At 30.9% G+C, this 56,113-nt stretch overlaps 4 protein-coding genes, 1 long non-coding RNA gene and 2 other non-coding genes across 10 annotated transcripts; 5 read left to right on the plus strand and 2 right to left on the minus strand.

Annotated features, from left to right (window-relative positions):
- The first annotated feature begins 21,496 nt into the window (after window positions 1–21,496).
- Window positions 21,497–24,169, plus strand: LOC100797625 (rRNA 2'-O-methyltransferase fibrillarin 2). Its single transcript, XM_003523127.4, has 7 exons — window positions 21,497–21,615; window positions 21,820–22,124; window positions 22,237–22,332; window positions 22,434–22,511; window positions 22,597–22,773; window positions 23,552–23,620; window positions 23,847–24,169. The coding sequence occupies exons 1-7, from the start codon at window positions 21,600–21,602 to the stop codon at window positions 24,024–24,026; spliced, it is 921 nt and encodes a 306-aa protein (XP_003523175.1). The 5' UTR covers window positions 21,497–21,599; the 3' UTR covers window positions 24,027–24,169.
- Window positions 23,131–23,201, plus strand: LOC113001553 (small nucleolar RNA snoR60). The gene has a single exon (XR_003266947.1). It is a non-coding gene; the product is annotated as a small nucleolar RNA snoR60 (small nucleolar RNA).
- A 122-nt stretch (window positions 24,170–24,291) lies between the features above and the next one.
- On the minus strand, window positions 24,292–32,927 carry LOC100797073 (ADP-ribosylation factor GTPase-activating protein AGD1). Of its 2 annotated transcripts, XM_041014950.1 has the most exons (20): window positions 32,478–32,922; window positions 32,106–32,182; window positions 31,515–31,615; window positions 31,035–31,105; window positions 30,647–30,709; window positions 30,348–30,392; window positions 30,123–30,188; window positions 29,965–30,012; window positions 29,775–29,870; window positions 29,643–29,684; window positions 29,114–29,332; window positions 28,882–29,013; window positions 28,567–28,791; window positions 28,400–28,480; window positions 26,516–26,776; window positions 26,236–26,381; window positions 26,075–26,165; window positions 25,639–25,801; window positions 25,302–25,551; window positions 24,292–25,006 (listed from the first exon to the last, which is right to left on the minus strand). In XM_041014950.1, exons 1-20 carry the CDS (start codon window positions 32,520–32,522, stop codon window positions 24,871–24,873), a joined length of 2,358 nt encoding a protein of 785 aa, XP_040870884.1. In that variant the 5' UTR covers window positions 32,523–32,922; the 3' UTR covers window positions 24,292–24,870. The 2 variants fall into 2 exon arrangements, with proteins under 2 accessions (XP_040870884.1, XP_040870883.1); XM_041014949.1 differs by having other exon boundaries at window positions 25,302–25,801; window positions 32,478–32,927.
- On the plus strand, window positions 28,143–28,988 carry LOC121174802 (uncharacterized). Its single transcript, XR_005891206.1, has 2 exons — window positions 28,143–28,534; window positions 28,660–28,988. It is a non-coding gene; the product is annotated as an uncharacterized lncRNA (long non-coding RNA).
- Window positions 32,928–34,798: 1,871 nt separating the features above from the next.
- On the plus strand, window positions 34,799–34,949 carry MIR5033 (microRNA MIR5033). The gene has a single exon (NR_048815.1). It is a non-coding gene; the product is annotated as a microRNA MIR5033 (primary transcript).
- Window positions 34,950–35,621: 672 nt separating this feature from the next.
- LOC100798150 (probable alpha-mannosidase At5g13980) lies at window positions 35,622–44,258 on the minus strand. Its single transcript, XM_003523128.5, has 29 exons — window positions 43,857–44,258; window positions 43,696–43,779; window positions 43,243–43,331; window positions 42,806–42,980; window positions 42,518–42,637; window positions 42,331–42,414; window positions 42,177–42,248; window positions 41,841–41,954; window positions 41,475–41,575; window positions 41,157–41,250; window positions 40,776–40,943; window positions 40,600–40,689; window positions 39,959–40,024; window positions 39,818–39,874; window positions 39,278–39,494; window positions 39,015–39,151; window positions 38,801–38,872; window positions 38,597–38,659; window positions 38,436–38,507; window positions 37,708–37,755; window positions 37,496–37,615; window positions 37,335–37,400; window positions 37,126–37,238; window positions 36,937–37,021; window positions 36,722–36,829; window positions 36,525–36,620; window positions 36,284–36,331; window positions 36,076–36,144; window positions 35,622–35,967 (listed from the first exon to the last, which is right to left on the minus strand). The coding sequence occupies exons 1-29, from the start codon at window positions 44,064–44,066 to the stop codon at window positions 35,770–35,772; spliced, it is 3,036 nt and encodes a 1,011-aa protein (XP_003523176.1). The 5' UTR covers window positions 44,067–44,258; the 3' UTR covers window positions 35,622–35,769.
- A 3,141-nt stretch (window positions 44,259–47,399) lies between these two features.
- LOC100798682 (protein MHF1 homolog) lies at window positions 47,400–54,554 on the plus strand. 3 transcript variants are annotated; one of them, XM_006578666.4, is made up of 5 exons: window positions 47,400–47,655; window positions 47,757–47,828; window positions 48,087–48,167; window positions 48,261–48,429; window positions 54,200–54,554. In XM_006578666.4, the coding sequence occupies exons 1-4, from the start codon at window positions 47,553–47,555 to the stop codon at window positions 48,383–48,385; spliced, it is 381 nt and encodes a 126-aa protein (XP_006578729.1). In that variant the 5' UTR covers window positions 47,400–47,552; the 3' UTR covers window positions 48,386–48,429; window positions 54,200–54,554. The 3 variants fall into 3 exon arrangements, with proteins under 3 accessions (XP_006578729.1, XP_006578728.1, XP_040870940.1); XM_006578665.4 differs by having other exon boundaries at window positions 54,302–54,554; XM_041015006.1 differs by lacking the exon at window positions 54,200–54,554 and having other exon boundaries at window positions 47,404–47,655; window positions 48,261–48,530.
- The last annotated feature ends 1,559 nt before the right edge of the window (window positions 54,555–56,113 follow it).

Below are 56,113 nucleotides of genomic sequence, written 5' to 3' on the forward strand. Positions count from 1 at the left end.
AATACGGATATCAGAATATCTAAGGGGTGCTTAATTTGGTTATTTTTTATTTTCATTTTTACTGAAAATAAAAAATGGTGATGAAAATATATTTAGTTAGATTTTTGAAAACATTAATGAAAACAATAAAATTTTGTGTTTTCAGTTTCTTCTTTTTTTCTCACCCCTTCCAATTTTTTTCCTTACGCTTCTCTCTCTCTTTCTTTTTTTCTTCTCTCCACATATAGCAAACTCAACTCAGCCCGATAGGTTTCTCTCTGTCTCAATCACATTTTTCTTCTCTCAAACCAGTCTGCCTCACACCTTTCTTCGCCTATCCTGCTCCGCCACACCACCACCATTGCTTTGCCGCACCATTCCCGATTGATAATCTCTTGGTGAGATTTGTTTCATGTCTCCTTTTTTTCCCTTTTTTTGCTTCATGAGTCTATTAATGAGAGTTTTAGGGTCTTCTATGTTCTACTGATTTCTTTAATGGGAATGATGATTCTTCATTTTATGATTTCTATTTGAGGGTTTTAAGAATTAGTTTGTTTAATTGTGTTATTCTTCTCCCTTCTTCCCGGTGTCTTCTCTTCTACTTTGAGCGTTGTTGGAGGATTGTCTTCTTCGTGATCAGCCACCATAATAAGAATTTTTTTAAACGGGGATGATCAAATCAAACATGTTTTCAGAATTCTAATCTTTTGAAAATAAAAACAATTTTCAGAAAATAAAAACAGAAAATAAAAATACAAACACAAACCAAACTCACCCTTATATATTCATTTTCATCTCTATTTGTGTTTAAAAATTCAAATAATATCTATATTCATATTTATAACCAATCAGATTGAATATTCTTCCTTAAAATCAAATTAAGTTGAAATAAATATCTACATATCTCAAGTTATTTGTCATGTCTAACAACCAGTTAAAGAGACAAGGATCATATCTTAAATTAAAGACTTCATAGACCTTTTTTTTTTTTTTTGAAAGCTTAGCTCATAGACCTTATGTGTGGGTTCAATATAGCAGCTCCTTAGATCCTCATCGCAAATAAGAGTAATATATCTTCATAGCCTCAAACAATAATTACAAATATTGTTGGAGACAAGACATTCATTTAAATAGGCATAACTAACCTATACATGTCGTCAGGTTACACATGATTGAAGCCCACTAAACGCTTAGATTTACTTTGAGCTTTATAAACATCCAATAAGCTGACCTTCTAACATTAACAATGATATATAAATAAGTACAGAGCTATTTTTGTAGAATGAATAAAACATTATTTCAATTTTCATTTTTTTTAATTTCAGTATTTGATAAATTACTAAATACTGGTTATTGATTAATTTTATCAAGTGTAGAACACGGAATATCGTTAGCCTTAATTCTTATTGACTTTCACACTAAAAATCAATAAATGTTAGCCGAAAATAAAGATAAAGTAAAAAAACATTAAAAAATAAATTTTCTATTCACTAGTTTGATTGTATAAAATTATACACAATATAATGATTTTTTTGTAAACAATTTATAAAAAAATTATTTAATATTACTGACAATTAAATTATAAAATTTAATTTTAATGAAATAAATAATAATATATAACCAATCATTAATAATCTTTTCACGTTTTAAATAAATATAAATTAGAAACAATATAAATATCAATTTCAGTTAAAATCCATTTCACTTTTTAAAAATTTTAATACCACAACGACTGATACAATGACAAAGTAAGGTGAAGTATCAAAGAAAACATTTCCTCTCTTGATCTCTCATATCACATTCAACTCATTTTTTAGTTTATATTAATTTTTATTTTATTTACTTGTTTTTAAATTTAATAAATAATAATATTATAATTATATTGTAATTTTTATTTTTCAGCTTAGCTTATGCTTACGAATGCACGGATATTAAACTAATTTCTTAAAAAAATCCTTTGGAAATCATAACATATTTTCAAATCAAATTAACATATATGAATATTAAACCATGAATACATTACCGACTCGTGATGATTGCGATAAGAGAGATGGAGAGAGAGAGGATGAGAAATAGAAGGGAGCAAGACACGTGTAGGGCGAAAGTGAGTGGGACCCATCTCTCTTGTCTAATAGCAGGTGTGTGTCAATGTGTATGGTCCAAAGCAACAACAGAGGGAAGGAATCTTTGTCCCCGCACAAATACTAATATTATTATGAGTTTTGCGGAAAAAAAATAAATATTATCATAAAAATTATTAGAGATGATAACATAATTTTAAGCATTTAGATAAAAAAAAAATTCTTCTTCTTTTGGTTAGGAACGAATCCATAAAATTTGTTTAATGGAAACAAGAAAATATTATTTTTTTATCAACGGCAACAAAACAGTATATTGTATATTTATAAAAGAAAAATATTATAAATTTTTATGAAATATATAAATTTATGAAGAAAAAATTCAAATTACTTATATAAGCTTTTATAAATTATAGTCGAGTTAAGTGTGTATTTCTGACCGACTTTATATGTGTTTAGTATTATAGAAGGAAAAAAATAAAAATTAGAATGATAAAATAATAAAATTAATATTAATTTATTATTTATTTTATCTTTTAGTTATAACTTTCTACATTTATCTAAAAATATATATATTTTAGAGGAGTAATACCTATTTTTTACGGGCATAACATATTTTTTTTTTATCAAATAATACATATCCCCTCAACGGCAAGCCTATATCTATACGAGAATAGACAAATACATCCTCTCATTTTAATAAAATCAAAGTATTTGTCTTAAAATTGTACCCTTTAATTTTATGTGTTTAAACATTTTATCCATTTTCATGTGAAGTTAAACAAATAAATCCCTTTATTTTAACAAAATCATCAATATTTATTTCAAAATTTTATATTTTACACCTCTTATTTTTATGTGTTTATACTTAATATCCTATTTTCTTAATCTTCTTGTATCTTTATTTGTGTTTTTATCTTTATTTATTTATATATATATATATATATATATATATATATATATATATATATATTGGAAATGTTAATGTATTCACAGTTTTTTAGTATGAAAGTGTTAGTATCTAATACCATGAATTTTAAACAGAAAGATCAATAAGATTCTTTAGTATAATGTCTTTAACTCAAAGATGTTATAATATTTTAGTGTTCAATTTAAATAATTCTTTATCTCTTTCCTCTAATCAATATTAAATTTTTTAAACACTCTCTCCTCTCTCATAACATTAAATTTATAATTTCTCTCTCCTCTCTCATCTCTCACCATAGTATAATAAATGAATTATGAAAATAAATATATATTGTAACTTATAAATTTTTTAGAAAAATTTCCGGTACATATTAAAGAGAAGTAAGAAAAAAGTTGATTTCTATATAATACCTATTTTTTAAAAGTAAAATTAAATATAAAGAAATCATGTCGTAAAATTGAAAATTTTTCAGAACATATTAAAGGGAACCTATTTTTTAAAAGTTGATTTCTATACAATTAAATATAAAGAAATAATGACGTAAAGATATAAAAACTGATTATCTATTTTTTTTAAAGTAATTAAAAACAGTTGCTTTTAATGTAAATGAACTCTGCAAAACGTTTTTTTTTAGGAATACAATATGGCTAGCGGAGGTGATAACCAATTTGGTTGAAAAATATTAAAAAAACGAAATTTATTTTTTTAGTGTAAATTATTTTTAAAAAATAGTTAAGTTTTCAAATTCATTTAAATAGTACAATTATTACTACTTTTTTAAATAAATTCGAATCAGTTATACTTATGAATTTTTAAATAAATGCATATTCTAATATATATTGTTTTTCCTAATACACATTTTGTTAATACATTTATATGTGGTGAGAGATGAGAGAGGAGGCAGAGATTGAAAATTTAATGTCTATGAAAGAGGAGAGAAAAGAATGTTTGAAAAATTCAATGTGATCATAGAAGGGAAAGAAATAATTATTTAAATTAAATAGTAAAATATTATAATATCTTTAAGTTAAAGTCATTACAATAAAGAATTTCATTAATTTTTCTGTTCAAAATTTATAAAATTGATTATTAATACAATCATATTAAAAAAAAGTATATTAACATTTCCCATTATATATATGATAATATTATTAAATTTATTTTTGTAAATACTTTGTCTCCGTTGACACAAGACCCTAGATCTTCCACTAGCCCCCATAGTCCCTAATCGGCACTCATCTCTTAAAAATACTTGTTAACATTTGTTTATTATTAATTCACTCGTCAAACTAAAATATCATAAATAAATAATAAATAATACTACAATAATAGTATAGTTACCAACTCAACTCAACCTTTCTTTTTTTTTTCTCTTCACACTCACTCTGGCTTTCGCTATCGCTTGCGTTTGCGTTGCGGTTCGTCCGTTTACGTACCCCACCTTGCAAGACAGTCTCAAACCCATGCGACATCGCATTCAGCATATGATCAAATTACTTGCCAATTTTATACGTAATTTATTGCCTCTCTTGTTTTCCCGCGTGGAAATCTTATCTACACAAACCCAAATGGAAATTGTGTTGGTCCCCTACTCATTTTTTAAACCCACCATGGAATGAAATCATTTTGTCAAAGTATAACCATGTGAACGCTACCAAATACGTACTTAGTAATATTTATACCGCTGAAGTATAACGAAATAAGTCAAAATTCATAATTTGCACAAGTAGATTTAAATTTAGGTAATACGTTTTATCATTATTAAATAACAATTGAATAACGTGTTTTGTAAAGGAATAAAGTATAATAAGAGATATTTTTATTGTCAAAAATAATATTTTATTTTATTATATATGGATTGTTATTAGTTAATTTAATGAACGCAAGAGGAGTTTTGTTCAGTCTAAAGCCTGAACTTGTATAATGAGTGTCACTCCCTGCCTGTCATCCAATCAATTAGTGTTTTTTTTTATATAATTAGTTAGTTAGTTATATATATATGTGTGTATGTATGTGTGATGTATAAAAGCATACTTATGTATAAATATAGGAAGATAAAGAGTGAATGTATGTGCATTTGAGTAATCAATAAAGAAACTACTTTTAAGATTTAGTGTTGGATTAATAAATCCTCCCTACTTCAGACAAATCATTAGATCAATCAGATATCTGTGCAACACCAGACCTGAATTAAGATTTAGTGTTGGATTAATAAGTAGATTTATGGAGACACCAAAAGTGCCTCACTTATTAGCAACCAAGAGAATAGTGCGCTATGTGAAACGCACTTTGGACTATGGAATTCTGTTTTCTAAAGGTAGTGACAACTTAGAAGTTAAATTGCTTGGGTACTATGATTCAAATTAGTGTGGTGAAAAATTTGATCAAAAAAGTATTGCATGTTATGTTTTTATGTGTGGAAAAGCATCAATCTCTCGATGTTCGAAGAAGGAATCTATAATGGCTCTATCCTCATGTGAAGCTGAGTATATCCCAACTTCAATGAGTGATTGTCAAGCTTTATGACTTAATACATTGATGCAAGAAATCAAGGAAAGTTATGATGTTTGTCGATAACGAATCAACAATAGACTTAGCTAAACATCTTGCTGCACATGGAAGGAGAAAACACATAAAAATATAATTTCACTTTCTGAGAGATCAAGTGAATAAAGAGAAACTGATCTTGGAGTACTGCAAGACAAAACTACAAGTTGCAGACATTTTTACTAAGGCCTTGAAGGGAGAAAATTTCAACGATATAAGAGATGTGTTAGGAGTTATCTCTAAGTCATTCAAATCAAGAAGGAGTGTTATTAGTTAATTTGATGGATGCAAAAGGAGTGTCATCCAATCTAAGACTTGGGTCATCCTATCTAAGGCCTGAACTTGTATAATAAATGTCGTTCAATTAGTTAGATATATGTGTCTATATGTCTGATGCATAAAAGCACGTTTGTGGATTAGTGTTGTGTTATAGAGAGTGAATATATATGCAGTTGAGTTATCAATAAATAAATTACTTATTCTCTCATCTATCTTGTTCCTTATTAAGTGTGTAAGAGTAGTTTCGTTCCAACAAGAATAAATTAAAGGGGTGTATTTTTTTAAGTTGAGTAGAAAATTATGAAAATAAATAATGTTATTTAGTTATTAGTTTAACTGGGTGTGGAGAAATTTAAATTTATGATCTTCTTCAAATTTATATTTATTAAAAGTTTTTAATATTGAATTAAGTTAAAATAAATTTAAATTTTATGAAGATAAAATTAATATTTTTCAAATTTTATAAAGACCTCAAACATATTTTTTCTTAAATCTATTTAATTTTGTTTATTTATGTATAATGTATACATTTTGTAAATAATTGTGTCTTCTTGCTTAATTGATTGAGTTTATTAACAGGTGTATCATCTCTTATTTTTATAATTCCTTTTAAACTATTAATTATGAAAATAATGAAATTTAGAATAAAAAAGATTTAAAAAACATAGTGGACAATTAATGTTTATGATAATGTTTTGATAATTTTACTCTATTTGAATACTTACAAATCATAAATAATAAAAGATTCGTATTTCAAATTAGATTAATAGGAGGTCAAAGTTAACTAATGAGATAAATAATTAATTATTAATTAGGAAAATAAAGTCATGATAAGATCAAATGATGGATGTCTTATTTTTTTTAGAAAGAAAATTAATTTACTCCAAGTCCTACCTAATATTAGTCATAAACTAATTAACTAAACATATCTTTCATTTTTTAATTAAAAACGTTAATAATTAACAATATTTTGAACTACGTACCAAAGGTTAAACTTGAACATTTTATGATAAGCATATTAGTTGAAATTTTGCTACTTTTCTTCTGAACAGTGTTTCCAATAAACTTTACACCAGAGGAGTGGGGTAATCCTTATTCTTTTGTTCCTCGCAGGTCTCAGACTCACTCCCCAAAGCAGTGACATGACATATAAAAAAAAAAAGATTACATCTCAATATGAAAAGTTATAAACCGTATACATGGAATAATTTATCAAAAGTTATTAACGCGATGAATTCGAATTATTTGACACGTTTAATCAAAATTTAGTGTTCAATAATTCGTTTTGACCTAAAGTCACAAGGTAAAAGTATTATTTTATCTCAAATGGATAAATTCGGTGAAAGAAAGGCTAGTTATTAGGAAGGAAGAGGCATTGCGCTTCCATAGTAATGTAGAATTTTTCACTATAACCAGTTTGCTAACTGAGAAAATTGCTGCAGAAGACATGTCACACTCCTGAATATTCCTAATCGCTGCCTGCATATAAATTGTTTTCCAAGAGAATTGAACACAGTCGATGGCCAAAAACACACTCATCCACACCTATGCACGTCATTGCGTTGACAACATAGTATATGTTTTTATTCATGATCTGTATGTTCTTGCCCTTGTCCAATAACTACATTTAATTTTAAACGATGACTAATATGAAAGCTACGCCAAAACTGCTTATTAATTAACCCAAAAAAGAAAACTAATATACTTACTATTTAAAACTGAATTGACCTTTCTGTAGAAATCAACAAAGATCATATAATGTTTGAATGAGTGTGTTAAAAGAATATATCCTTAGCACCTCTTTTGATGATATATAATGATACAATTAATTTATCAAATAAAGGATACAAGGACTCTCAAGAAACTTATTTAAATAAAATAACATAAGAGACTAAATCTTAATTTCTTAAAATTATTATTTTTTATTTTTAGTCTTTATAAATTAAATTATGTTTGTTTCATTTTTAATCCTTAAAATACTTTAAATAATGTTTTCAACAATAAAAAAAGTATTATCTAAAGCGTCGTATGGATGAAAAACAAAACAAACATAATTTACAATAACTAAAAAAACTTATAAGAATTAAAATAAATATTAAATTATAAAAACTAAAAAAATATTTAAATCTTTCTTTTTTTACATTTTCTACAAATTTTAAGACCAATTCTGAACTGATATATTTTGAGTCTCTTATCCCTCAATCACATGAGACAACAACAAAATCAATTTGATTTTAGTGTGATGAAATAAGAGTCGTGTAGTTTATATATAATTTTCATGTAAGTTGTAATATCTCGACGAATCACACCAGAAAAAGAGAGATTTGAAGGCTGTGCAGGTATGAGAGTATATAATTGATGATAACTTAAATGAATTAATTGATACTATCTATACCAACAAGATGCATATATTTTTTGGTAGTCTATCACATAAGATTTCACAATTAAGCGTGCTTGACTTGGAGTAATTATGAAATAAGTCACCTTTTGGGAAGTTTCTCGAAACGCAAGTGAGTGGGGACAAAACACGTTGAAAAAAATGTCGTTATTGATTTGTAGGGTTAGTCATTGATCCTAAAAACAGACATAATTGATTTTCAAGGTGTCAGAAGGATTACTTATGAAAGATTTTAACCAGTAGAAGGTTTTGACCAATAAAAATATTGAGTAAAATATCATTGCGTGAAGTGTTGCAGTATGAAAACTGCCAAAAAAAAATTAAAAATCAGAAATGTTACATAAATAACTAATAACTATTTAATAATTAAAATTAAATTGCCGAATTAAACAAAAAGAAAATGCACGGACACATTTGTAAGAACAAATTTGGTAAGAATTAACATGATCATGATGATAGTACACGTAAGACTTATTAAAAATGCATTATTAATCAAGGTGGATTGAAAATAGTCCAACAAATTAATTTCACCCCTCCTTTATTCACCCCTTTTTTCTCGCTCCCCAACTTTAATGATTTGTCATGAGTAATTAAACAAGGTTGGAATAAAGCTAGCAAAAGAGATTAACAAGGAAGGAAACAAAGTTGAAGGAGTAAACTATTGATCAAAAGTGAGACAAGGGTGGGGCATGCAAGTGAAACGGAAAAGGAATAGAGGCAAATCCTCATTGGTGTGAGGAAAAAGTAATTAAGAAAGTAAGTAACCAATAAAAGAAAGGGATAAGGTCCTTGAGGTTTAGGACTTTTTGGCCCTTTTGGGAGATAGGTAATAGCACTAGCTAGGTGTGAGAGGAAATAAGTTTTCAGTTTTGTACCAAAGCCTCATAGATAGGAAGGAGTACCTAAGTCATATATAAATGGCATCAGGATAATAAGGTGTGGAGGATTGCACGTTTGGGTGTGTGTTAATTGTGATCATGCAATATACACATATCTTCAACCCCTTCCTTTGCTTTTGGATGGGTTTGGTTGGTGGGTGATGGATCACAGTGGCAAAGTGGGGGAAGACTCAAAATAGACCAGTAGATCACATAAAGAAGTGTTAGATAATTCCAACACTATTGTCCCACATGTCCTTTTTTTTCTTTCTCCTCCCACTTTCCAGAACCATTTTTCCTCGGTGAAATTATAAAATGCTTTATTTTGTGCTGTGTATACCATTTTTTCAGAATTATATATTTCTCTCTCGTTTATTTCACTTTGTTTGGTAAAGAGAGAAACAATAGAGGACTGAAAATAAGTAAGAAAAAAATAGATAAAAAAGAAAAAATAAATAAGTGTGTTTGGTTTTAAAAAAAGTAGAAAAAATATCAATAAGAATGAAATTTTAATAATAATATATTTTTAAATGATAAATATATATAATTAATTATATATACACGAAATAGAGCTAGTAGTGTTCCCAAGAAGTAATTGATTATGTATATAAGCATAATTGATTATGTCTTTCCCATCAACGCCAACTTTTGTTTATTTGTATGCTCTTTTGCGAAGAAATTAAAAGATATGACTCTAACACTTTTTTTTTGTCCATTCACTTCCATTAAACCTAACAATACACAATTTATATATATATAAAATGTTTTTTTACATTATTATTTAATTACAATTTGTTATATATGATAAATTTAAATTTATTAATTTTTATAATAATATCTTAAAAGATAACTTTTTATTGGTTAACGGTGTAAAGACTTGTAAACTCACAGTACATATTTATTAAACTTTTAGTTTATTGATAAAATTTATAGCTGAAAATAATTTGCTTTGAGTGATTTAAAATATGAAAATTATTTATGATAAATATATTTCTTAATCTTTGATGAAAACTTGGAAACACGAAACAGTACTCGTGTTACCTTTTGAAAGGAAGAGCAGATGAAGTAGCATTTTCAATCAATGATTTTGTTGATACAAAGCTTCTTGAGACTGGGTCAAGACAAAGTTGAGGTTGTGTGATTCTACCTACAAATTTAGTGGTGAAGAAGCCATCTTTGCACAACATAGTGTAAGTTAACGGGAGAAGTGTATTAATAATGGATTTAATAGTGGACAAAGTCAAAGAATTATGCAAGAATTACAGAGGTTGATTAAACCCACAAAACCATATATGGGATGGGAAATCCTTCTTTATTGGACAGGATAAGATGTTTAGAATAAGATCAAACAAAACAAGCAGTGTAGTGTTGATGAGTGAATTATACTAAAGTCGGGTTAAAATGGAACTATATTGTGATGGTACAACACTCACTTCAGGGTAAGTCTCACATCTTTGTAAAAAATGTCACTTTTTAGTTTTTAACATTTTGTGGTAATTTAATGATATAATATAGATTGATGGGCAAGGGAGAAGTGAAGGAAAAAAATATCTTTCATAATAAAACTAATATTTTAATAATTAATATTTGTTTATAAAAAATATTTTGTGATAATTTTTTAGGAGGTGGTTTAAATCTCATGTCTTTTTATTTTTCCACAAAAATGATGGTAATGAATAGAAATAAACGTCACTTCTTAACGTTTTGTGGTGAACTGGTGACTTCTTAGGAAATCACAAAAAAAATTATTATTGGCAATTTTAGATATTTATTAACAGCCAAAGACATATATAATCAATTTTCAAAAAACAATAATCAGATTTTAAATATGATAATCAATTATTTGCTAAAAAAACTGACTAACAATGATTTTTTTAATTCTTTTTCTTATTTCTTTTAAACCAGACACTTCTATTTTCATTCACTTTATTTTTCTCTACTCTATTTTCATCTAATTTATTTTCTTCTTCCTACCAAACACGCCATAAGGAGCCTTTGTTTTTTCCCCCAGAACACACTTCAGGGCATGTTGAAGCTAATCTATAAATCTTGAATTATTAGTTTCAATTAGCATTTGAAGTTTGTGAAGATAAAACAAACACATCCTATCAAACTTCTGAGTTATGGCTCGCCACATATGACTAAAACACGGATTTTTTTTTAAAAAAAATATATTAAAACTACCTTTTGTTTTCTTTTTAATTTATATCATATATAATAAATAAGTGTCTCTTAGGGGACATCCGATAAAATATATATAATTAATTTTCATACTTTTTATTTTCCGTTTTTAAAAATAAGATAGCGGATCCAGTATAACGCTATCAGACACAGGCATTTCAAGCAGATGGGTTGGTATCCATGTTTCTCAGTACGGTGGGCTCCATACCATTACTACTCAGATTTCAGAAAGAGTGAAAGAACAAGCATGTTACATGCAGAGATACATAAATATTTTCTACCACAAACGGACAAAAGATGAATTAATACAAGTTAAAAATCAACTTATATGATTCGAGTAGAATTGAATTCAAATTTTATAAATAAAATTTTAAATTTGAGTTGTATAAATGAAAATAATCGAGATTAGGAAAAAAGATTACATAGTTTGACCAATTTTGATAGAAATTATTTATGAGTAAAAATAATGAATATTTCACACTAAAATCATATTTATATAAAAATAAGTTATAAATTAATATTGATCATATTGGATTGTTGGAGAAAGCATTATTTTAAAAAAGACCTTTTCCTACGAGAACAGAAGTGGAAATGACTTGGTATTGTTTATGAAATGTAAGTATACAACATGAAATAATAATAAATAGAAAAGCTATGCTCCCGCTTTGTGACATCGTGCTTATCAAAATTAATTAGGGGTGGTCAGTGAACTATTATTGATAAGATTAGTACAAAAGTTAAAATTATTGTATAATTTTATTTAGCTTGTTCTGCCTGAGGGGTGACATTAGGTTTATTGTTCTTCCAAACAAGTAACTTTAATTAGGATAATGATGATGATGTTAATGATATAATTATACTGATAAATTAGCAGACATATGACGTCTAATCTTGTTGTTTAGTTGGGCCAACTAGTTCATCAATAGCTGTCCGTAATCTGTAACTGCAGTTTACATAAGCTTTTTTACGCTCAAACAACTAAGGATTTGGTGTGGTCAAATTTTAGATATATTATTTTACAGACTAATTAAGGTGGCTATGAATCCAATAAATTAAGTATGAGGGTTGCATGTTAATCAATTATTTGACAAGATTGATGCTCATTAGAGAAGCATATATTACTTTCCTGAAAGCAATTATAACCATTAAACTTTTTTTTTCCAAAAAAAGACTTAGATTTATTTTAAACTTCGTGATTATTTTTTCCGGATGGACAACTTGTGAGTATTTGTTACATAATATGCAACTATTCTTAAGAAGGAATATTACGTCTTTTCCCCTCACTATATATTTGAAGGAATTTCATGACACTTGAACTCTATCATGAAAGTCAACTAGGATTAATCATAATGATATTGAATTAGGCCCCCTTAATTAAAAGTTTTGTCCTTGATTTCCTTTAACTTGATTAATTATAAATAGAATATTTCATTAAACCTTCTTTCCACCCCTTCTGGTTTTTTTTTCCTTAAAAAAAATGGTAGAATAGAGATACTCCCAATACTACCGGATAGGGTGCCATGTTATGACCATTAATAAAGACTTAGAGGATTAATGCACAAACCCAAAACATAAACAATTTCACCCGGTTGTAATTACTTAATTAGTTCCTAAGTATCATGGAATCTCACTGACCAAGAGGATTATTCACCAAGCGAAAAAAGTAACGTCTACACTATTCGAACCCACACCCATAAAAAAAAAGATGAAAGTTAGTTCCAAATCCTTAGTTACTTATGTCACCCCATATTGACCCTTTTTTCTCCTTCTATAGGTAACTAACCAATTTCTTGTTTGGATGATCCTCCTTTCTTCCTTTTCTCAATTCCATATGCGGTTCAAAACTTCAAATTGTGACTGAATGCACAACTCATCTTTAGATTTTTTTTCCAATAATAAAAAATAAACTACATGGGAATAATAGATAAAGGTATAAAAAAAAGAAAAACAGAAAAGAAAAAAAAAAGTAAAATTTATTTGGATAGTAGAACAAGCATTTGAAGCTTTGGTCCAGTCATTGGTGACGAAATGAGGGCACTAATGATATGGTACACATTTTAACCCTACATGCCATGTGCCATATTTTCCGCGTGGGTTTTGAATCGCTCAGCATATGTGAACGGCATTAATAAGGGTCGGAGTGGGGCTTCACAATTTCTGGCTCTCATGGGCCAAATAACTCCTTGAATTATATATATGACATTTTTAAAAGTAGAATGCAGCGTGTCGAATTAAAACTATATAACAAAAAGTGGAAAAAGGTAAACAAGAAAAACACCAAGACCATGCCTCCTTGTAATCTTCAGAAAAGACCAAAATTCAACAGCTCATTCTGCGAACCATGGGCTAAGACAGGTAATATTGTTATTTTAAGGAAATAAAATAAACTTCAATATATGCAACAAGATGAGGATGTCATTCTTTTGCGTTTTTATTCCTTTTTCTTAAATAAGTTTGTAAGATAAACGAACCTAAACTCCTTCCCGCGTGTCTGGCATTTTGTGATCTAGGTTCAATCTTCTGAAGTATGAACTTGTTGTCTAGTTCAGATCCAACTATTTTGAAAGAGTCAATATATAAAAGAGTTTTGTAAAATGTAGTACCTTATAAATATATAAATGTTGTCTTTTTGTTCAATGGCTGTTTATTTATTAACTTTAATTTGTTCTATGATTAATTAAATTAGTACATATTCAAAATAATTTTTAGAATAAATATAATTGTCCTAAAAAAAACTAGACAGCGATTAATAATTGTGACCGCATTATATAAGCATTGCCATACTAATTGATCATAATCACAATCCTTTAAGAGTTTTTTTTTTTCAATTTCAAAATATTTTAATCGCATATAAAATCTAATATACATTAAAAAAATAAAGAAATACAACAAGTCGTTGGTCTTTGTGGTATTGAGTTCGGTCTCTTTAAGGTTTTAGAATCGAATATTATTGATGAAAAAAATATAAATGAGAGAAAAGACTTAATTAAAAGTGACCAATCAAATTTTTTCTGTAGATAGTAGTGATCAATAAAGCTGACGGTTATTTCGCATTGATATGATGCTAAAATAAAAGGCATTTATGTTGAATTTCTCAAATCAAAGAATGATTTCAATTCTAAATAATTGTCATTGAGATTATGTTGCTGGATTTAAGGAAATATAGACATGTCATTGTTTTAGGTTTTTTTGCCAAGTATTCTCATAATCATAAGCTTAGCTGTCAAGCAAATTTTCCATTTGAAAATGGTAATTAAGTAAAAATCCCATAAAATTGATCTCTAGAAGCCAAACTTTTGACCTTCTAAGTAAAGTTTAGATGGAGCACAATCTATTCATAGTGCAATTGATCACTATTAATCATTGTTGGATTGTTACAGTTTAAATTAAAAAAAATTAATAATAAAAATATATTAGGAAAGTTGTTCTATATTTTAATCCTTAAAAAATCACAAACATTATTTATTAAATGAAAGTTGTTGAATTGACCTTCACCGTCGCAATTAGTTTTGGAACTGAAACTCTTTACATTGATTCATTGAATTGTGTGACAAAACGTAACTAGCCATATACTAACATAGTAACAAAACAATGACGCAATTTATATATAACTCAAATGAGGCAAAAACCAAGAATTTGCAAGCACAAACGAAGTGCTTTGGGGGGAGAAGAGAAACAACCATGAATAAAATTAAGGGGTTGGCTGCTGAAGCGTCACTAAACTATATTTGTTCATATAATTGCACCGTCTCATATATGCTTTCATTTGGTATTAAAATTTTGCATGGGTGTCATCTTAATCTCTTTCTATCGTAATCAACTTTGACAAGAACAATCATTGCCCCCGAAAGATCTTTGTTGAGTCTTCAAGTTTGTAGCTTCAAAGAGGTTGAGTAGATGAACCAAACATATATATAGTATCTGTTTCCCACAATTCTTGGGTCATGGTGGATAATGTTGAAGGCTAGGGAAAAGAGGTCCTTTTCAGATTGGCCCACGTCGGAACCCTCATAGTAGAGAAACCAAATTATATACTTATAAATGCTGAAAATGGGATGGCAAGTTTCACATAACTCTAACACCCAGTAACCATGAACGCGTACGTCAATTCTTTGTTTCCCATTTTCTGTGGGAAAAGTGAGAGAAAGTCTATGGCCACCCTCACACTCAAAGGGAAGCTTTTGAACTATATTGGACATTGCTTAGTTCAAATACATTTGCCTCTTTCTTTCATTTATGCCTATGTTATGAGGTCCATACCGATACTATCCATTGTAGGTAATTGCCGCTTCTTTACTTATCCACTTTCCCTTTCTAACAAGAGAGTGTATTTTTTGGAAAACAAATTAAAAAGAAAAGTAAATGTGCAAAGAGGGGGAGTAGATATAGCATCTGCTAAAGATTGATTTTATGATTTAAGAAGAAAAAAAAGAAATTACAAGTTGGAATCATTTTTATTAATAAAAATTAAAATTATTTTTTACCAATAAAAAACTATCTACTGTATATAATAATGGCCCGTCATTATTTGGCTTTGAAATGAATTTTAATCATGGTAATATCTGAGAGGAAAAGATGTTGCAACAAATAAGTGATGCCTAATGTTTCTATTATCGGTCAAACAATATATAGTTGTATGGTTGTTATAGTCTATAGACCAACCAATCACTCGTTTTACGAAAATAATTTTGTTTTTTTAATATTTTTCTTACCATATCATTGTTTGATAAAAAAGAAATAGTAAGAATGAGTATTAACGATTTAATTAATAAGTGTGTTTAACTTATTTAATTAATAGTTCAGAAATAGTGTAATAAAAGTAACTAGCCGTATCAAATATATGCAGAGAGAGAGAGACAGGGGCATGTAGTAGTGTGCTACCCCTTATTATTATTATTATTATTATTATTATTATTATTATTATTATACATTGTAAATGTAATCTAATAAAGCAGCACTCATAATTCATATAGATATATCACTGACAATTCTCGTACTCTTGTTTCCTAGCGATCAACGTTCCGACAAAATGTGTAGCATCTCCGAAATAAACTCAAATTTAAAGTAACTGTCAAGGATATTTGATGCTTTTAGGTGGTAAATAAAATCATATGACGCTTACACAGTAAATATGTTCGGCAATTTTAGAAAAATAAATTGATTTGCATCAAAATTTTGATTTTCTTGTCCAATGGTAGAGTTAATATTTTTTTGTTTTTGTAATTAAAAAATTAATAAAAATATTTATCACTTAATACTATATTATTTAGGTGGAGTTTAGGTTAATTATAACCAAGTTAAGTTTGGGCAACATAAAACTCTATAAGTTCAAAATTATAAAGAGCAATGTATCTCGATGTAGTCAAACTTTTTTTGGATGACAAATAACTCTTTAGCTATAAGTTGTGAGGAATGATGAAGTTTAATGGTTTCGATGGTACATTTGAAAATTTTATAATTGTCCTTTATTTTAATCCTCTTCGTATAGAATAGTCTGTTTGGTTATTCAAAATTGCATTTTGTTTAGTCACAAGAATAAAGTTTTAAGTTAAATATTAAGAATTACGATGCTAATTTAGCCGTCACCCTATCATATCAACTAATGTAAATTATTCTAAAAAATATGATTTTTTTTTTAAAAAGCAAATCCATTTAATATTTCAAAAACGTGATTTTCTTAATACTTTTCTTACTAAAACTGTTCTAAAAAAATTTTATTTTTAGAAAAGGAGAATAATGATGCTGGTTACATCAAAGTGTATTGCGTCCATCTACATGCCTAAAAGCTCATTCATCATATATTATGACAAAAACCTGAAATCAACTCAATTAGGCATTCATTAGTCATGTTTGGACAAGAAGCGAAGATGAAAAAAAAGGGAATACTGCATTGCATAGCACGGAACGTTGAGGTACAGTGAAAACTGAAAAATGATTGGCATAGTGGCAGTGTTGACGTATAATTTTGATTTGGGAACTCACCAATCAAATGATATTTCTGTTTGAAGCTCTTAATCAATGTTGCTTATAGCACATTTTATGCTTCTACTTATTCAGGAATTCTTATTTTGTTCCATTTGAATCTTTGATAGCAAGAAAGAACCCTACTAATGAAATCGCAAATAAAAAAGAAAAGAAAGTGGGTTGTTCTAACAACGTCGCCACCATCTATGAATGCTTTAGTCTGTTAAATTATTTCTCTGTTTTGTTTATTCCAAAAATTGTGAAGTAATGTGGAATCTCGTTTTAAATAAGTATGAGCAAATCATAATTTTTTTTAATTATATTTATATTTATATTCCAAAACCGCAATAGTATGAAACACACATACTTTTTCCTCGCGGGAAAAAGGGTTCACACTTCACACTAAACAATTTTAAAATGTAATCGTACAGTGTTTGATTTAGGTACAACTTATTATAAACAAATCCTTCCATAATGTCAAATTAAACTAAAATATAATGGGTCAAAATTACGGAACACGGAAAATACATGGTTAAATGAACCTTAACAAATCATGATTTAACTAGCGATTGTTAAGTCAAATGTGCGAATTAAAACGTGCAAATTGAATCTAACAAATTCACCGAAAAAAGAAAATAACATGCATTGAATCTAACAAATGTCATAATCAGTTGGCATAACTACGAATACGATCAGGGAAAAAATTTCACGATCCCGTGTTTCTCTACAGTCTTTTGGAATTGATCCTCATAGGTTCATACTATTACAATGGCGTTACATCACCAAAATGGGAAACAAAATCTTAAACCTCTGCATAACTTTGATCATGATACACGCAAAATTTTGAAAAGCATGAATGTTGCAAAACTCAGGCTCTAGCTAAAAATTAAAATGGATCAGAAGCTCAATTATGTAACGGGAATTACTATTGACACTATCAAAAGTGCTAATGACACTATTCACCTGAATAGCATTTCACATTTTTTTTTAAATTGTCCTTCAGACAAAACACAAAATTATGTTTCCATTTATGAGAGTGAAAAAAAAATAAAAATAAAGAAAATACAATTTTGTTGTATATTATACAACAATGAAATTGTAATTTTGTTGTTGGCTCAACACCCCAATCAATATTGTTATTACAAACCCCAATACTCGAACAAGAACCCAAATTCACCACTTCGATCACCATCCCAAACCCATCGACAGCAACAACAAAATCCCAAAATGAGAAGGAGTGATCGGATCTCAATGGTGGTGGGGTGTGCATAGTGCTACTCAAATCTTGGCGGGGAGGGATGGCGCGACGCAATGCGATGCTACTTGAATCTAGATAGCAAAGTGTGGCATGACACAGATCTCGACACAACAAAGAAAGGTGGAAGTGCGGTCTGAAAAAAATTTGGTGGGTCAAGGTTGTCGATGTGGCGCTATGACAGAGGAAGATGCACAATAGATCTCATGGGTCAGTGTGTCAAAGGGTGGGGGTTGGCTTTGGGTGCTGTTGGAGATGGTGAATATGAGCAGTTTGGCGACGAGGGGGAAGGAGAGGGATGAGAACAATTTGGTGAGGGGGCAAAGGAGGAATTTCATATGAGTAGGTAATACCATTAACAAAGTTGGTAGTGACAATAGCAAGCCCCTTATACAACCTATCATTGTAGAGGTTGTTACTTCTTGCACCACCAAGTTGCTTCCTCCATTGTTTACATGTTTTTTTTTTTTACCTTTTGGATTGGTCATTCCAAAAGCCAAAAAGGGGTGCATTCTGTAATGTAATTTTACATTCCAAATTGACCATTCCAGAAGCCATAAAGGAGGTATTGGAAACAACTTGGCAGGTGAAGGAAACAATAGCCCATCGTAGAACATGATTATCATAAAGATAAGGCCCAGTAAAACCAACGCACTGGATTCAGGACCTTTGGTTTGGGCTAGTGCAAGTTACACAAAAATAAAAGTAAAGAGCAGAAATCAAATAACAATTACATAAATCTAAAAATGAGAAGAGGAAGACTTCGGTCAAATAAATAACTTGAGTGACTCGTTAGCCAAATTATTATTAATGTGATTTAAAATAAGCTAGTTTTCTACCAAAGATAACATATATATATATATATACATAAAAGCAAGTTTTACTAGCATTAGTAATAACAGTTAATAAAAACAAAGCTAAATTGTAATATTATAGGGTGTATTTAATTAAGATTTTAATTTTTTTATTATAAAAAAGCCTTGTGAATTTCAACAGATTTTGTAGAAATTGATAACTTTGATGAATCTTGTAAAAGACTTTTACATTATAATTTTGTAGGTTGAATTTTAATAATTATAAATGATAAATTCATAAAATTTGTAAGAACCTTATCGATTTGTAAGATTTTAAATGACTCTTTTTGGATTTTAAAAAATATTCAAAATTACTAGATGCTATCGGGTGGTTGCTATATTACTTTAGTGCTTAATGCCTTCATATGAGAGTGGCCACCTAGAATTAAAACTGAGGGTATTGATGGGGGAGCTTTTTACATGACTCATTCTTTGTTTAGCCTAAATGGTTTATTACATGGTTTACGTACCTAATTTTGGCACCCAGATGAGGAAGTATAATTCTTTTTACATTTTGTTTATTAATCCATTATTTAAAGCTTCCACCAAAAGGTGTAACAACTCATTGGTATCCTTCATAGTCCAAGATTCATAGTTCTTTTTTTTCTTTACATTTTCTTTTGTTATTTTCTTGATGTGAATCTTCCATTTTACTAAGAGATAGTTATTGTACAATAATAATTATCATGTCAAACTAAAAAAAATAAATTAAAAAATTAACAGAAAAAATAGCAATTCACATAAGTATAAAATAACCATTTATGTGTATCCCTCCAAAAGTCAAACAAAAAAATATATACCAAGCTACATAGCAGCCAACCAGACAAGCACTAGGGTATATTCAACCAAGGAAAAGAATAATCCCACAAAAAGCTATAGATATCCTTAGTCCTTTAATCAATTTTTTGTTTGAACACAAAATCATAATATATAATTATACTAGGGAATGAGTATTTCATAAAAACTTATATATCGTGAAACATGTTTCACAATACTCATTCTAAAAAAATGTTTTGATTTTTTTCTTTGAAAATAGGTGTTTAAGAACTTTCATTCTAAATTACAAGTGGATTATATAATACTCATTTCGGATCAACATTTAGGAAAAATGAGTGCTAAGACTCATTAAGAGTAATTTTGTCCACGTAATAAAAATGGGAAAGTGCAAGAAATAAGTGGTGAAGTGCAGAAAATAAATGCCTAGTTTTAGAAACCTCGTATCTTTACTTTATGGAGCATTTATCCCTTTAGGAGTTGCTATTGGCCCCGAGCTTCCCACGAATAAGTCCAATTTGCCCCTCCCTCTTCCTTCTCCTTCTTCCCTTGTCATCTCACACACTCCCCACCTTCTTCCTACCCACCCTAAGCTCCACCCCCCACCATAGTCACCATTAACAACCTCCATGTTGTGCCATCACCCCATCTCATTTACTCCACGTTGTGCCACCACCAGTCCCTACCATTATTGTCATGCATAGCCCTTACTTGCATGCGACCTCCACCCACGGGCAATCTCCACCTTTGAGGCTCCGTGGGCGCAACTACCCTACACCATGATTGTGCTATCATGCAAATCCACCACTGCACACTCCTTTATCATAACAGAATCACATTTTTGCATGGATATTTGCTAGCACAGAATCGTGATTCTGTTGGATTAAGAGGAGTAAAATAAAATATACAATAGAATTGTATAATAAAATCATATTTTCATTGTATATATTTTTTCACCCCCACTTAATCCAATAAAATCACAATTCCTTTATGTTAAGGGGGGTGTCACAAAATATAACAACAAAATGATGATTTCGTTGTTATATTTGGGGTGAGAAAAAATTATATAATGAAGTTGTGATTCTATTGTACTGGGGAAAAAATTGGTGCACGACAGAATCATGATTTCATTGTGCATTTTATTCAATGAAATCACGATTCCTTGAAGAAGATATTTTTGGAATAAAAAAAGTGTCTGCTGCTTGATATGGCCCAAGAGCAATTTGAATGGGCCAATAGTAACTCCCATCACTTTAATTGTCTTTGGTAAGCCCAAATAAGGAGAGGGAATGGAAAATGGGCCGGCCGTGGATGTGGCCTGCTAGGGTTAGGTTACTGGATGATGGAAAGCTTTTTATTTATTTATTATTTATTTATACCCTCTATAAAATAAAATCAAAACCCTACTTCCTCTTAAACCCTCTTCTATACCATTTCTTCGTCTGGCGTTGTAGCCGTTCACAGCCTAGCCTCTGCTCTAGAAGATGGCTCCTCCCAGAGGTAATAATTTTCCTTTTATTTGTTTACGTTTTCGTTCATTCTTTGCTTTTTGTAGTTTATACATTTGGACAGTGATTATGATTTACTCGTCCATTCCTTGCTTTTTGATTATTTTTATGGTGTTTTATAATTTCTTTTATTGACAGAACAATGTAGTGGTACTAGTAGCTTCCTTTTTGTTGACAAGTGTTTGAATTTCTGCAGGTGGTGGGTTCAGGGGTGGTAGGGGTGACAGAGGTAGAGGAAGGGGCGGTGGTGGAGGAAGAGGAGGAGACAGGGGCACGCCGTTCAAAGCTAGAGGCGGTGGCCGTGGAGGAGGCAGAGGCGGCGGTGGCCGTGGAGGAGGCAGGGGCGGCGGCCGAGGTGGAATGAAGGGAGGTAGCAAGGTTGTGGTGCAGCCTCATAGACATGATGGTATTTTCATTGCCAAGGGTAAAGAAGACGCTCTTGTTACCAAGAATCTTGTTCCTGGTGAAGCTGTTTACAATGAGAAAAGGATTACCGTTCAGGTTATTTTCTTTCTCAATTTTTTAACACCATGATTTGATTTTTTCTTTTAAGTAGATAAATGGTACATCTATTGAAGAAGCATGCATGAAATGATAGTTTGTCATTTTGCAGAACGAAGACGGTTCCAAAGATGAGTACAGAGTTTGGAATCCTTTCCGCTCGAAGTTGGCTGCTGCCATCCTTGGTGGAGTTGACAACATTTGGATTGTAAGATTGTCTTTACAACATGTGCTCTGTTTAGGTGTAGTTCTTCAATTACACACATCATGTTTTTTTTTTAATTTATTTTTGTCTTGTGCCTTTTGAAGAAACCTGGAGCCAGAGTCCTTTACCTAGGAGCTGCTTCTGGGACCACTGTTTCTCATGTGTCGGATGTGGTTGGGCCTGTAAGTATTATTTATAATTGCATAAGTTAGATTTGTGGAATAGAAGGGCTGATTAGAGTGTGTTGTTCTTTGTGTATATATATAGACTGGAGTTGTCTATGCAGTAGAGTTTTCCCATAGAAGCGGACGTGACTTGGTCAATATGGCAAAGAAGCGAACTAATGTTATACCCATTATTGAAGATGCTAGACATCCAGCTAAGTACAGGATGTTGGTTGGAATGGTTGATGTCATATTTTCTGATGTTGCTCAGCCTGATCAGGTGTGGTTTAAATTTCTTACATTATACCTCTTGAGATCTGTTTCAGTCTTATATTTACAGCCAATATATACTAGTGTTCCATAACATTGAAGTACTTAAATCACTAGTGTCATTTGATTATTGTTTATTTGAGTTTGATGTATCTACTCTTCTGTTTGGTTGTAAAATATTAGCCAACTATCTACTTACATTGCATGTGTATACTTTGTTGCTTCTTTGCTTTTACATAACGAATCCTTAAAATCTCATTTAGAGTTCATTTGTGGTGTTTTTCTTTTAGTTTCTCAACTTTGTATTTTACAATTTTCAATACTATCTTTTTTTACTTGAATATAGTCTGTTAAATTGGAATGATCTGTGCATATGACGAGTTACTCGGATTACCCTTCAAGACATCATGGATGATGCAGACCCGAGTTTCTGATGCACTTGTTTTCGGTCTTTTTCTATTTATTGTTTTATTGCTTAAGTTTTTTCAGATATACAACAGTGTTGGTCGGTTTATTTGTTTGAATTTCCCCTTATTCTGTATCAGTACTGTTTTTTTTATAATAATTTTTCGTAGTTATTTTAATTAATGGTGTATGCATTTTTCAATCTGTGTCTATTCATTTGATTTTAGCTTGTGGATTCCTTTTTTACATTTTTCTGGTAATGAATTCTATGTAAAGATAAAAGCTCCTGAAAAGTATCAATTAACTAGTAGTTTTGAAACTTCAGTTATAGGCTTCTATTCTATATATCAGTTTTGTTTATGATTTTTTGGTGAGGATTGCAGGCAAGGATTTTGGGGCTGAATGCTTCATATTATCTAAAAGCAGGGGGTCATTTTGTTATTTCAATCAAGGTATGTTCAGGCATGTTTTTGTAAGACTTTATTGGGTTGTATGACCAATATGGTAAACCTCTAATGAAAACATTGGGAATATTTTTTTTTATAATTAGCTTAAATCAATTTAGGTTCTTTGGTTGATAAATGGGAATTCAAGTTGTAAAGTGATCTCTTATGTGTTGTCTTAATTATTTGTGTAGTTTTTCTGATTTGTTCTCATTTAATTCATTTGTATGTTTAGGCTAACTGCATAGACTCCACAGTCCCGGCTGAGGCAGTGTTTGAAAGCGAAGTGAACAAGTTAAAGGCTGATCAATTCAAACCATTCGAGCAAGTCACCCTTGAACCATTTGAGAGGGACCATGCGTGCGTTGTTGGCGGATACAGAATGCCCAAGAAGAAAAAAGATGCTGCTGAGTAGATTGCTTTCCAGGCGTGTAACAATGTTTTCATTTCATGAGATTTGTGTTAAATTTTGTTTTGAAACTTTAGTTATCAAACGTAGTTCTGTTTTGATAGTTTGATCGTTTGAATGCCCTAGAGGAAAAAAGATACTTCTGAGTATATTACTTTCCAATAGCCTGTAGGTGTTTACCAATATCATTTCATGAGTTCTATTTATGTTCATCATCACTATATAATGATTGATGGCATTGGCTTGAATTTGTATTAATTTTGAAAAATTTAATTGCACCTTTTGTATTTGAAAAATTAATTTGATAGAATTGCTCCTCAATAGATACATGAATTTAAAGATCACATCTTCAAAACTAATACAAATTCTGTATCCATTGCTGTCGAGTAGATTGCTTTCGAGTAGCCAGTAGGCGTGTACCAATGTTATTTCATGAGATTTGCGTTAGTTTTGTTATAAAATATCTAAATGAATGGAATACCTTTAACAATATAAAGAGTCTAATCCATAATGTCATAAATCTTTGAATTCACCTTTGGCTACAGGAATTTAGATGTTTTATAAGTGAGTTTCTGTTCTATTTCATGAAAAGGATTTCATCAATTCATTTGTGTAAAGATCCAGAAGATTTTTTAAACGGCGATACTTGAATTCAGGTTAATTTGTTTGTTACGCATTGATGTGTGCCTCCTTTAAAAGTTCTATGTTTAGAATCTTTGAATGGAAAAAGTCGCATCTTCCATTCTTCTCTTCTATTATCTATTGCTCTATAAAACAAAGTTGGTCCTGTACACATTGTCAATTGCTCTCTTGCCAAATTTCTATCTCGAACACAAGGTGACCCCATGAATCATTTTTCTATTAAGTTTTGAGGGCATGCGATTTGCTGGTTTAGAGCAAGAGTTTCTTTGCCTGCAGTGTCAGGTTCCGTTGCAGGCTTAAAAGGAGTGTTGCCTTCTTTGTCTACGGCAAGTGGATTGGCCCCCCTGAAATAATTGGCAATTTCTTTTCGTAAATTTTCTTAGTATGAAGACTATATGTGAGATATAACACATGATGGGAAAGTTATCATGGAACTAAAGTTTCCAAGCCTCGTTAAGTAATATAAAATTGAAACGCAATATTCCTCATGGGATACTGACAAAGCTACTCCTCAGCTAAAAATTTAGTTACCATTAGGTGAATTTGGATATAGAAGTCCAATGATTAAAAATACAAGGGGACATGTAGTGTATGAAAAAGGAAAACGGGGGCACTAAAGAAACCTTTCAAAATAACTACCTTGTAATAAGCACTCTTGCAGTTGCATTCTTCCCTCTCATAGTGCTGTAATGTAGAGGTGTCCTCCCTCTAGAATCAATAGCATTTATGTCTGCACCATACTGTAGGAGCAGCTCTACCATTGCAGAATCACTAATTATGCATGCCAGGTGAAGCACACTAGAACCATCTTGTATATCCTCTACTTGTGGAGTCTTACTTTCACATGATATGTTTGGATTAATTGAAGAAGGCGTGTTGGAAGAAAAGCCTACACAACAATTTGTTATTCTAATAGGACTTCCTGCTTTTTTTAACTGTGAAAAATTTCTAGTATTTTGGGGATAAGAAGATATACCTGCTTTCCCACTAATAATAGCATTGAGATTCACTTCTGACTTCACAATGTGCCTGTACACTGCTTTCTTGTCATTGGCACTGATGCTTTCCACCACCTGCTGTGCCGTTGAAAGGAGACGGTTGTTATTTGTTATCCGGCGAACAAAGACTTTTGCAGCATACTGCACAAGAGAAACAATCAAGTTCAAGTTCTATCTCCCACACATTCCAGTAATACTTCAACAATAAGATTCCTTCCAGCTACTGGAAGGTTTTAATCAAAGTAAACTTATCTTAGGTATAAATATGTAACAGCTGAAAGTTGCCTAGTACTCAATGAATACTTGCTCACAGTAAATAAAAAATGAGGATGAGAAAAAAGGGTAGACATTCATCCTCTTAAAAGGTTTTCGTTTCACCTCCCCAGAGAGGAAATAACATATAACTTTTATTACCTTTGCATGAATGAACCTCTCCTTTAGTGAAATAGCATCATCATGTGCTGGTTTTCTTGCATGAAATAACTTTTTGTGTGTCTTGGATGAACTACATTGTAAGGACAGTGTTAGCAAATGCTTAAACAGTTAATAATCTCATAAATCTTGGCAAAACTTACCCATCAGGAGTGTCATCAGTCTGTGATGTACTTGTCGAATGCAACAGTTCCTCCCAAACTGAGTTTGCAAAGAGATTCCCCAAGCACTGAAACATGGTTAACACTGCAGAATCCCATACTTTTACATCAAGGGTCAGTGATCTTACCTGTGAAAAAAAAATGTAACTCACCTTAGTTGCAAAAGTGAGGATTGAAAACAGAAAGCCTTTTAAGTACTATACAGAAATGAACAACTTAAAATTGATAACACACTCTTAAATATGCAACCTCAGTTACTTACTTTTGATATATGTACACCAAGATTACGGTGAACACCGGAACATTCAATGCATATAAGGATGCCAAGGTTTAAGGATGCCCAATCTGGATCAGGTTTACCACAATCAGCACATTTGTCATTCCCGCTAACCTTTCTAAGAACATCAATTGGCTTTTCATTTTTTATAGAATCCCCACTCACTGCATGATCATCATCTGGAGAACCTTTTAACAAATAAGTCTTGTTGGCAGAGTAGCTGTCACCGCTTTCTGAGTCATCTGACTGTCACATAATTATTTTATAATAATCAGGGTAGTCACGATTAATACATGCATCAAGGATGCATTTAAAAGACTTTTGCTAAAGAATTGGTTAAGGAACATTTGATGTCATTGAAATATTTAACTAGGTAGGACATTTGATGAAAAATGCCAGATGCTTCAAAGAAAGAAGTTTAATGTTGTGTTGGTGACTCAAGTTTTCCCCCACTATTGATCACTGTACATGTTTGCCGGCTTGCTGCTGTAATTTTTTAGGTTAAATTAATATATAAATCCCTGAATTATTTGGAGATTTTTAAACAAGTTTTTACTTTAATAATTTATAATTATGCCACTCAACTTATAAATCATTTTTAATTGAGTTTCTAGTTAAAGTACAATTTTTTTCAAATAATTTAAGAAACCATTGAATAATTAAACTAGTCACTTGATCCCTAAACTATTTGAAAGTTTTCAATTAGATTCTTAGAATTTAATTTTCATGCACTGTAAAATATTTAAGACTATCAACCAATCAAAAATCATTATTATTATGATTTTTAAAATAATTATTTTAAAAGACAATAAATTATCATATATGATGATTTGTGAATATATGACAATATAATCCTTTACATTGTCAGCATAGATTGTTTATCCCACATTCTTATACCTGACAGAACCTGAACGAGATCTTGACAAAACCTTAATCAAGAATTCAATTAAAGTGATTTATAAATATAGGAATGTAACTACAAACTTTTGAGTATGAGAACATATTTAAAATTTTCAAATTAATTTAACCTTTTCTTACATTTTATCCAATCATGAGTTATTATAAATTTTAAACTTTTATATAGATTTCACTAGAGTTAATTTTTTTTTAGAATAAATAGTAAACATACTAATAATGTAAAATATTCTTACATTGTCATTCCATTACAAACTCTAATTAATGGTTTGTTAACTTTTATAATGTCTATTATAAAAGTTATATCAACAAGAATTTTTAATAGGTTGACAGTTTTTTTTACCCTAATAATGCATAAAAAATAAACTTGTTCTTTTGTGTGTAATAGATGATAATGCCAGAAGTTTTGGAAAGTAAACTATACTGGTGTGACCTGGGACCCCTTCGGCATGGGCTAGTACCCTCTCGGCCACAACCTAGAATCCCTTTGACATAACCTAAGACCCCTTCAACATTGCCCAGTACTCTTTTGGCGACAACTTGAATGAAACCCCTTTGGCATAGCCTAGTATCCTCTGGACAGTCACCCCATTTAAGGTTAAGGAATTTAACTTATCTTAATACTATATTAACACTGTTAGGTAATCTCATATTACATCTCCTCAATTAAGAGGTAAGGCCCATAAATAAATATATATAAAGGGTTAAGTTCTCAAGGTAACAAACATTATTCTATTCACTTTCATTTACTATGTTCATTATTCTTTTTGCGTCGAGACCTAACTTGAGCATTGAAGTGTCTTTTGTAGGTATTCCACCCCTTTGGAGGATTGTTTGGCTGAACACTAAGGAAGGACGCGACAAGAAGGAAGAAGGACACGGCAAGGAGTAAAGTATCTTACCATCTTTTGGCAGTAACATAAACAAAACACACAAGAAAGATATATGATGTACCAGTGTTTGTGCACTCAATAAGGTGGCAATTACACCAGTTATCTTTTCCATCCAATCCATCTGGTCCAGGGCATTTTCTGCCTGCATTATTTTGGCCTTAGTGAGGAGACAGAGGAGTAATGATAAAATGCCAAAGTACGTGTCACTAGATTTTTTTGAATGAGTACCTGCAATGTATAACTCTTTGATGGTGAAATAATCCTGAAGCAGAACCTTAAATCTGACTGTTCAGCATCAATCTTGATTGTTGATGTGAGCAGGTTCACTGTATGACGTGCTACAGATTTTTCATCAGGGATAAGTCCATGGTAATGTGAAGAAAGGAGGCGACTCAAAATTCCAGCACTATTTTCAGTGGCACAGTTTCTGTGTAAAGATGATTGATTGCCACTCTGCTCAAAGTGTTGACATTGAAATGAGCATTACCTAGCTAGCTTAGAGAGTCTATACACGAATACTTGGTTTTAGTTGAATATACTTACGTTTAATCCACTCCATGGTTTACGAAAGTAGTAAAGCATTCCGCGACTATCAAGAACAAAATACCTTCTCTTCCAGTCACCCCTCAAATTTGAGGACCGTTTTGAAAGATATCCTTGTCGAATGATTTGAACCTAAATGTAGTGCAGATGGAGAGATCAGTAAATAGGACTCATAAATGAAAACTATATAGAATGAAGTGAAAGTGTGAAGCATCATTATGTCCTTAAATACCTTTCCATTTTCAGCAGATTCTGTTACAGCATCTGCCACTTTATCTGATATCCTAGAAAAAGGATGCACTGGACCATCTCTACAAGGAGAACCATAAGGACCATTCAAGGACAACATACTTTCATGATGAACATGTTTTTTGTACTCCAACATTCTTTCACAAAGACTAATTTGCTCCTCATTGTAACTTTCTCTTGCTTTTTGTGTATAAGCCAATACCTGCAACATGCCAGATACAAGAGAGGAAATATTCCATTCAGTAAATAAATGAGGAATGCTAATAATATTTTCAAATGCACAATTTTGCTCAACATGTGATTGTGGTTGTGCTGATGGTTCTCGCATCTCAGATTATCTAGAGTTTGAGTTTTGAGGAAGCACACTATAGTGAACATTTTAAATGTATTATTGTAACCTTAGACATGTAATCAGAAGAAAACTACATCTATTATCCAAGTATCCACAGAGAAAAAAATATGCTTCCTATCTTCATTTAAAAGCAAAAGAAGTAAAGAGTAAATAGGAAAACCTCGATAATGAAAGGCTCCATCTCTTGTAATAGCTGATATCCCTGCAAGGGCAATTTTTTTTAGAAATATCATAATTCATAAATCCAATATTGCATATTGAAAAGGCCATATATAACTGTGTCATCATATACCTGTCGATAATACCGAAGATGAGCATCCATAACTCCAGTGACAGCCTCCAAAAAATCAAATCTCTTCTTGGCCTCAACATTATGAAGAGCACTAACCTAGAACAGTAGACGAAATGTGTTCTGTAGTTAAGAGCCGTGTTTATACATTTCATACTATTCAAAGCAAAATATCTTATTCAACTAAGATTACCAGATTGAAACGAGCTTCCTCAAATGAGGATCTTGCATTGTGCAAATCCTGGAATGTCTCTCTACCAAATTAGATTGAAAAAATCATGGTAACCCATGACAAGCTAAGACAATATTAACTCATGAATAAAAATGCCAAAGAAAATCTACATGATCTACCTCTTCTACGATAGTGGCAATATCCATCCTAGTGCTTTTTCTCAATGACATAAACTTCTCACGTGCCTGTAGCATAAAATCAACGTTGTATTTGTGTTATGATCAAGAGAGATTGGCCAATGAACTTTCAACATATATAATTTGTTTTTAAAATGAATTTCTTATTCTCATGTAACAAATTGTATTGCTCAAGATTGCAAATTTTTGTAAGCAATTGAGAAACACCTGATCATGTACAAGGGAAGCTTTCTCAAAACGCCTTCTAGCTTCCTGCAAACATCACTTGAAGCTTTAAAAGTGAAGAAGAAATTGAAGTCATCCGAAGGCAATAGTTATTTTCCTTGTTGATAAGAAAATAAACTCTCAGGAGGATTATCCTTTTTGAAAGTGTTGTTACTTTTAAAACTGAATTCCATCGGTGGTAGTTATAACATATAAAAGTGTCTTATTAAACCAATAAAATATACACTCTCCATACTATTAATTATATTTATAACAAAAAAATTATGATACTAACAATGTACCTTGACATCTAGGATATCGACGTTTAGCATGTTTAGTAACCGGTCATTCAGCATATGCTCTGCCTAAGAAGCCACATTAAGTAGAGTCAGCTTAGCAATATCAGATATAACAACTGTTTCTGATATAGTACTAAAAAAACCTTTAAAAAAGGGATTTTTCAACAATACAATCTTGTAGTCTAATCCGATTTAGAAAGATGCATAACTAAACAATATGAGTTCAGTCATATTGTTAACTTCTTAAACTCACAACAAAAGCTCAAGTTTTATAAGTTTAAGTGTTAAACCACCAGAAAGCCACAAGTTTTTCACCAATGTTCTAGCCTAACTACTTAAAGAATTACATTGCTGAAAAATAAGACTCTGACAACATTAGACAAATTGTTACCTGGGACCGAAGAAGTTCCTTGTATGTACTGATTTCTCTCAAAGCAATAGAAAATTTGGTCATGACAGGTCCTGACAATACCAACTCAAAGTTTATCAAAATTAATAACAAAAATGAATGTAATGTTGTATTAACTATTCAAAGAATGCGTGACGGTTAAAAAAACAAGGGTATAGATAAAATTATAAACAGAAAGGAATTTGAGAATATTTGAAGTATCATTGATCACAATATGCAAGGAATTTGAGAAGTTCCTTTAACGGCCAAAACATATCATGCAGAGAACAGGAGTATACAACATGACTACTTGTGTTCAACCTAAATTTTTCATGTTCTCTCACGGCCAATATATATTTAACTTAAGAAATAACCTCAAAATACACTAGGCAGCAAGTACACGACAAAGAAAATCATTTAAGTTTATATATAAGTTTATTTGATACAAAAGGCAACAAGAGGAAAGAGATCTACCAGACTCACCTCCCAAAGTTACAAATAGAGGATCATTATGCCCTCCTCCAAAATTTTCAAGGGCACTTGCAAATGCAATGTCTCCATCATATGCCTCTCCAAGCCCTTCCCTATTATTATAAATATAAAGTAATTATTTGACACAAATTTATATAATTTGGAATGCTGATATATAATTAAACTAATTTATACGACAAGTTATGTACAGTAGGTATATACAAAAATTTCTCTTGAATTATACATTGAGAACTGTTTTGCTTGAGACTTAATTAAGGTTTAAGCAAAATCCTCCCACATTTAAAGTTTCAACATATATGCCCCAAAGGTGAATAATGAATTCAAGGATAAAAGTGGAGACTAGATACAGAGGTTTTGGTCTTTCTTCTAAATTATATTGAAGTATATGCCTTCTTAGGAGAGGAATGAGGGTTTAATTATACGTATAACGTATAAATTGTCATGCTTCTTAAGTACTCTTATATACCACTACGTAAGCCCACATCAATTACTAACAGAACGTACAAGAGGGTATGGAGAAAACAGTCTCTAAAGTGCAAAAAGATTGAAAAAAAACAAAAAACATTGGCATGGAAAACCCACGTGTACTTTCGACATCCTTTGTAGAACTTGAAACATCTCGAGCGTAACGATTCTGAACTCTCTTCCATGCACTGGAGCTGCATCCACACCAATTCATGATTCATAATTAAGCAACCAATTCGTGTTAAGCACACCACCAAACCAACCATATATATAAAAACACGCATGACCTTCCTAAACAAATGAATGAACCATGCAAATAAACATTACGTAACAGGAACATATCAACATAACACCAACGTTCTTTAATATGTACGTATGTGTGTGTATATATATATATATATATTATTTTTTTAAAAGCACCCCAACACCGAGAATTGATGACAGCAATCTTCTGATATTGAACAGGAAAAGGAATAAACAGAACAGAACCTGTTGCCGGAACATGGGCGAGTCGTTGAGTTTTGAGAAATTCATTTTCGAAAAATAGTGTTTATGAATATTCTCTTTGTTGTTGTTGTTTTATTTTTTTAATCTCTTTTGTTGGTGTTCGTCTTCTTTTTTTGTTTTGCGGGAAAAAAGTTTAATTCTAATAGTTCAACAAGATGAGAGATAAAAAGAAGCATAAGAAAAAGAGACAGGTATTGGTTTGTTTAGTTTTTGTTAAAATTAATGTAATTTAGAGAGCGGATTTGAAGGTTTGAAGCTGTGGTTACGAATTTGCATGTCTGTCGTTCCAAATCTAAACAAAACTGGCTCTTTTTATTTTCTCTCTCTAGTCAAACCGTGTCACACTCACAACACAACAAAACTAAAAAACGCCTGGTTCTAACTTTGACGGTCTATATATTTTCCTGGTCATTCCAACCCTGCTTTTTGGCCTCACCTTTCAAAATATATATAAAATTTAGTTTTAATAACTTTTTGCTTCTTATAGTACATAATTATTTTTACTTTGTTGTTTATTTTATGAGAAAGACTAGTGACACATTCTCTCAAACTTTCTTCCTAAGATTCTCATTATGATTTGATAAAATTTATTAAAAATCATAAATTTTAATTGATTAATCACAATTAATATTTCCAATGTGATTATAAAATTTAGCATATAGTTTCTAATTTAATAAAATTATATTAATCACTTAAAAATAATTTTTGCATAACATACTTAATAATGTAAATATGCTCAATATTAAATCATAAAAGTTACATGTATAACAATCATACCAATTCAAAATAATAATGTATGTATATTCATTCAACATGAAATAAATTTTAAAGGATCAAATCCAATGCATACCAGTATTTAATATAATATTGCATGTTCACATAGTTTAGAGACAATTTTTTTTAAATAACTTGTACATAAATTATTACATGCTTCGGGGTAAGGGTTGAGACTGACTCAAAACAAAACACACACATGTCTGGGTCATAAAGATCCGATTAATACCCACGAATCCGATTATGAAAATCCACACCATTATATACATTTTAGACACCCAAAAACACGTTTTAAATCACAGAAAAATTAAAAAACTCATATTATTCCTAATTTTGATGTTATTTTGAATTAAGGAGGCTAAAAACATAACACTCATATACTTAGAAAATAAATTTCATAAATACACAATAGTAACGACCCAACAAGCAAGACAAAGAAACAAACAAATTCTGATACCAACTATAAAACATAATAAAAAAAAAGAGAGAAGGTCTAAACGATCAGTGACCAACCTCCAGTGGCGATTTTACTCCACGACAACTTCGTAATTGATTGTGGTTCCAAACTCTTCTCACTCATACTTCAATAACTTATTAGAACAGCAACACACACTTTATATAATGAATCTAAATAAACTCAAGTATGCAACAGGATATGGAAAATAATTGTAAGATAATAATTGCATGGTTACAACAATTTTTAAATATTAATATTAGACCTGGACAGAATATGAACCACACAGATTTTTTATATGATAAGAAGTGAGTATCCTAACTAAATATTCATGGGATACTTGAAAAACTAACATTGAGAACCCAGAGTACCGAAGAAAAGTGCTACTATTATAATGCAAAACGCTGCTACATGTCATTAAACATTGTGGTCCTGAATCTACCATTTGGAACACAGTGACACGTCTCAGCTTCTTTCTCAACAACAGCCAAAGTTTTTCCCTTTCTCTCTCATTCACGTGAACTTCTCTTGTCCACTGTTCCCCTTCTCTAAACCCTTCTCAATTCATCTTCTCTCTTCCTTCTCAACTTTCTCCAACTCACAACAGAGATAGGCTCCATCACCGCATATCACTCTTATCTAAGCCCTTCATTTTTTTTGTGTGCTACTGTGTCAGTCCATACCTTTTTCTATGTGACCATCCATACACGCCTCATTCCTTGCAAAACCATAAAATTTCAAGCAAAAGGTGAATAAAAGTAACCACTTCCATTCCTCTCTCTGTTACTTCTTCTGTTTGACAGGGAAGCTCGTTTCTAACTCGTACTATTGAAAAAGCTTCTCGCACGCTTGGTGAGTACCACGATCTACAAAGGATGGAAGAGGCAATGAAACTTATCAGAGCTTTTGCTGGTAGGCGCTGAGCAAAAGACCGACAGAGCAATGCATTGAGTGAATGGCTGAGACAAATCAAGCACGTATTCTCCAACCCGAAAGACATCATCCACGATTCGATTTTGAGATTGAAGCGTTGCAGAAGTATGTTTTCAATGGAGCAACTTCAAAATCATTTCAAGTGTTTTTTTTCAAGCAGCCATGTGTGTTAGATGATGTTTGGAAATGAGAAGAAAACCGTGGCTGTACAAAAGGAAACTACTTTCGCAAAACAAACATTGCCGTCCAACTGTAAGATGAGAAAAAAATCAAATGATGGGGATGTGTCTAAGACTATTGGTTGAACCATACCCTAACAGACCTCGAGAAGGGATTGAAGTTCACTTTAAAAAGGTTGAAAATGTTGAAATTGCATAAAAAATGCTGAGAAAACCAAGTTTGTCGATTTAGAGTAAAATGAGATGCCACATCATTCGTGTTATTCATACTGGGTACCATTAAGCCATTTTCCATTTTATTAAGATGTTTAGAACAATTATATTGATGTTTTAAGAACTATCAGGGGGAATTTGTTTAAACTTATTATCTTTGTTTTACAAGTTAGATTATGTGAATTGAACCGATTGAACTGGCGCATTATCTTTCTTAATGAAGCCATCACGGTCACCACCATCCAATAATTTATACTCCACGGTTTGATATATAATATAATTCTCACTTATGGCAGTCTCACTTATGGCAGGCTTGTTTTTCATATTTATTTTTACCAAACTTATTTGGATTATGGTTTTGTTTAGGATGGTTCTATTTATTATAGCCAGTTCATTTTTATCATTATATTTCATATTTGTGTTAATTATTATGGTCTTTGGAGTATGGATATAGATGCTGGCAATGCAAATTGCAGAGTTGTAACCTCATACATAAACTCAAGTACTGGAACTAGAATTGCAATTAAGTCAAGAAAAAAAGTAGTGTCATAAATTTTGGTTAGATGTCAAGAGTAAAGGGGAGAAGCAATGCACTTTTATTGGCAATGAACTTGACTCCATACACCTTTAGCCAAACAAACCCTGGACATATTTCTTGGAAATATCTAGTCTGATACAATTTCTTATTTCGTTATTTTTCAGTAGTGCTCCTGGTGGACTTTTAATGCCTAAAACTGATAATAAAAGTCCTTATTTCCATTGGAGCAAGTTCTACAATTAGATTTTCTGGATCTACCGGTCCTCCCCTCCACACCTTAGGTTCTGGAGGTGACCCTTTAACTTGCCAAACCAATCTCTTCCTCTCCATTTCATCTCTTTCTTGGTTTGCTGATAAGCTCACTTCAGTTATTTTGTTTATCTGAAGTGAACACAAAAGGAATTTAATGTGAAACACCTTGGACAATGACATGCTAAAAAACTGAAACAACTAGCAATTAAAGGATTATTAGTTGTGATGTTTTTCTACCTGCTTGTTGGGAAACACCTTTTTAAGTTCTACAGTTGCCTTAACCGAAAGATACTTGTCCTCGTCAATCTTGCATTTGGGAATGAATAAGAATTCAGTGTGTGGAAAAAACAAAGCTCAAGAACAGTTGAAACAAGGGAGTAGAAGAAGGATAAAATCATTCAAGAGTGTAATATAATCAAGTAGATAGAAGCTAAAGAGAATATACCTCGTATAAGTGTGCCAGCCGAAGGAGAACTTTTCCATCACCCAGATCCTGCAAGTTCAAAAAGATGGCTTAACATTGGCAATGAGCAAAACATACGTAAATCTCCAACCAGCGTGCATTAAAGAGCTCGGCTTAGTTAGGAATTTAAATTCAGAACAAATATATATTGAATAAGGGACTGCTAAGTTGCATTGAATAAACAAATTTTGGACAAATGTTTGGTTAAATGAAAGACATGTACCTGGAGAGTTACTATGGCAACGTTATCTGGTAAGTTGTATGAGGAATCTATTCCTGAGAAGGTTGTGACATGAGAATCTCCCCAGTGACCTTCACTCTAGAAAATGTGAAAATGAACAAAACATTCATCAGTGGTAAGTCACATGTTCAGCTCACTTTTCAATTTTCAAACACTTCTAACAACCATTCTTTAACCACCTCTGTGAAGGCTAAAAGCAAGGGTGAGTATATCTCCTGACCAAATGATCGACGCCATCTGGCACCCTCTCCTACAGGATCAATTCTGAAATAGTACTTCCCTAGCACCTGCAAAATTTATTGTATATTTGTATGTGATCATTGATGAAGGAGCCAGATGTGAAAACTATGATCCTTGCCAACCCAAAACTCATAGGCTACTTAGATATACTTACAGTTAACCCGGTGCACTTATCATGGATGCAAACTGTTTCATTCAGTGCCTCTGCAACACCTCGGGAATCATCCTGAAGTAACCTCCTATATAAAAGAGTGGAGGAAATGGAAAAAGTCGAGTTTGATTGGTATAATATGAAACGATACATAATGAGCATAAGCAATTGAGCTTGAACAACATAACAAACCTATGAACCATTAGCTCCAATTGCCCATCTATGATGCTGGAGCCCCCCACAGCTCTATCTACCAATATAGAAAACTCTTTGCTTTTATCTTTCAGGTAAATCCCAAGGTTGATCTGAAACTAGATTCTATTAGTCAACAAATTCAAGGACTGTGTCTTCGTGTGTATTAATGTAGCATCTTGTAACACATATGGTTAAACAAAACATACAGGGTAATAATTTCCAGCTACAGGTTGATTTACTTCCAAGTGCCAGTCTTTTCTATAGTCTCGAACCTGTAAAAGTAAGCATTATTGTAGCAACTCATTAGGTTAGGCATTCATATGGAAAACCATAACTAGAACTCAAATTTTCAACCCATTTGACTTACACGTTCAATGAAATCACGTCCATTGGAATCAGTATAGAAGGTTTTGTTGCTTGCTAGATTTGTTTTGATTTCAGTTGCGATTTCTTTGCCATCTCCATCATCAATGGGTATAGGTCCAACCTGATGTCAAGAGCTTCAACATGATTATTGGCTCTCAGAATAAAATTCTATGTACCAGCATTAGAAAAAATTGGGAGAAAAAAATTACTTACAATGAATTCAACTTCAGCATGTTCTTTCCCCTTGTACAGTCTAGTAGTCTGTTCAATTAAGCCATGGTCAAATATTAAAATGTATGAAGCTCTGAATGAGGGATGCTAAAGAATAAGCCTACAGCGAACCACTAACAGATTCGAGAACAATAATTCATGCTATTTATACTTGTGCAAGTATATTAGAACCATTGTTGTTTGAAAGAATCAAGAAAGTTGTGAAGTCTAAACATTTTTCTTTTTTAAAAAGAAAGAAAGAAAGCATCATTTTTTCTTGTGATGTCTCCTGGTTCCTCTTCAATTGGCTAAGGATTCATGAGAAAGAAAGAAAGCATCATTTTTTCTTGTGATGTCTCCTGGTGCCTCTTCAATTGGCTAAGGATACATGAGATAAGCGTGGCTCACTTATTACATGTGTCTTTTCTTTCTTTTCATGTCTTTTTTTTTTTTCTCACTTTACACATTTCATTTTAAAAAGTAAAATTCTAAGATATTGTAAAATTGACATGGAAATGGAATTACTATAAAGTGTGGCGACCAAATTAAAAAATATTATCCAAAAATAACATTTTTTGTCTTCATAACTTGCTCACATTATAATTTGATCCTACGACATCATACTTTGTTATAACGGTAACAGATTCTGAAGACGGATCTGAAAACTTGTTTAATAGAGAGATCACATTAAAATAAAATGATCTGGCCAAAAACAATTTATTACATACTACCTGGTATATCCATGGACTGATCTTCTGATGCACTTCATGCACAATTGGTCCCCGAAAAACTGTGAGAGGAGACTGAAAGTTTTGAAATAAAAACTCGTGAATTTCTTGTTACCACTAAATATTGGTAATTGAACGTAAATGTTTAGATAGAACAACTTCACCTTCCCGTTGGATTTGATGGGAGAAGGTGAACCATCAGGGCGAAAAATATATGCTCCAGAAGCCTTTTAACAATTCAGAACATTTCAATCAATAGCTTGGTATAAGTAATCATAATTAAACCATCTATTATTCTGATAAAAAGAAGTGTCTTATGGAGAGAATAATCAATTCAAATTCTTCGGATATAAGAAAAATGTTATTACCTGAGCAGTTTCTGTTCCATCATTTCCATACCCAGTGTAAAATTTATATGCCTGCTCTAGAGGTTCTTTGACCTTTCATTGTGAACAGAAATTTAAGTGTCATGTAAACCTCATAGAATATTAGAATACATTCTTAGAAGCACTATCTTATAATGGTATAGATTTTGGCTATATATATTGGGACAAATAGTAATATGCCATCCAAATCACAAACCTTGCTTCTGCTGTTGATATATTTAGTAAGTTTCCCTTCCTTCACAGAATAAACTAGTTTCAAGTTTTTTAGGCCCACTGTAATTGTATCACTCTTATTCCATGATTGGTAAGCTGTATCTCTATCTGAAATAGTAGCTGCAATGCAATTGCAATTTTTCTGCTTTAGGAACAACTATAGTCTCCCACAGAAATTTATAGTTGTCTTGTATTTGCATTTATGATAGCACTATTTTAAAACGGGAATAACTAATCAAGACTAACCTTCTTTTTTGGCATAGGATACATAGTAAGTGCTAAAACCGAGTGGAGGAACAGCTGCTGAAAAAGCAAGCCAGTATTTGGGTTTTACAGTTGGAGACACTCCCAAGTATGCCACAGTGTGGTAGTTTCTTAAACCAAGAAAATCATCAAGTATCGGCACCAGCTGGGATTGGATCTTTTTCCCACTAGAATCCCGAACAACATTTTCATTGACAACCTATGACAAATTCGACAAGCAATGTCAAGCAAAAGCAGTGTTTGAGGATGGCCATGTTTTGTCCTTGCAATGTGATTTTTCCATATTAAGTTCAAAACATTCTTCATTCAAGTTGATACACAAGGAAAATAATTCCACAGCACAAGAAAAAATGCATCACAATGCTTCAACTAGAAGGTATCAATTCGCACATAAAACTTAAGTCTTGAAAGTGCTTGTGCATGTAGCAGATAATATTTTGATGGTTCGTTGATTGTTCATAATTTAAAAAGAAAAGGAAAGGAGGCACTGTAGGGTGATTGAAGTTGAAGGAAGAAACTCACAGGAATCCTTATGATATCCTCTCTTTTCCATCCTAGAGGATTGTAAACAACAATTACCTACAGGAAGCATTATATCAGGAAAATCTTAGATAAAATTCTTGCATCCCAATAATCAATAGATGAGATGTCATAGATCCTCACCAAGTTTTTCCCATTTGAGGAATCAACTTCTGATGCAGGACAGTAACTTATGTTCAGAAGTGGACACTGTAATGACAAGATAGAAGAAATAAAAGGAGTAAAAATCAAAATCAATCAACAGAACGAAACACAACCAATAACTCACCCTCGGCATTAAGTCTTCATAATTTTGCATGAAAGACCTCTATATCATTCTACTCTCTCTTTCTCTGAAGCTGTACACATTCTATTTTCTTTGATAACAACTTCGTTGATTTCATAAAATAAATTCAAAAGGAAAATTGGTAGCCTAATTCATGAAATATATGCAATTAAATTTTTTAAAAGAGGCACAGGACTTCCTCTCATTTAATTTTTGGATTATCTCTATCCAAAGCAATATTATCAGTGCATGAACATGCATAAGTTCATGAATTTCTTTTGCATACAAAGGGAAAACTAATTTTTTCTTGAATGGTGGTATGAGTTTAGGGGTAGACATATTCCTAAGTAATTTTTTCTTGAATGATGTGTATCCTGCAAACTGAATTATGTGATAAGTTGTAGTCATCACAAAAAAATTAGCCATATAGCTTAAGATGTTATTTGAATACTAGTAATCAACAACTCATAATTGTTGAGCTAAGAACATCACTACTTGCCTGTTGAAATTTAGTCTGTGGGTTCTTACAACCTGTTTTGGTTGCTCCCTCTGTCAAGCAAGCAAGTGATACTGCAACAACTTTCTCAGCCTGAATAAGATATTGAAATAAAAAACATTTTTTAGATGGTAAGTAAATAAAGTTCAAAGAGAACAGATATAGACAATTATTATTACCTCTGTGTAACCTATTGAAAGTCGTTTAGCATAATCATTAGCAACATGCTGCTTTTCTGTACCAGATACTGCGTCATGGTGTTGAGCAATAGCCAAAGCTTCAGCCAAAGAGTCAGTGTTGGGACCTAAGGCACTCTTCCCTTTAAAATATTCCAACTGCCTCGCTGCCTGTTTCAATATTGAAGAGCAATAAGAGGCCACTTGTAGAATTTTGCTAACGTGCGAAAATATTCCAGTGGAATGTGAGGTTGAATCAATTAAAATGCTCTCAATCACAACTTTCAAAAACGAAAATGAGGAGTGCAGAATACCCCTTCCTCTTAGAGCATTTCAAATATAATCAATTACTTAATTTCTTCAATTGACAGTTAGAAGGTGTACCAAGTAGTAGCCACTCATCAATCTGACATAACCTTTGATTGCTGGCCTGCTTGTAAAATACCCAGTCCAGTAGGCATTTACACGATCTGCATACCTAAGAAATGCATGGTCCAAATATGAAATAACAAGTTATAAGAATGAAAAAGAATGTTAATATGAAGCTGAATATGAAGTGATTGTCGGTGCAGGCAGTGCAGCCACCCAAAATGCTATTTTCAAAATCATGTTGTAGACATAAACCACAAATTGCAGCTTTTTCCCGAACATGATTTTTGAGTTGGTAGCTCATATACTGTATGTTTTGTATTTGGAACTCACGGAAAGAAGTCATCGGTCTTTATTGGCCAGGCCTCATTGGCAGCATGTTTTGCATCAGTATATATTGATGGAGTCGAGTATAAGGCATGAACACGGCCATCCTAAATAAGCATTAGTATGCCAAACCACCAAAACAAAATTAGTTGAGCTTGATTTAAACTCATGAGAAGATGGATTATGGAAAATTAGGCAGCCTAAAGAAACATATAAAATGTCATTTACATGACAAGTGAATATTTAACTTGGATTGGATCAGTCAAACTTAGCAGGTCAAGGAGAAGAATGTTAGATGCCTAAAATGCAATAATTAAGTAAACAGCCAAAAAAGAAAATTGTCAATTAAGCAAGGAGTTGAGGATAAGTAACTTGATTAACATAGTGAATAAACTTGTCCAATTGCCGAAACCAGGTTTGTGCATATTGGTACTTGAAATCTGTCCCCATTGTCCACATTATATGATTTGTGCGCGTAATATTGGCCTGAAACAGGAAAGCCAGTGGAGTTGTTCACTCAAATCAGTTTCTAAGTGCAACTGACAAGCTTTAAATCATTTTTCATTTGGAGCATTTATATTTTGATTGCTCAGAGTTTCAGGCACATCAATTCTATTTCTATATAGTAAACATTTTAAAAGTGCATTTTAAACCAAGCAAATTGCAGTATGTAGAACCAACCATCCATTCTTAAGATAAATTTCATACCTGTGATATTGCAGCTGCCACAAACTCATTTACTCTTTCAGGGACATTGTAATCAAATAAACTGACATCATCCTTCAAGGGGAAAAAAAGTTTAATTAGCACACTTACAAGAAAAGGTAATTGGCCCTACAGAAATATTTGACTTGTACTTTACCTGAACAATGGGAGAATCGTCATTTACTTCATAGTAGAAATTACTGGGAGGTTCATAATTCTCAGGGAACGCACCAGAAAATATCTGTATCCATCAACAATTTTAAGGATTCGTATGTAAAAGCCGAATCCAACAGAATGCAGAATCAATACAAAGTTATATACATAAAGCACTTTGGATTACTCACCTGTGCTGATGAACCAAGGCTCTTGGAGCCCCGCCACACAACTTCAAGAGTTTTTTCATCTTTTCTCTTAGCTCTGTCTTGGTAATCAATCCGTGCAAAGAATAGAGAGTCAAATCCAACCTATGCCAACAAGAATTGTGCTTAAGAAACAACTAGCAATGCTATGCAGAAAAGAAAAAGAGAGAGAGAGAGAGATTCAGTTGGTAAATCAACTTAGATGACATTAGTCAACTTCAATGTCATTTGTTTCCCTCATCAATGTTTGCATATGCTTTAGCAAAACGTTACCTCTGCCCCCAACAAGTAGGCCTGCACAGCAGAATGTCCAAACGGATCAATCTGCCACCCTATTCTCGGAGTCACTCCAAATTCTTCTTTGATAAATTGATGTCCAAGAGTTGTCTGATCAATCATGTCAATGTAATGGGTAGCAGCCTCATCATGCATACAAAAACCACCATTTCTGCAATCCAAAATCTTAAGCACTTATCATAATGCCATTGAAACTGAATGCTATTAGACTACTTTGAAGTTAAGCAGACGAGCAATCATCATTAATCAATTTTCAATGACTTCCAATAATGAAGAAAAAATGTTCTTCATTGAGTGGGTAGAAAGTGCGAAGGTGGAAAAGTAGTGTAGCTATGAAACTTTCACATCCCCACTTTCTACAAACTCAACCGAACACACCCTTAAGTCAAAAGGAAGATGAGATAGGTGAATACATGAACTCCAATTGACCAGTGTTGACCAGTTCCTTGACTATGTTCTGGACAGCATCACTTTGTTCCCTCCACCATCGCTGGAAAAATGCCTGCAAAACACATCACATATACGAATTCAAGGTCCAAAAGCAAATGCTAGCAACTCTAACATGTGACTCGTGAGGAAGTAGTTTGTAGAATTTGAGTTTGGGCCTAACTCAAACTCAAAGCTAATTCATAAGATAAGGGTTAACCTCACTTGTGCACTATTTTGACTACATCAAAGTGTTTTTTTATTTTATGGACAAATGTTAGATGTTAGTTTTTGTTAAAATGTTATTGAGAGAGATTTCGAACTCACGCCTTCTCCCTCTCCCGTTTCCCTTCAAGAGTTTAACCACCACGTCAATCATATAACTCTGACTATATCAATAGTTAATGTGAGATCTGGAACAGTAGTGGGAGAACACTTACCTGCTCAACATATATGAACTTGCGATTCTTGTCTGCCAGCAATGCAGGTACCAGGGAATCGAGCACGTTTTGAACGCACGCCCCCTGCACTACCCCATCAGTGAAAAACATCAAAACCTTTAATGCAGTGTAACTAACTTGAGTTAGAGAGTGAGAGTGACCTGAATTGAGTTGTTGGAACCAACATAGTACTGGTCAATGGTCTTCAACCATCCAACATCATCGTGAGTGTGAGGGACCAAGTGAACGTTGAGTTTCCCAGGAACAATGGTCGATGTTGTGTTGTACCTTATATACTTAGATTCTGAGGAAATGACACACCCCAACAAGAGTAGTATAAACCATAGTACACACAAAGCAGTGTTCTCCATGGAAGTGACTATGAATGAGTCTATGACCAAGCAACAAGAACACTCTTGATTTGTCTAATCTAAAGGGAATTAATGTTATTATTTATTTGTAATAATGTGGTTATATTATGGAAGAAGTAGCTGGCAGAGGACCCTATGCAATCTTTATCGGTTTTTTCTTGTCGTTTGGTTGTGATTGACTGATTCCTATAAATAATAGGTGAATGCCGTAACAAGATGCCATGCCACAAGAAGTTGATTATTGAAAAAAGAGTAACAAGAGGTCGGTGTCAGTTTAAGATTTCCAAGAGATTACAGAAAAAAGAGTAATGATAAGGTTGGAGTGCGCCTCGCTATACGACTGTTTGGCGCTTTCTGCAACTCATTGCCTGTGAGCTGCTACGGTTACAAATATATAATACTATGAGTAACTTTGTACAATTAATAAATATGATTAATTTTGACCCATGACTCATGACTGATTAAAAATATATACTATATTTCTGTTCAGTGTTTTTCTACTTTAAAATATGTTTATAAGCTAATTTGTTAAAAAAGATAATACATATAAATAATAAATTTTTGACCAATATTTTAATATATATATATATATATATATATATATGAAAAATTATATGCTCAAATTCAATAAACATATATTATATTTATTATATTTAATAAATATAAAATTTAATGATTTCATTTAAATTAGATGTATATTATATTAAATAAATACTATAAATATTATTGGTAAAATTGACTCCTTAATATTATATTCATTACATACATATTATATATATATATATATATATATATAGTCAAATTAAAAAATGGCATTAAATATATCAATGTTGCATTTATTAAATATATTTAATGTTCATAATTTTTTTGAAATATAATATATAATCAAATTAAACAATACGGTTAAATATTATATTTATTAAAGCTGATTTTAACTTCTCTAAAACGTTGATTTGAACTTATTTATAAATTATTTTTAACTTATAGAGTAAATTTATTTCTTCTTATTATCTTCTATAAGTATTTACAATTTTTTTAAATCTAAATAGAACCAACTGATGATCCAAGAGCAGACCATTAAACAGTAATTAACGCAAAACCAAAATGTAACCATTTGGCTGGATCAATTCGACCAAAAGCTTAATCGATCATCGTTCCGATCATGATTTTTTTTTTTATCCATATACATTCAAATTAGTGCTAAACTAGTGAGAATAAAATGAGCCTAATGATAATTATAATGCAAGAGTACGGAATGCATTAAAAAGTAGATAAAAAGTAACAATGTGTCTCTAATTTTATGGTTTTTTTTGAGATTTGTAAATAATTGATTTTGTATGAGTTTTACACGGGAGACTTCATTTTAATAATTAATATTATTATTATTTGGATTTTTAGGTTTAAGAAAGAAAGATTTGTAAGTGTTACTAAAGAGCTCGTTCAGTGAGCCAGATTAGCTAAGCGAGGTTAATCTGCTTAGCGAATAAGCCAGCTCGCCTAGCGAGAGAAGAACCCTAAAGAATGTAAAGTCAAAGAGCAATGCGGTAAGCGCGCAGCCAGCCCGCCCAATAAATTCTTTGTCGCTCTCGCGCTTAGCGCGTCCACATCCGCTAAGCGCTCAGTCATTAACTCCCGCTCAATGAGACATGCTCGCTGAGCGCACATTCATAATCTGAGAAGCCCAAAAATCTTTAAAGCTGGAAGAAAAAGGGAAACCAAAGGACACATGCAGCGTGGGTAAGAGAAAAACAGAGCATCAAGTCTGAGGGAAGAAAAGGAGGTTGCTTTCTTTGTACCTTCACTTCACCACTCCATTTCTATCTTGTTTTTAGCTTTGTAGTGAGCTCTCCATGCTGATGGAGGACTAAACAATTCATTGTTAGAAAGTTTTTCCATTGAGCACTCTTGATGTAAAAACTCTAACTATCTATTTAAGATTATTTGCTAGTGTTCTCTGCTTCTATCTGTGTTTATTTTTCATATTTGTGGCTTGATCATCCATTTATATGTTTTATTAGAATTTAAGTCATGGGAAATACTTTTAGTCCTTAGAACTTGGTAGAGCAGCTAGAGGCCTTCATTTCTAGGAATAATGTGAAGTAATTTAGTAATCACAGCATCTAATTCGTAACGTGGCTTGTTTAGAATGAATTTGTTAAGAAATCAAAAATGAAACTAGAAGGATCAAGCTCTTTCATGTGAGGGATTACAATCAGAGTAATTTAACGGTGCAAAAAACATTAGAATAATATTAAATAGAGAAAAACTTATTTAATCATATCAAGAGAAAGTTCAGTAGAATACTCTCCGACATATTCACCTTGGTATTTGTTTCATCTTACAACTCAACATTTATTTCTAGCATTTGTTCTTAAGTTGAGAAAAATGGTTAAAGTTACTTGAAAACACGAATGAGCTATTTCATTTCACTTTACTGCAATTAAAAATTGTTAACAAACTGAATATGCGTCATTGAAGTACAAGAAATTTTCTGTGGATACGATATTTGGTCTTACCGTTTTAATTATTACTTGAACGAATTGGTGCAGTTGTCAATTGTTTAACATCTAACATCAAAATAGCAACTTCAAGAGTAATGATGACACAATCATAATTAATTTTAAACTTTTATCCTTTGAAAACCCTACACAAGATGATCGCGGTTCAATTTCGACTTAAAATTAGTCCTAACCAAACAATCAAATTAAGGATGGTACAATTTGGTTTAGTTTATATTATTTATGAAATCCAAATCAAATTATAGTTTGATTTTTATAGTTTGAAAATTCTATTAATAATAATAAAAAAATGTTAAAAAATTTGTTATCAATTGAACAATTACTAATTCAACGATTAACGATATAAATGAAGAACAAAAATTTCAATAATTAAAATTAAAGTAAAACATTAATTGTTTTCAAGTTAAATAATACTTGAATAATAATCATTCAACTTAAAAGTAATAATTCAACTTAATTGGATCGGTTCAATTTATTTTAATTTTGTTTTCGCATGTTAAATCAAAAATTAAATCAAACCAATGACCATTAAATTTTTCTACAAATTTTGGGTTTTTAGGTCATTTTCAATTTTAAGCTCGATTTCTTTCCGTTTTGAACACCCCTACTACACGCTACTCTTCTGTTAAAATACCTTTTTTTTAAAGATTATCCAAGGTATTATTACTTCAAGAGTAGAAGCGGGCTCTTGCTTGCTACACTTCCCAATGTTGCTTCCTGCACTTCCTGTTTCCTTCCAGAATGTAAAATTACATTTTAAAATGCAATTCCATTTTGGCTTCTGAATAATATTCCAGAAGGAATGCAGGAAACAATAGCAATTAGATCCAGTCACTGTATAACGGCCCAATCCGCAACGGAGTTTGGGCTGATAGTATATCAGCTCAATAGAGTCCATTAATATTCTATTTTCCCTCCTCCCTTGTTCGCGAGATTCGGTTTCCCTCCATTTCAAACAAACTCGACGATGGAAAGCGTGGACGCGAACAGCGAAGTCGAAAACGACGCGGAAATGAAGCTCTTGAGAGATAAATTCAGGCTCTCCGCAATCTCCATCATCGAATCTCAAGGTGCAATTTTTCTTCTTCTTCTTCCTCTCGTCAATTTTACTTTTTCCATTCTCACGAAATTCAAGTTCCTAATTCTCGTATACGGCAACGCAATTACGCAGCAAAACAAAACGGCATGGAAGTATCAAAAGTCGTAGTCACTTGCGTTGCGGATTTGGCCTTCAAGTATACGGGTAACAATAACATCACTGTCGTTTTCGCTGTACAATCCTTTTCTGCCTGCACCTTGTTACAAATAACTTAAACGACACCGAATGAAAGCGCCGTATGTTGAAATCGGTACGATTGCAACGTGTATGACGTAATGTCTCTTACGATTGCTTCCATACGGTGCACGTATCTTCCATGCTTCCTTTGTATATTATCAATGCAAATAGTTTTTGAGTTGAAATAATGAAATTGAAGCGAAAGTGTTTTTGTTTTGTGAGCAGAGCGCCTGGCTAGGGATCTTCATCTATTTGCGCAGCATGCGAATCGTAAATCTGTAAATATGGAAGATGTGATACTTTGTGGTTAGTTTCATTTTCATCGTCTTTGATTGTTTTTCAAGAACGAAAATGACTTTTGTTCCGTTCCGTGTTTAATATTGTGGATTTTGGTTTCAGGACATAGGAATGAACATGTATCTGGCATGTTGAGGAGCTTCTCCAATGATTTAAAAGCCAAGGATCCTCAATCTGAAAGGAAGCGAAAGAAAGAACCCAAAAAGAACGACAAAGGAACCGCTTAGCGCATATGCCTGATGCATATATATGGTCCTAGGAACATATTTTGGTACGGTTAGTTAATTTTATGTATATTTTTCTCTCCTTTATATGTTTTTGGATTTGGTAGTTAGTGCTGGAATCTATTAGTCCATCTTAATCATTTATGCATGCCTTTAAACTTAATTCCAGTAAGGCAGTAACTATGAGTGCGTGATTGAAGTAATTAATTTAGAAGCATTTTTTTATCTATGGTTTCCTTTTTTTTTAAGAAATAAGTAATTATGGCCTTAAGAAAAACTTTTTCAAATTCAAATGTTACCAGTAAAAGGTGTATATTGTCTTGGAACTTTGGATAACACATAGTTGATTCTACTCAACAAAATCACTTAAACCATGAAAAGGTAGAAGCAATTATTTGTTGTTTCACATCAATCATGAAAAATTAATTGATTTTTTCTCACCATGAATTTATTTCAAACATACGATTAGACTTGTTTGTTATGCAAGGTAGACATTCAAGTTAAAACAGAAAATTTATTGTAAAGGTTCAAGCTATGTTTGGAAGCACACTCTAAACCCTCTAAAAGCACATTCAATCCAATACACTTCCTGTGTGTTTGGTAATGCGCTTTTTACCACTGGATGTGAATCCACAAATCAATTAATTGTTATTTTTGCATTTTTTGGATGTACCAATGGAATTGTTCTTTTTTTTTATTATTTTATTTCAATGGATGGTTGGTTTAAGGAATACTTCCTTCAATCTTAGCTATAAACAACAACAAAAAATTATTTTTTAGTCTCAAATATAAGCAAATCTTAATTATTTATGTTTTATTTAACGTGATTTCCTCCAAAATATCGTTCATTTAATAAAGTCAAAGATTTTTTTTATGTTTGATATCAAATACTAACAAATAATAATTTAAGAAAAGTGTTTATTTTTTAATTAGAAATGACATAATTTAATAAAATTAACTAATACTTTTAATAAGTATGAAGAATGCGCCGATAAAAAAAAGTATCAAGAATGTTTTTTGTCTTATAATTGAGACAGGAGGAAGTGTATGTATATAACTCTTCAATAAAATCTTATGTTCAAGCTCTATGTATGACAAAAGTTTCTACTAGAAGAATTAGTACTATCACATCATGGAATGTTCTTTGCTTACAAAAAATAGGTTAAATTAGTTCTCTAATTTATTATGTAGAACTTGATCCTTTTTTTGTTCAATTTGATTTTTAATTTTTAAAATTAATTCATTTAAAAAAAAAATGTATTTTGTGGTGATTTAAAATCACAACGTAGTGATTTTGAATTGCCACAAAGTGATTTTTTTAATTTAGATTAAATGATCAAATTGAATCGATTTAAGAAATTAAAGGATCAAATTAAATCTAAAAATAAATTAAAGAACTAAAAAACTAATTTAACAAAAAAAATATCATGAAAATTCTTGAGTTGTTTCTCATGAAAGATTTTTAATCCTAGACAACAAAAAGAGAAGAAAGTATTAAACAAGAACTAAGCGTATTTAATATTTAAACACATAAAAAAGATATTTAAAATTTTTTTCAATTAAAAAGTAAGGATTTAAAAAATATTGTCTTTGTTCAATAAATGTATATTTTTTTAGGGGAATATATGTATGGAGGATATATATATATATATATATATGGATTCAGTTTATTCTAAAAATAATTTTTTTAAATTACTTTTCATTCTTATCTTTTTTAAAATTATTTTTCATTCTCATCATTAGGAGAGAAATAACTATAAAGAGTTATTTTTTGATTAAATGGATTTCCTCCGCGTGTGTGTATATATATACAGCAGAAGTTAAACATTACGTTTTTTTTTACTGCATCTTACGTGATCCCTACATCTAGCAGAAGCTAAAGACTTAGAGCACTTGTCGCTTATAGAGTTGTAGTGGTTTTTATTCAATTTGAGTAGGATATCTCTGTGGAGGATACCTGTATTACAATTAAGCTCAATAAAAATCTTTCAGAAAATCATAAATCGTTACTTAATTCTGTTATTAATAGTTAATTTTAGTTACTTTTATGATAGGTATTACTTTATCTTTGGTTTTGTATAGGTAGATGAATTAATCTTTATAGAATTAAGCTCAAAAAAATCTTTCAGAAATCATTAATCATTAATTCTGTTATTAATAGTTTAAATCTCTATGTTTTAAACTAAGCCAGTGAAAGCCATTGCGTTAATTTTTGTTATTTTTACAATAGGTATTACTTTATCTTTGGTTTTATATGGGTTGGTTCTTTTTTTTTCCACACTGTACTACTTGTCTATCATCATTTCAAGATTTTTATCAATTTTTTTGTTTTGTATATTATTTAGTTTTTGCAACCCACATTCTTTCTGCACATTTTATCATGCTTTTTAATTTTAGTATTTTTTTTTGTCAGCAATGAATTTGCATATTTTATTTTTATGTTGATTACAAAATGTCATTTCGCAAAAATTGATGACAAAATGACATCTTTTTTTAAGAACACATCAATCCTTCATTATACATCTAACAAATCCATAAACTGCGAATACTGAAAAAATACCATGGTAAAATCATTGAAATGTATGGGAAGAAAAATTGAATAATAAAATTTATAAAATAATGCTAATTTGGTAGAAAAATGTGTAATTAAACTTTTTGATCATATCTTTTTCCCTAACCACATAATACTTTTAAAACTTTCCTGTCCTATACTTATTTGATACGGAAAAATCTTTTGCGCCTAAATTTACTCTTGTTTTGACATCTTATTTAATTGATTTGATAATTTTAATAAATTATGAGATATCAAACTCAAAAGATGGTAGTTGGGCTTGGATCCAATACGTATTAGTAAAAAGATATCCACAATGGAAAAGAGAATTATGGAATTTACTATATCTACTCTTCTTTTTTCTAAGTATACTCCCCTTACTGGTATAAATACTCATTATACCCAAAATATCCCTATATCATCATTCTAGAAAATACATTCCAAAATTCATGTTTAATTTTTTATATTCCAAAAATTATTTTTTTAATGCAAAAATTTAAACATCATTCCCGAATGTATTTTTCAGAACACATAATTATAAGTTCTAGAAAACACTTTCTATAATAAAATTTTAATTTTGTATCCCAGAAAGTACTTTCTAGAAGTCAAAAAAAATTTGAAGTTATTTTCCAAAATTTAATGAAAAGGACATGTTGTATTTGTTCCAAAATCCAAAAAGATGGTCATTTCAATAAAATGGCAAACAAAAAAAGTATTCTAATGTGTCTATACTCCACTACTTGAACCTCTAACCAAATTACACAACATGTGCAAATCATGTATGGAGATTCAAAACTTGTAAGTATTTTTTTTAGTTTGTATCAAGATAATAAAGCTATCAGATAAGTAAAACGAAGAAAGTGAGGAAGAAATGAATGTTTTGTTGCAATGGAAGTAAAAATTAGAGTAAAAGGAAGGAAGGATTCCAATGAAAGAGAGAGGGAATGTTTTGTTGTCTTGGAAGGAGTGCATTGTTGGGGGGAGAAGGGGGGGAGTGTGTGACTGTGCTAGGGAAAGGATAAGGTTTGAGATAAGACTCCTCTTTACTTCTAATGACTTGTGGAATGATGACAATAAATAGGGTTTTATAATATCGCACTTGTATCTGGCCCTATGTCTGTGCAGATAATAACTTTAATCCTCATCTTGTACTTGTTGGATACCTATATAGTCATTCCCACAATCCCCTCAAACCTTCTTCTTTTCCTCACACCCCCCCTCCCCCTCCCAAAAAAAAAAAAAAAACATTCCTTCTAGGACAACAAAACATTTTCCCTCTCTTTCATTAGAATCATTCATTTGTTTCACTCCATTTTTTACTTCAGTGGCAACAAAACATTCCTTTCCACCTCACATTCTTGGTTTAGTTATCTGATAGATTTATTATCTTGTTACAAACTAGGAAAAGTTCTTACAAGCTTTGATTCTCCATACATGGTTTGCACATGTTTAATTTGGTTAGATGTTCAAGTGATAAAGTATAGACACATTATAATGTTTTTTTTGTTTGCCACTTTACTTGAATGATCATCTTTTTGGATTTTGGAACACATGCAACATGTTTTTTTCATTAAATTACGGAAAGTACTTTCTGAAAAAATGTTGACTTGTGGAAAGTACTTTTTGGAATACAAAATTAAAATTATATTCTAGAAAGTATTTTTTATAACCTATAATTATGTGTTTCGGAAAGTACATCCTAAAATGATGTTTAAATTTTTGTATTCTAGAAAATACTCGAAATACAAAAAATTAAACATCAATTTGGAATATACTTTCCTAAATGATGATATAGGAGTATTTATATTAGTAAGGGGGTGTACTTAGAAAAAAAGCAACTGGATATAACAAATGCTAAGAATCATTCATTTAATGAATCTAATTTCATGTGTGGGTATTTCAGTTGTAAATTAACTCTTTATTTGCATGTTATTTGTTATATGAAAATTCAAAATAATTGCATAAATCATTATATATATGAGTAGTATAACTAATTTATGTATACCAACTATTACTTAAATCAGTATAAAATAAAAAAATTATTTATAACTCTTTACTTCATAAATCGTTATACAATTTATCGGTGTTAATATATATGATTTTTTGACATCTTAAAAAATAAGAATGGAAATGGGTGGAGTCTGTTGGAGAGAACTTATAACGTAGCTTACATTAGCTTCAGCTTTCAATTAGGTTAACTTTATTTGCTAAATAAGAAAGTTATATTTTTTTTTAAAAAAGTATATTTATTTAAAAAGGTTAGACGTGTGTATCATACGAAAAACTTTTCAGAACTACCTATGTAAAATAAATATATAATAATAATAATAATAATTATTATTATTATATAGTTGTTAGTTTATTTAAGAACAATGATATTTGGACATTTACTTTTTTTTAAAACACATAGTTAACATTTATCATTTTTTTCTATTTTTATGTTCTTTTTGCATCATATTATTTATATTTGTTCTTTCTTTTATCTCTTGTTAAGCATCTACCAACATTTTGCATATCCATGAATAATTTTCCTTTATTTAAAAACTTAAACTCACTAACTTACACGGATGTTAGCCCATTTGCTTATTTAGAATTATATTTGTACTATAATTTAAGAGGGCTTATTATATGAAGTTAACTTTTTTAATAAGGTTACAAATCAAGTAAAGCTATTAAAAAGGGCAGTCAAGTGTTAAAAAAGATAAATAGCAAATAAATAGGTCAGATTTAGGAAGTATTTAATTTAAGAACCAGGTCAAGTTTAAGTCTAGTAAAGTTTAACATAATCTTCAACTCATTTTAACATAATTGAGAAAGCAAGCATCAAAATTATAAATTTATAAAAAAAATATTGAGAAAATATATTTTTTTCAATTTTTTTATTTTTACATTTGAATGCAAAATAATTAATATTGTAGATTCTTTTAATACACAAAACTCTATAAAATATTTAAAAACCAAATCAACTTATAGAAAATTATCTTTATATTTATAATTTCATAATTTCTAAACAATTTAGAAAATATCAAATCAAAGAAAAATATAACTTGAAAAAAAAAAGCTATGAACTTAATATCCATGCATGAGTTAATAATAATAATAATAATAAGCAGTAGCAACAGCAGTTCCACGATGGAAAGTAGTAGTACAAGTTTCTGTTTACGGCATTTATAATTAGATTTTGCACAAAGGTTACTACTGTTAGGAATAACTCTGCTACAGTATTTATTGGAGACTCTGTCTGAATCAGATTTGTTTTAACACAGTAAAGATGGCGGGAAAATTTTCATGTCTTTGCTACGTTACGGTATTGCAATTGTAATGCGCGCAGTTCAATGTATGTCTGATGAGAATCTTGAAATTTGAAGTGTGCAGAGTTTTATGATACACTCAACCGTAGAAGCGACAGACACATGGAAAAAGCATGTTGGCCTGCTACTTTCTGATACTCTGTACTTTTGGCACCTTCTCATCTTATCTTACATGCTAGCATTGAGCAATTGAGTGCTTCCTCCATTTTTTTTTATCAACTTTTAAATGTTTTTTTTTCTTAGTTAACATTTTTATTTTTTATTTTTGTAAGTTTATTTTTTTATTTTAGTCCATCTATCTAAATTGGCATTTTTTAATTTTAATCTCTTTAAAATTTTAATTTTTTATTTGTAATTTCCATAAATTTACACTTACATAAATTAAAATTGAAAAAATACAATCTTATAGAAACTAAAAATGAATAAAATATCTTATAAGGACCAAAATTAAAAAATGGAAATATCTAAAAATTAAAAATAATTTTCTTTTTAGAGAAACCAAAAACATATCTAAATATTTTATTTATAAAACTTATATTTAATTTATCTAAATTTAAAATTTTATTAATTTAATTGATAATAATAAATTTATTTCAAATTTTAATTTTTTTTAAAAAATTATCATTTTTATTAATATTTATTTTTTCTCTTTTATATTTATTTATTACTCCATGGTACCCTCTCTCTTCTATATTTTTAAAAACTTTTCTCAAAGAAGAATGAAGTAACAAAGATCCAAAACATTTTTAAATATGTTATTTTAATTTTTTAATGTAATATTAATTATCTTTTTTATTTATATTTTTTATAATATTAATGATGAATAATAAAATATTGTAAATAAATTAATGACGATATAAAACTAATTTTTTAAAATTATTAATCATTTTCATCTTTTTTTATAAAATATCGATAATTATTTTGGAAATTGGGTGGGATGGTTAATAACTTAAAAGTAAAAATATTTTTAATAAAAGACAAAAAAATTTATGTTGTTCATAAATTTTTACACTGTTTTATAATTTATATAATAAATATTTTTTAATTTCTTAATCAATATTTAGTTACTAACACTCTTTCTTTTCTAATTTATGGCAAAGAGAAGAGTAAAAGGCCTGTTTTGAATGTGCATAATCAGACCCAAGAATCTATCCAAAAGTTGGTGGATTGGGAAACACAAACACCTCAAAAGGCTGCCAAATGCCAATGCTTCAGTTTCAATTTCTAAAAACGTTTACCACTTCTTACTTCTCCGTCGTCATCACTCGTCAGCTGCCACTCTATTTTTTTAATCTTTTTTACCATTTTTTAACATTTGGGGCGGGGCGAACTTGCTTGTAGGTTAGTTACTTGTGATGTGCTTATAACAATCATGACAATAAGATTTGGATTGCCTTCAATATTACAAAGTGAACATAGCAGTTGTTTTGAATTTGTAGCTAAACATATATATAAGGAAAATAAATCAATAAAATATCTAACTTAATTAGTTAAATATGATATCTAAGATCTATTATAAATTTCCTACATTTATTTATGATATTATTGCGTGTAAACAAAAAAAAAATTGAAATCAGGGTTATGAAAATTAGTCTAGTCAGTGACCTATGAAGGTAGTGAATTAGTAATTTAATCGATGAATTATTAATTGATTTGGTTTAATTTAATATATATTAAAAATTAAAAATTATATATGTATTTATATATAAATATATAACTAACATCATATAATTAATAAAAATTTATCTATATTTTAAAATTTAAAATAATAATTGATAATAATAAAAATTAAAATAATATCATAGAATTGATTTTTTTTTATAAAATCAATCAGATCAAATAAGTTTAAATCAAAATCTGATGATTTAA

This window comes from Glycine max, chromosome 4 (genome assembly GCF_000004515.6).
Source record: "Glycine max cultivar Williams 82 chromosome 4, Glycine_max_v4.0, whole genome shotgun sequence".
Taxonomy (NCBI): Eukaryota; Viridiplantae; Streptophyta; class Magnoliopsida; order Fabales; family Fabaceae; genus Glycine; species Glycine max.

What these genes read in the sequence shown, in the direction of transcription:
- LOC100797625 (XM_003523127.4), top strand. An exon ending in GAGTTGACAACATTTGGATT is followed by an intron (nt 22,333 to 22,433) that starts GTAAGATTGTCT and finishes TGCCTTTTGAAG; the next exon opens with AAACCTGGAGCCAGAGTCCT. An exon ending in ATGTTGCTCAGCCTGATCAG is followed by an intron (nt 22,774 to 23,551) that starts GTGTGGTTTAAA and finishes TGAGGATTGCAG; the next exon opens with GCAAGGATTTTGGGGCTGAA.
- LOC100797073 (XM_041014949.1), bottom strand. Translation starts at nt 32,522, where the DNA reads ATGAATTTCTCAAAACTCAACGACTCGCCCATGTTCCGGCAACAG. An exon ending in AAAGGATGTCGAAAGTACAC is followed by an intron (nt 31,616 to 32,105) that starts GTGGGTTTTCCA and finishes TTATAATAATAG; the next exon opens with GGAAGGGCTTGGAGAGGCAT. An exon ending in ACTGATGACACTCCTGATGG is followed by an intron (nt 26,166 to 26,235) that starts GTAAGTTTTGCC and finishes CTTACAATGTAG; the next exon opens with TTCATCCAAGACACACAAAA.
- LOC100798150 (XM_003523128.5), bottom strand. Translation starts at nt 44,066, where the DNA reads ATGGAGAACACTGCTTTGTGTGTACTATGGTTTATACTACTCTTGTTG. An exon ending in ATCCTATGCCAAAAAAGAAG is followed by an intron (nt 39,152 to 39,277) that starts GTTAGTCTTGAT and finishes ATTGCATTGCAG; the next exon opens with CTACTATTTCAGATAGAGAT. An exon ending in ATGGAACAGAAACTGCTCAG is followed by an intron (nt 38,660 to 38,800) that starts GTAATAACATTT and finishes AATTGTTAAAAG; the next exon opens with GCTTCTGGAGCATATATTTT.
- LOC100798682 (XM_006578666.4), top strand. Translation starts at nt 47,553, where the DNA reads ATGGAAAGCGTGGACGCGAACAGCGAAGTCGAAAACGACGCGGAAATG. An exon ending in CTCCATCATCGAATCTCAAG is followed by an intron (nt 47,656 to 47,756) that starts GTGCAATTTTTC and finishes GCAATTACGCAG; the next exon opens with CAAAACAAAACGGCATGGAA. An exon ending in TTTGGCCTTCAAGTATACGG is followed by an intron (nt 47,829 to 48,086) that starts GTAACAATAACA and finishes TTTTGTGAGCAG; the next exon opens with AGCGCCTGGCTAGGGATCTT.